Source organism: Pelophylax lessonae (genome assembly GCF_965119305.1).
Source record: "Pelophylax lessonae genome assembly, chromosome: 2".
NCBI lineage: Eukaryota > Metazoa > Chordata > Amphibia > Anura > Ranidae > Pelophylax > Pelophylax lessonae.
In genome coordinates this window covers 658,565,170-658,637,258 of record NC_138769.1, presented here as the reverse complement: position 1 = coordinate 658,637,258, position 72,089 = coordinate 658,565,170, and the positions used below count along the sequence as shown (strand labels likewise).

The window sequence follows — 72,089 nt, the reverse complement described above, 5'->3', positions numbered from 1 at the left end:
ATCTTACAAAGCCACCCATAGTTTAGCCCCCAGCTACATCACTAGCCTAGTCTCAAAATACCAACCTAATCACTCTATTCGTTCCTCTCAAAACCTCCTGCTCTCTAGCTCCCTCGTCACCTCCTCCCATACTCACCTCCAGGACTTTTCCAGAGCCTCTCCAATCCTATGAACTCCTTACCCTTATCTGTCCAATTATCTCCTATTCTATTAGCTCTTAGACGATCCCTGAAAACCCTCCTCTTCAGAGGAGCCTATCCTACCCACACCTAACAACTATATTTCCATTTTCTCCATCAGCTCACCCCCGACAGTTATTGCCTTTTGTTTCACTTGACCCTCCCTTCTAGATTGTAAGCTCCAACGAGCAGGGCCCTCCAATTCCTCCTGTATTGAATTGTATTGTAACTGTACTGTCTTCCCTCATATTGTAAAGAGCTGTGAAAACTGTTGGCGCTATATAAATCCTGTATAATAATCAGAAATAATTCTGATACTGCACTTTTTTGGGTGGGGGGAGGGGTACGCAGGGGCTAAATGCAAGTGCTGGCAGTAACCGGGGCTGATCCTGATAATACTGTGTTTTTTGGGACATTATACTGAAGACAGCAGTACAGCTCTGTGCATGATCAAGATATTGATCTGTACAGACGTTATATTAGTTATGGCAGTGATCAGCGACATAGTGTGACTGCGATAGTGTGCGGGCAATCTAACACTAACGGAGTCTAACGCTATCTGATGTCGCTAGTGACATTAACACAGTGATCAATGATAAATGCTATACACTGACACTGTACTAATGGCACTGGTTGTGTGATAGGAGTGATCAAAGGGTTAACGGAGGGTGATCAAAGGGTTAGATTTGCCTAACTAAGGTGTGTGAGTGCAAACGTGCTGCTTAAAACTCACTGATCTTTTCTTTTCTTCCTGACCTGCAAAGGATTCAGGAAGAGAAGAACCAAGATCCCGTTTTCTATTTACAAAACAGACACAGGACTGTGCTGTGATTGGCTACAGCCGATCAGCAGGTCCCAGCCGAGAATCATTGGTCAGGACCTGCTGCAAAAACTTGGATTGAGAGTAACTTGGTCTGCGAGTGTTTTACAAGACGAGCAAATTTTTTTATAAATAAATGAGAAGAGAGGCGCCTCTAAGTGTAGCAATATGGTTACATTTAATTCCATGCATTAAGATACAAAGCCTTCTATGTGCAGTAGCCCCCCTAAGCCCCTCTAATACTTACCTGAGCCCATCTCTATCCAGCGATGTTGCAGGAGTGTCTTGGCTGTCCGAGACTCCGGATTGGATTTGACGGCAGCGTGGTGCCATTTTCTGTCAAATTCAGTGAGCCAATCAGGAGAGAGATGGGGCGGGCCGCGGTTCCATGTCTGAATGGACACAGGGAGCTGCAGCTCGGGTGTCCCCATAGCAAGCTGCTTGCTGTGGGGGCACTCAACAGGAGGGAGGGGCCAGGAGAGCCAAAGAGGAACCCGAAAAGGAGGATCCAGGCCACTCTGTACAAAACCATTATACAGAGCAGGTAAGTATAACATTTATTTTTACCCCCAAAAAAACAAGACTTTACAATCACTTTAATGAAGGTACAACATTTAGCAAATCACATGGTTGATGAATAAAACAGGCACATCTAAGTATGCAGGCATGCGGAGTAAAACTGTCCACATAGACCTTCCTATGCACCGCTGGCTCTCACCACTGTCAGTCTGCATTCATGACCGGGAAGACTACCCTGCAGTAGAGCGATCTGAATGCAAGGCATAAAGCACTCGTGGAGCGCAGCGTGGAAGGGATGAAGTCAAGGTGGCTGTGCGGGGGACGGTCTATGTTAACAGCTTTACCCCGGATGCCAGCATACTTACAGTAGATGTGCCTGTTTTAATCACCAACCATCTGAGTTGCTAAATGTTGAACCTTCATTAAATGTAACCATATTGCTACACTTAGAGGCGCCTCTCATCTCTTTTATAATCTGTAGCTCTTGCTGGATTCTGCTTTAAGCATTCCCAATTTTTTTTTACTGTATTTTGTATTGCTATAATTGTTTTGATATGAATAAATTGTTGTGGAATGAATCATCTGAGTTTCTATTATTTCTTATGGGAAAATTCGCTTTGATATACAAGTGTTTTAGATTACAAGCACATTTCCGGAACAAATTATGCTCACAAGCCAAGGTTTTACTGTATACGTGACTTGAGCCTGTGCATGCTTGCTCCCCTGCCGCAGTATATCTGCGGGAGCAGGGCAGCAAGTCGTTAAACCTGTAGGTATAATTTTAAACTTCCTATATGTAATATTAATATTGTAAGTGAGATAATAAGTATTCCATGCGCAACACAGGAAAGGCAGTGAGAGGTTAGAGTACTGAATGTATGGCTTGGCTAAAGACCTGGTGTAAGAGGGAAACATTTGGGTTTCCAGAGCACTGGCTTGACTTTTTATTGGGGTATAACCCTAATGCTAAAGATGTTTTGCTAAATAGAAGGAGGTCTGCTGTGCTCCTACCTCCTCTACCCTCGAAATTCAAATCACGAATGGCCCTGCTAGCATCACCAGGCCGGAAAAATTAATTAACCTATCAGTCTGAGCAGTGACTGCCCTCATAGACCATCCTCTGCACCACTGGCTCTCACCACTGCCAGTCTGCAATCAGGACCGGCAGCACTGTAATAAGGCAGCTAACAGTGGAGATTCCTAAATTGTTAGCATGGATTGGGGGAAACAAGACATGTAGGGCTTACCCTACACTGCAAGTGGTTGGCTAAGGCCTGCATTCTTGACTGCCCAGCTAAGTATAAACTGGAAAAAACACCAAAACCCATACTTCCCTTTTAAAAAATAAACGATTTGTCTGGTTTTCAATTTTAAACCAAGCCTCCCTTATATTTTTTTATTGGGCATTGTGCACAGGTGGCAAAAATTTTGTTTAAAAGGTCTTCTCTATAAAATTGCTAAATATTCCTAATTTAACCTCAAAACAAAAGGACTGAAAATGTCACATAGGTTTATATCGCGGTTGATTTATATAGACTGGAGAATAGGGAACTTGAGACAAAAAAAAGAGTTGCAACAATATTTCATGATATGCTTTCCCCAGATAGCGATGAAACTTGATAGTTGCCGTGGGTAACCAACGTGTATTTATTCCAATTTTTGTTAAATTATACTCTGCAGAAGTACCAGTAACCAGCTGCTGACATTTGAGAAGAGGCAAAAACCTGGAAGGAATAATATTTTAATATGCTGATTATTTGTATGTTTTCCAGGATACAGGATGATAAATTCATGCTTATATGGTAAAACAGTGCCACTTTGAACTGTATGAAATGCTTTTTTTTTTTTTTCCAAATGGCATCCTTAAACCGGAGTCCTGGCCAAATCTTTTTTCTTTTTTAGCAAAAAATACCCCAAGAATAGTCAGGGCTAGTGCATTTAAACAATGATATCCTCTAAACTGTCCCCTGTTTAGTGTACATGCAGCATGAATTACTTAACTTGTGAAGTGGTCGGTGTGGGCAGCTGAAGCCGCATTGTCCCTCTTCCTGGCTTTCACGAGTCCCAGAATGCTATACCCTCGTCACTTCCAGGGCAGGCGCATCATCCCACAGCTGGTTCAGCGTCATTGCGCATGCCCAGAAGCTGTTCTCCATCCATCGGCAGAGAATGACGCGCCTGCACCAGAAGTGACGAGGGACACCGGTGCAGGCGCATTGATTCCTGGGATTGATGACACTCATCTCCCAGGAGTCAATGCAAAGCAGGAAATGACGTTGGCCGCATAAGGAGGAAGTGCAGCGATTTTTCATTAAAAATAAGGTAAACGAACCAAAAAAAAAAAAAATCCAATTAGTTTTTAGAATGTGATAATCTTATGTGTGATGGGAAGTTTATAATGTGGCCGGAATTTCGCTTTAAGCACTTTACCACCGGAGGATTTTGCTGTCTTCCGTCCAGGCCACTTTTTGCGATTCGGCGCTGTGCGACTTAAACTGACAATTGCGCGGTCGTGCAACGCCTTACCCAAACGAAATTTACGTCCTTTTTTTCCCACAAACAGAGCTTTCTTTTGGTGGTATTTGATCACCTGTGCGATTTTTACTTTTTGCGCTATAAACAAAAAAAGAGCGTTTATTTTGAAAAAATAACAATATTTTTCACATTTTTTTATATGAAATTCCCCCCCAAAAAAATGTAAAAATCAAATTTTTTTTAAATTTTTGGCCAATTTGTTTTCTGCTACATATGTTTAGTAAAAAAAATCGCAATAAGCGTATTTTGATTGGTTTGCGCAAAAGTTATTGCGTTTACTAACAAAGGGAAAGATTTCTGTAATTTTTGGTGTTTTTTTTTTTAACGCGTAATGGCGGTGATCTGCGATTTTTTTTTTTGCGGGACTGCGACATTGCGGTGGACAGATCGGACCCTTGACTGACATTTTTGACACTTTTGGGGGTACCAGTGACATTTCTACAGTAATCAGTGCTATATATATGCACTGTTACTGTAAAAATGACACTGGCAGGGAAGGGGTTAATTTTATTGGAGAGGGAGGGGTTAATGTATGCCTGGTGCTTACTGACGTGTGGGGGGGGAGGTGACTGTGTGACAGAAGGACAGATCGGATGTCCAGCTATGCTGAACACTCCGATCTGTCAGTCCCTGTCACTATGGAGATCCGCCCGCTGTGTTTACACACAGCGGGCGGATCTCCAGACTCGATCCCCGACGATCGGGGCAGAGCAGCGGCAATCGCCGCTGCTCCTCCGCTGGCCCGACTCCCGCTGTGAATGAACACAGCGGGAGCGAGCCTCCGGCGGCGCGCGAGCGCCGCCCACAAGGGGCGGAGTCCAGCGACGTAGGTCTACGTCGCTGGACGGGATCGCGGCACTTTGCCGCAGTAGCCTCCATGTGAGCGGAGGTAAAGTGGTTAATTAAAAACACAAGTAGCCACTTGGCACCCTATACATCTTACCCAAACATACATCTGATAAAATTCCAATAAACGGATAGAACAATTAAATTTTCTATTATATGGAGGATCCACTATAAAATTTGTCACTCTCTGAAAAACAATACAGATATTTTAACATAAAGAGTCACTGATTTCTGGTAAATTCTTTTTGGATTCTGGAGTAAGTTTATTTAGACATTTTTTAGAAATACAGATGTAAGCAATAAAGTACAGTAATTGGTGGAAGATAGGGCTGTACCATAAGCAAACTATGTGAAGAGCTGTGCACTCTGCAGTTTATGTAATTGTATGTACACTAAACAGAATGCCATGCACATCCCAACTCATATTTCCCCAAATTGAGATAATAGGGATGGAATACCTAAACATAAAATAGTATACAGTGCTTTGCGAAAGTATTCGCCCCCCTTGAACTTTTCGACCTTTTGCCACATTTCAGGCTTCAAACATAAAGATATAAAACGAAACAAGTGGGACACAATCATGAAGTGGAATGAAATTTATTGGATATTTCAAACTTTTTTAACAAATAAAAAACTGAAAAATTGGGCGTGCAAAATTATTCAGCCCCCTTAAGTTAATACTTTGTAGCGCCACCTTTTTCTGCGATTACAGCTGTAAGTCGCTTGGGGTATGTCTCTATCAGTTTTGCACATCAAAAGACAAATTTTTGCCCATTCCTCCTTGCAAAACAGCTCGAGCTCAGTGATGTTGGATGTAGAGCGTTTGTGAACAGCAGTTTTCAGTTCTTTCCACAGATTCTCGATTGGATTCAGGTCTGGACTTTGACTTGGCCATTCTAACACCCGGATATGTTTATTTGTGAACCATTCCATTGTAGATTTTGCTTTATGTTTTGGATCATTGTCTTGTTGGAAGACAAATCTCCGTCCCAGTCTCAGGTCTTTTGCAGACTCCATCAGGTTTTCTTCCAGAATGGTCCTGTATTTGGCTCCATCCATCTTCCCATCAATTTTAACCATCTTCCCTGTCCCTGCTGAAGAAAAGCAGGCCCAAATCATGATGCTGCCACCACCATGTTTGACAGTGGGGATGGTGTGTTCAGGGTGATGAGCTGTGTTGCTTTTACGCCAAACATAACATTTTGCATTGTTGCCAAAAAGTTCGATTTTGGTTTCATCTGACCAGAGCACCTTCTTCCACATGTTTGGTGTGTCTCCCAGGTGGCTTGTGGCAAACTTTAAACGACACTTTTTATGGATATCTTTAAGAAATGGCTTTCTTCTTGCCACTCTTCCATAAAGGCCAGATTTGTGCAGTATACGACTGATTGTTGTCCTATGGACAGAGTCTCCCACCTCAGCTGTAGATCTCTGCAGTTCATCCAGAGTGATCATGGGCCTCTTGGCTGCATCTCTGATCAGTCTTCTCCTTGTATGAGCTGAAAGTTTAGAGGGACGGCCAGGTCTTCGTAGATTTGCAGTGGTCTGATACTCCTTCCATTTCAATATTATCCCTTGCACAGTGCTTCTTGGGATGTTTAAAGCTTGGGAAATCTTTTTGTATCCAAATCCGGCTTTAAACTTCTCCACAACAGTATCTCGGACCTGCCTGGTGTGTTCCTTGTTCTTCATGATGCTCTCTGCGCTTTAAACGGACCTCTGAGACTATCACAGTGCAGGTGCATTTATACGGAGACTTGATAACACACAGGTGCATTCTATTTATCAGCATTAGTCATTTAGGTCAACATTGGATCATTCAGAGCTCCTCACTGAACTTCTGGAGAGAGTTTGCTGCACTGAAAGTAAAGGGGCTGAATAATTTTGCACGCCCAATTTTTCAGTTTTTTTATTTGTTAACAAAGTTTGAAATATCAATACATTTTGTTCCACTTCATGATTGTGTCCCACTTGTTGATTCTTCACAAAAAATGCCAGTTTTATATCTCTATGTTTGAAGCCTGAAATGTGGCAAAAGGTTGCAAAGTTCAAGGGGGCCGAATACTTTCGCAAGGCACTGTAATTAGCACTTCTAATAAAGTGTATATGTACTGATTTAATGCTGTTATTCTGCCCCCCAACACTTTGGAGCAGACACTTTTAGGGGATATTATAACTCCTTTACGACCGCCCGCAGCAGATGTACTGCGGCAGGCAGCCGCTCCTGGGCGAATCGCTGTACATGTACGGCGCTCGCTCTCGGGAGTCTAGGGGGTGATCGTGCGCCACCCTCCCCCCCCCCCCCATTCGTCAGTGGGGAAGCTGATACATGTGTCAGGTGGCTCTGATTGCCATCTGACACCCGTGATCGCTCCCTGCTGAGAGAGGAGGACGGTCGGCTGTTGTAAACACAGCTGTCCGTCCTCCCTGGGATGATCACAGAGCCCATGTGATCCTCCTATATAGGATCACATTTCTCTATGGTCATCTCAGAAGCCACGCCCACCATAGTTAGAATCACTCCCCTAGGGTCACATTTAACCCCTTGATCACCTATACTGTTAACCCCTTCACTGCCAGTGTCATTATTACAGTAACAGTGCATATTTTTAGCACTGATTACTGTAGTAATGTCACTGGTACCACCAAAAGTGTCAAAAATGTCAGTCAGGGGTCTGACCTGTCCGCCGCAATGTCACAGTCCCACAAAAAAAAAAACGCAGATCGCCGCCATTACTAGTAAAAAATAAACAAACAATAAAAATGACATAAATCTTTCCCTTTGTTAGTAGACGCGATAACTTTTGCGCAAACCAATCAAAATACGCTTATTGCAATTTTTTTTTTTACCAAAAATATGTAGCAGAAAACAAATTGGCCTAAAAATGTTAAAAAAAATGTGATTTTTAAATTTTTGTTTTTGGGAATGTCCTATAGCAGAATATGAAAAATATTGTTTTTTTTTTTCAAAAGTGTCGCTTTTTTTTTTGTTTATAGCGCAAAAAATAAAAATAAAAAAATCGCACAGGTGATCAAATACCACCAAAATAAAGCTCTGTTTGTGTGAAAAAAGGACGTAAATTTTGTTTGGGTACAGCGTCGCACGACCGCGCAATTGTCTGTTAAAATAACGCAGTGCCGAATCGCAAAATAGGGCCTGGTCAGGAAGGGGGTAAAATCTTCCGGGGCTGAAGTGGTTAAAGGATCTCCTTATGTACCTATGTGAAGTATATGTAAAGCCAACATTTTTACCACTGGATATGGGGTTATTACCAGAACAGGAACAGAGGGGAGTTCTATAAATATAATTACTGCGCTCCTGGGGTATGACGGGTAATCAAAATATTAAAGATAAGCACAGAGATGAAAATCCATATAACTGAAACTCTTCAAAATAAATCACATATGAATGCTCACATTTCAAACACAGAAATAAATGAGCTGCAATGTATAAATAACACTCTATCAAAAGTGCTTATGTGCAAAAAAACAGGTCTCCGTGCCACCATACAAAATATTAGATATAAATAAAGTGCATAGGTACTAAAAAGTGCAAATTACACAGTATGTGCAAATAGCAATAAAGAAAAAAAATGTGACAAAGTGCACCATAAATTGCTGGGTGTCCCAACAGTATAAAAATTCAGTGGTTATTCAAAACATATGGTGTAAACAATAGTGCTGAGTGTCCAAACATTATAGTGGTAATTCTCCAAATATATTTCCTTAAAGCGGAGTTCCGGCCTCAAAATCGATAAAACCGATTTTGGGCCATCCGCTTGCTAAGGGGAACCTGAAAAAGAAATGGATACTGACAATTTTTTTTTTGGTCACTTACCTTATTATAGAGGAAAATATACTCACCTTCCTTCCACTTCCTCCCTCTGCGCCGTCACTTCCGGTTTGCGATGATTCCTGGGAGCTGTGCATCATTGCTCCCAGGAATCAATGCGTCTGCACCGGCCCCGCTCGTCACTTCCGGTACAGGCGCGGCATTCACTGCTTAACAGCTTCTGGACATGCCCAGAAGCTGTGCAGGGATGCCGCGTCTGCACCGGAAGTGATGAGCGGGGCCGGTGCAGTGCATTCTGGGACTCCGACGTCAGGAAGAGGACACAAAGAGGGATGCTGTGGCTTCAGCTGCCCACACCTGAGATGGCAGCGCTGGAGAAGAAATTTTCTAGGTAAGTATTTCTTCTTACAGGTAAGTGCGACCCGGGACAGTACAGAGGCTGTCCATTATGGAATGTACTAGCCCTGACTGTCCCGGAGGTATTTTTAGCTCAAATTGATCCCCGAGGCCGGAACTCCGCTTTAAAGAATGAAATCCTTAATTGTTGCGTTACAATTTACCTTTATACCTTTAAATCAGTGATCAGAGGGGAGTTCTGCTATTGGGCACACGTGTTCTGGTGACAACTGTCTAAAAGAGCACCTTCCTCACTTAAAAAAGACGTTCACTTCCTGGTGTGTCTATATTACAGGAAGTAAAGGAAATCTCACAGTTTGTTACCATTTCCTCCTCTAAAAAAGTTTTGGCTAAACATTAAAGTAATTGTAAAGGTACATTTAAAAAAAAAAAAAAAAAAAACAAAAAAAAAAAACACACATGTCCGTACTTACCTGCTCTGTCCATGGAATTGTACACAGTGGCCATGAACCTCCTATGGCCCCTCCTCTCTATCCAGTGCCCTCCTGAGCCCCACTGCTGTGTCCATTGACACAGAGAGCAGGACTCGGCCCTGCTGCCTTTTCACTGGCTTTGATTGACAGCACTAGCAACCAATAGCTCTCGGTGCCCCAGCAATGACAGTGACACCCGAAAGTCAGGGGAGAGAAGAGCTGCAGTCCAGCACAGCACTGGATCAAATGAGGGCTCAGGGGGGGATGCTGATGCCTAAACATTTTTTACCTTAAAGCGGAGTTCCGGCCTCGGAAACTATTTTTTACTAAAAATACCCCCGGGACAGTCAGGGCTAGTACATTCCACAATGGATAGCCTCTGAACTGTCCCAGGTCGCACTTACCTTTTAGAAGAAATACTTACCTTGAAAATTTCTTCTCCAGCGCTGCCATCTCGGATGTGGGCAGCTAAAGCCAGCGCATCCTCTTCTGCATCCTCTTCCGTGTCCTCTTCGGTCCCACAATGCACTGCACTGGCCCAGCTCATCACTTTCGGGGCAGGCGCGTCATCCCTGCACAGCTTCTGGGCATGCCCAGAAGCTGTTTAGCAGGGAATGACGTGCCTGTACCGGAAGTGACGAGCGGGGCCGATGCAGGCACATTGATTCCTGGAAGCGATGACATTCAGCTCCCAGGAATCAATGCAAGCAGGAAGTGACGGCGCGAGCCGCGGCCGCAGAGGGAGGAAGTAGAAAAAAGGCGAGTATATTTTCTTCAATAACAAGGTAAGTAAACAAAAAATAAATTAATAAATCGGGACTATCCATTTCTTTTACAGGTGACACTGAGCAAGCGGATGGCCCAAAGTCGTTTTTGAGGCCGGAACTCCGCTTTAATGCAAAGAATGCATTGAAGTGATTGTAAAGTCTTGTTTTTAAAAAAAATAAAATAAAAAACATATTATACCCACCTCCTCTTTGCAGAGCTGCCCAGACCCTCCTCTTTTTGAGTCCCTCCCTCCTGCTCCTCCCTCCTATCGAGTGCCCCCACAGCAAGCAGCTTGCTACAGGGGGCACCCGAGCTGAGCTGCAGTTCGGTGTGTGTCCATTCAGGCACAGAGCTGCCGTTCGGCCCCACCCCCTCTCTCTCCTGATTGACAGCTGCATAAGCCAACGGTGTCGCGGTTGTATCTCAGCCAGTCAGGAGGGCGAATCCTGGATGGCCGAGGGACTCAGGTAAGAATAAGCGGGTGCCGCTACACACAGAAGGCTTTCTACCTTAATGCATAGAATGCATTAAGATAAAAAAACCTTCCAGTCTTTAAGGTAAAAAATGTTTAGGCTTTAGAACCACTTTTTCACTCAAAATATCTTAAAAGTAGATTTATAGGCAAAGCCCTTTTTCTTTGTTCGTTTTGGATAGAGCAGGGGAGGGTATAACCATCAGATTATTTACCCACGTCTGTGTCCCGTTGCAGAGATTTCCCTTCACTTTCTGTCCCATAGCCAGGCAGGAAGTGAGAGGAAATCTCTGTAAATTAAGGAAATTCTTTGGAGACCCCCCAGGTCACCAGAACTAGTGTCACCATTGGAAGATTTCCCCTCTATTACTTTTCTGGGGACAACCCAAAATCTGGGTTTTCTTTTACTTTCACTTTCAATGATAATGGTAAACAGGACAAACAGAGAAGGTGAATTTCCTAAATGGGGACACAAATCTCTGAGTACAGTAGACAACATGACCGCGGTTTCCATGTCTTGAGCGTACTTAATGTGGTTGTAAACCTCAGACATGACATATGAAAGCATATCCCTCTAGAGTGTGTACTTGTTGCAATTAAGAGCACTAAGTGTAATTTTTGTCTGCTGCTTTGTTCCTCTGCTATCAGCATGAATTACGTCTGATAAGTTTTCCTGACACCAAGAGAAAAAAGGTGACTGGAGAGGGACCTCCAGCTGATTGACAGCCTCAGCTCTGTTCCTGTGTGAAGTTTGTCCCTTCCCTCCAATCAGCCGTCAGAAGTCTCCTCACTGAGCTTTGCAAAGTGTAACTTCAGCTCTGTCTTCTTTTTTCTGAACGCTCAGACAAGCTTTAGAAAATCTGCACTTTGAACGGCTGCATGTACAACGAATGTAAAAGGATTTGCTTTATCTCTGTGCATCACCTGAGCATAGTCACTTTCCTGGGTATACAGTGCCTTGAAAAAGTATTCATACTCCTTGACATTTTCCACATTTTGTCATGTTATAACCAAAAATGTAAATGTATTTTATTGGGATTTTATGTGATAGCCCAACACAATGTGGCACATAATTGTGAAGTGGAAGGAAAATGATAAATGGTTTTCAAAATGTTCTACAAATAAATATTTGAAAAGTGTGGTGTGAATTTGTATTCAGCCCCCTGAGTCAATACTTTGTAGAACCACCTTTCACTGCAATTACAGCTGCATGTCTTTTTGGGTATGTCTTTACCAGCTTTGCACCTCTAGAGAGTGAAATGTTTGCCCATTCTTCTCTGCAAAATAGCACAAGCTCAGTCAGATTGGATGGAGAGCGTCAGTGAAAAGCAATTTTCAAGTCTTGCCACAGATTCTCAATTGGATTTAGGTCTGGACTTTAGCCCCGTACACGCGTACTGATCGTCGGCCGAACGATCGGTCGTCTTTTGTCCAGGGCTGTCATGTCTGCTGAAAACTGCAAAAGACTGCACACGAATTTTGTCGGCCAACAACAGCCGACTGCAGAAGTGATGTCATGTGATGGTTAACTTTCCTTGTCTTTTTTTCTTTTCTGAGCATGCCCAGTCTTGCTAATCTGCTGTCTGTCGGCCGAAATCTGTACTGACTGGCGAACAATCGGCCGTTCTGGTGACGGCCAACAAAAATTTTAAAGTCTGCACGACAGATTCTGTTCGGCCGAAAATGCGCTGTCGGCTGTCGGAAGCATCATACTAACAAGCCTACAATCGGCCGAATATTTACGGCCGACAATCGGTACGTGTGTACGGGGCTTTTGACTGGGTCATTCTAACACAAAGCGGAGTTCCGGCCTCAAATACCTTTAACTAAAAATACCCCTATAATATGGACCGACACCCCCTGGCGCATGATAGCCCCCTGGGAGAGGGATGTGGGGTCTTTTGAGGACGAGCAATTGGAAGAGGCCCTTTAGGCGGTTCAGTTAAGTTCGCTAAATGTCGCCCAGAGGATTTCGCAGCTTTACATCACACACCGGTTCGGTTACGCAGGATGGGTAGGAGGGATTCTCCTCTCTGCACACACTGTCTGAGAGAGCATGGGGATTTGGTACATCTCCCTTGGTGCTGTTCCAAACTCCACATGTATTGGAAGGGAGTACTGGACACCCCGTTGGGGGTGTTTGGGGTCCAATTGCCGGAGGACCCCAAAATGTGCCTGCTGGGTGTTATGGGTGCGGTCCAGGCACCGGAGCTCACGAAAAGGGCCTTACTGAGGGCTCTGTTTCAGGCCAGAAAATTGACACTGCGGCACTGGATTTACCGGATGCCCCCTCTGTTAAGGAATGGATTTCCGCGATGGGGGACACGCTTAGATTGGAAAGGTTTATCTATCAGCACAGGGGCAGCCTGGTAAGTTTGAAAAGTTGTGGGCTCCATGGTTGGCAGTACCGGGCCTGGCTCCAGTGGACTTGGTCCTGGATAGATTGGTGGCGGGTGGGCTGTATGGTCTCTGTGTGGTGGAATGCGGGAAGATGATCAGTGATACTCGTTAATGCCTCTATTAAGGTCTCCTGGTGGACAGGGGTGGATGGGTTGACGGTTTGCCTACTAAGGGTATGCAATGTTGTAGTTTCATGTATGTGGGATGTTGATGCTTGCTCATTTTCAAAATGGATTTCTGTACTAAGTGATGTGCTTGTTCTGGACTCTTGTGCTTTGTTGGTTGTATATAAGTTTAATAAAGTTCTTCTTGATATAAAAAAAAAATACCCCTACAATACTAATCCATCACCCTTTACAGAACCGCTATTCTCATACTTACAATGTGTACAGTATTGGATTTTAGTCAAAATCTTACTTTTAAAAACGCTGTCTGGGCACGGCCATCTTAGACGTGGGCATCTGAAGCCGCAGTGTAACCTGCTGTGTCCTTCCTGATTCCTGGGAGTGTTCTGGGAGTTCTTCCTGATTCCAGCCTCCAGGGAAGTGATGACAAACCGCTCCCAGAATGCAGTGCAAAGGCAGAAGTGATGTCGGTGGTCGTGGCCACAGAGGGGGGAGAAGGAGGAAGTACAATCAAAAATGCCCTGTAAGGGACCCCCGGAAAAAATTGAAAATGCCCAATTGTTGATCAGCATAGCGAGCACTCCAGGAATCACTAAAGTTGCAAAATAGGCCGGAACTCCGCTTTAATATGCTTTGATCTCAACCATTCTATTGTAACTCTGGCTGTATGTTTAGGGTTGTTGTCCCGCCGGAAGGTGAACCTACAGGGCAATCTTGGAAGAAAACCTGTGAGTCTGCAAAAGACTTGAGACTGATGTGTACATTCCTTGTAATAGAAATAAAAGTGATAAGAAAAAAAGGTAAAATAAATAAGAAAAAAAGAATTTAAAGCATCCTGTCCCTCGCAGAAGCGAACGCATACGCAAGTCGAGCCCACATATGTAAACGGTGTTCAAACCACACTTTAGGTATCATCGATATCGTTCGAGCAAGACCAATAATTCTAGCCGGAACCTCCTCTTTTACTATAAACTGGTAACCTGTAGAAATTTTTCAAGCGTCGCCTATGGAGATTTTTAACTACCAATGTTTGTCGCCATTCCACGAGCGTGCGCAATTTTGAAGCATGATATGTTGGGTATCTATTCACTCAGCCTAACATTATCTTTCATATTACAGAAATAAATTGGGCTATTTTTACAGTTTGATTTTTTTATAAATGCAGTGAAATGTATTTTTTTTCTCAAAAAATTGCATTTAAAAGACCACTGCACAAATACCACATGACAAAAAATATTGCAACAACCGCTATTTTATTCTACAGACACTTTGTTAACAACAAGTGTCAGAAATAGGCCTGGTCCTTAAGTGGTTAAACTTCTCCACAACTTTATCCCTGACCTGTCTGGTGTGTTCCTTGGCCTTCATAGTTACATAGTTAGTCAGGTTGAAAAAAGAGAAAAGTCCATCCGGTTCAACCATAAAAAAAAAAACAGTATTGAAAACCCTACCATACAATCCCATATACACAATCCTATACCCGCTGTTGATCCAGAGGAAGGCGAAAATAAACCCCAGCAAAACATGATCCAATTTGCTACAGCAGAGGAAAAAATTCCTTCCTTTTGTTCTTTTATTAGTTCAAGTTTTGGAAGGTGATTTCACTGCCTCTATTCCTGATGAAGCGGTGACTGTATAAATCAGTCCGCAAAACGCCTTGAATGGGCAGAATCCAGAACATCTATTCACCTACATATTTGTCAAATGAGTTTAATGACTGTACACATTGATCCTATATTGTTTTTAACATGAATTTTGGAATAAAATTTTGTATATTTTTCTATATATGCTTACCTCCTTTACTTTTTGTACCGAATCCTATAAAGTCCCACATATAAATACGACCATGACTAGGTGCTAGACTAGCAGGTCGGTTACTTTATCTTTTTCACATCTCTATTGTTATCTTGCATTAGCCCATAAATGCACTTAAATCTGTCAGACCCTACAAAGCGCCAACACTGCTGATAAAAGTGCTGCCTGTTCCTGTCTCTATTTTCACATAACTTCCTGCATACAGGTTTCTCAGGCCCAGGTTATACATTGTACCTCAACTTCTCTACAAGTTGCACTTTGGCTGCATTTTACCTGTACTATTAGTTTCTGCACTTGGAACTGACAGGTTCAACTGCACTCAGAAATTATAATTCACCACTGTGCGGACATTGAAAGAGGTTTAACCTTCAACTGAGACTCCTGTGGCTAGATTCTACATTTTTTCACCCATTACACCTAGGATCCTCACTTAGGCCCCTTTCACATGTGCAGTCTGATCAGGCTTGCCTGTCAGTCGGACCTGATCTGACTTTCCAATAACCCCCATGGAGTGACAGATGTCAGCAGCAACATGCCCGCTGACACCCACCGCTATTCAATCCTGTCCGCTAAATCCAGATGGATGGTGACCCTATTTTCCATCTGTCTGGAGGATCGGATTGGATAAGATTGGGTGAAAACAGACAGGCGATTTCTCCATAGGGGAGAGCAGGACTCTCCCCTATGGGGATGGAGACTGGGGCTGAGACGGTCCCCACTGGAAGATTTCCCCACTATTACTTTTCTGGGGACAACCCAAAATTTGGGATTTTCTTTTCCTTCCACTGACAATGGTAAACAGGACAAATAGAGAGGGTGAATCTCCTCAACGGGGGCACAGATAGCAATAAAACTGGCGAGTACTATTCCCTCTCCACTCAATCCAAAAGTTAAAAAATAAATAAATAGTGGTGTCTTTAGTTATACTTTTAAAAAAAATATACAGTAAACCCCCCTCCATCACGGGGGTTACATTCCGGACCCACCTGCGAAAAGTGAAAATCTGCAAAATAGAAAGACGCTATTTAAATACACTGTAGGCATGTTTTTATAACTTTCACCGTACTTTTAAAAGCATTTTAAGGTCTTTAAACACACTTTTTAAACACATAAAAGATACTGAGAGACAGAGCAAGAGGAGTGGAAAACACAAAAATATTTAATTAACCACTTAAGCCCCAGAAGATTTGGCTGCTCAAAGACCAGGCCCTATTTTGCGATTCGGAACTGCATGATTTTAACGGACAATTGCGCGGCCGTGCGACGCTGTACCCAAACAAAATTGATGTCCTTTTTTTCCCCACAAATAGAGCTTTCTTTTGGTCACATTTGATCACCTGTGGGATTTTTATTTTTTGCGCTATAAACAAAAAAATGAGCGTCAATTTTGAAAAAATAACAATATTTTTCCATTTTGTTATATGAAATTCTCAAAAAAAAAAATGTAAAAATCTAAATTTTTTTTAACATTTTAGGCCAATTTGTTTTCTGATACATATGTTTGGTAAAAAAAAAAAAAATCGCAATAAGCGTATTTTGATTGGTTTGCGCAAAAGTTATTGCGTTTACTAACTACGGGAAAGATTTAGGTCTTTTTTTTTTATTAGTAATGGTGGTGATCTGCGATTTTTGTTTGCAGGATTGCGACATTGTGGCGGACAGATCGGACCCCTGATGACATTTTTGACACTTTTGGGAGTACCAGTGACATTACTACAGTAATCAGTGCTATAAATATGCACTGTTACTGTCAAAATGACACTGGCAGGGAAGGGGTTAACTTTATTGGTGATCAAGGGGTTAAATGTGTCCCTAGGGGCATGATTCTAACTGTGGGGGGCGTGGCTTGTGATGTAACCACAGAGACATACGATTCTACATAGCGGGATCGTATAGTCTCTGCACTTCAGGGAGAATGACAGACGGCTGTGTTTACATCAGCCGTCTGCCTTTCTCCCTCTCCAGCGGGAGATCGCGAGTGACCGGCGGACATCGGAGCCGACGGTCACTCGCGCAGGGATGCCTGTGAACGAGCGGGGGCGGTAAACGGGGGTTTACTGTATCAGTTTACTATGACCGCTGGCCTCCAATACGGTGACTTGTAATACCCTCATTGTATAGTGAATGTCTGATAGGAACACACTTTTTATAGCAAGCAACTCAACTTTTTATAAAGTCATTATATTCACAGACAAAGTCACGTGTAGGGCAAAATGTCTTACACCACATTTATAATTATAGTTATCACACCATACATACCTGAAAATATATTTACAGAGCACCAAAACCATTACATGAAAAAGTAAAAGTAGTTCTGCATAGTGCACAGTGAGCTCAGCCCTGATGTCCACACCTTATCTGTGCACACTGTGTAGTTGTTGAAGTATGTGCTACTTTAGATACGCAAATGAGGACTGTGAAGGTTGGCAATTTACCCAACTTCTATTTAGAGCAGACATGCCTTCTCCCTGTGACAGCGTTTATGTTAGCCTCCCTTGATGACCAATCTTCCCAAGCATGTGACTACTTCAGTGCATCCCTTCTAACGTTAACACTCAGGGTGAGACTGCTCCCCCCTTAAATTCTTGTACATGTCACCCAGCTTGATCCAAGGAAAGAAGTTACTGATCCCTACAGCAAATCTCCATAGCATTGAAAGATGGTCATGGGGAACAGCTCTGCTCTGTTGTGAAGGGAGGACGTTCTACCATTAGTGAGCTGATATTTCTAATGCTTTCCAGAGTATTAGGCAGAGGTGGGGAAAGTCACACATGGTAAAGTCCAAGCAAGTCTCAAGTCACAGTTCAGCTAAATCAAGCAAGTCTAGTCAAGGGTTCATCCTAAGCAAGTCAAGTCGAGTCCTGATAAGTTTCAAGTCAAGTCACAGTTCTAAAATAAATAAATATAAACACTGTTTTGTTGCACGGATAATATCAGTGTATATATACAGGTCCTTCTCAAAAAATTAGCATATTGTGATAAAGTTCGTTATTTTCTGTAATGTACTGATAAACCTTAGACTTTCATATATTTTATATTCATTACACACAACTGAAGTAGTGCAAGCCTTTTATTGTTTTAATATTGATGATTTTGGCATACAGCTCATGAAAACCCAAAATTCCTATCTCAAAAAATTAGCATATTTCATCCGACCAATAAAAGAAAAGTGTTTTTAATACAAAAAAAGTCAACCTTCAAATAATTATGTTCAGTTATGCACTCAATACTTGGTCGGGAATCCTTTTGCAGAAATGACTGCTTCAATGCGGCGTGGCATGGAGGCAATCAGCCTGTGGCACTGCTGAGGTGTTATGGAGGCCCAGGATGCTTCGATAGCGGCCTTGAGCTCATCCAGAGTGTTGGGTCTTGCGTCTCTCAACTTTCTCTTCACAACATCCCACAGATTCTCTATGGGGTTCAGGTCAGGAGAGTTGGCAGGCCAATTGAGCACAGTAATACCATGGTCAGTAAACCATTTACCAGTGGTTTTGGCACTGTGAGCAGGTGCCAGGTCGTGCTGAAAAATGAAATCTTCATCTCCATAAAGCTTTTCAGCAGATGGAAGCATGAAGTGCTCCAAAATCTCCTGATAGCTAGCTGCATTGACCCTGCCCTTGATAAAACACAGTGGACCAACACCAGCAGCTGACATGGCACCCCAGACCATCACTGACTGTGGGTACTTGACACTGGACTTCAGGCATTTCCCTCTCCCCAGTCTTCCTCCAGACTCTGGCACCTTGATTTCCGAATGACATGCAAAATTTGCTTTCATCCGAAAAAAGTACTTTGGACCACTGAGCAACAGTCCAGTGCTGCTTCTCTGTAGCCCAGGTCAGGCGCTTCTGCCGCTGTTTCTGGTTCAAAACTGGCTTGACCTGGGGAATGCGGCACCTGTAGCCCATATCCTGCACACGCCTGTACACGGTGGCTCTAGATGTTTCTACTCCAGACTCAGTCCACTGCTTCCGCAGGTCCCCCAAGGTGTGGAATCGGTCCTTCTCCACAATCTTCGTCAGGGTCCGGTCACCTCTTCTCGTTGTGCAGCGTTATCTGCCACACTTTTTCCTTCCCACAGACTTCCCACTGAGGTGCCTTGATACAGCACTCTGGGAACAGCCTATTGGTTCAGAAATTTCTTTCTGTGTCTTACCCTCTTGCTTGAGGGTGTCAATAATGGCCTTCTGGACAGCAGTCAGGTCGGCAGTCTTACCCATGATTGCGGTTTTGAGTAATGAACCAGGCTGGGAGTTTTTAAAAGCCTCAGGAATCTTTTGCAGGTGTTTAGAGTTAATTAGTTGATTCAGATGATTAGGTTAATAGCTCGTTTAGAGAACCTTTTCATGATATGCTAATTTTTTGAGATAGGAATTTGGGGTTTTTTGGGTTTTTCATGAGCTGTATGCCAAAATCATCAATATTAAAACAATAAAAGGCTTGCACTACTTCAGTTGTGTGTAATGAATCTAAAATATATGAAAGTCTAATGTTTATCAGTACATTACAGAAAATAATGAACTTTATCACAATATGCTAATTTTTTGAGAATGACCTGTGTGTATATATATATATATATATATATATATATATATATATATATATATATATATATATAATACTGCCAAAATAAGCACTTTTGAATTGGAATATACACATACACTATAAGAACCTTAATGTAAAGATCTCGGCATCTATTGCACAGTATATTTATTTTGTATAATTACGGATGCGATATTTTATAAGCACTTTAACTTGGTTGCACCTTTGTATTGGAATATACACATACACTATAAGCACCTTAATATAAATGATCTTGGCATTTATTGCACAGTATATTTATTTTTGTATGCGATTCCTTGGTTTAGTGACACTGTTTTAATTTTTACTAAAGAATAATATCTGTGGTAATCTTATATTACATTTGCACCAAGACACTTTCCACTTATTTTTTATTTATATTTACCTATCTATAGCAGATGCGATTCCGTTATATTTATACTTATGTCTGTGCCCATTAAATCTGACGTAGTTAATTTAATATTATATATACTTGGGAGTGTAGTACACCTTTACCTTTTCAATTAGAGTTGTGGTCGACTTTGGTGCCTCAGTGATTTTCTGAAGTGTTGAATGACAGTTGTGGCGAAGATTTGGGGTCTCTCTCTCTATGATATCCTAAGGTGCAGAATGACCGTTGTAGTGAACTCTGGTATCTCAGGCAATAGGCAATGTTCTGAGGTGTCCAATGACTATTGTGAGGGGTCAATGGTGTCTAAAAGGTGCTGAAAGGGTAATGAGTGGCTTCTAAAACTTAAGCTGGATACACACTATACAACTTTTGTGGTTAGATTTCCTTTTAGATTTACCCTCAACTACGTAGTGCAGGGGCCTGACTGATTGCATACAAATAGAAAGTGTTTAGATGTGACCTCATATTATATGGTTTTGGTAAATCTGAAGGAAAAAATCTAAAGACAATTGTATAGTGTATATAGCCCATTAGTCAGCTTTGTGTGCAAACTTAGCCTCAAAAAAACAGATAATATTTTTTCACAGCATTTTATCATTTAGTCCTAAACATACAGTGGGTACGGAAAGTATTCAGATCCCCTTAAATTTTTCACTCTTTGTTATATTGCAGCCATTTGCTAAAATCATTTAAGTTCATTCTTCTTCCTCATGAATGTACACATAGCACCCCATACTGACAGAAGAACACAGAATTGTTGACATTGTTGCAGATTTATTAAAAAAGAAAAACTGAAATATCACATGGTCCCAAGTATTCAGACCCTTTGCTCAGTATTTAGTAGAAGCCCCCTTTTGATCTAATACAGCCAGGAGTCTTTTTGGGAAAGATGCAACAAGGTCTTTCACACCTGGATTTGGGGATCCTCTGCCATTCCTCCTTGCAGATCCTCTCCAGTTCGGTCAGGTTGGATGGTAAACGTTGGTGGACAGCCATTTTTAGGTCTCTCCAGAGATGCTCAATTGGGTTTAAGTCAGGGCTCTGGCTGGGCCATTCAAGAACAGTCACGGAGTTGTTGTGAAGCCACTCCTTCGTTATTTTAGCTGTGTGCTTAGGGTCATTGTCTTGTTGGAAGGTAAAACTTTGGCCCAGTCTGAGGTCCAGAGCACTCTGGAGAAGGTTTTTGTCCAGGATATCCCTGTACTTGGCCGCATTCATCTTTCCCTTGATTGCAACCAGTCATCCTGTCCCTGCAGCTGAAAAACACCCCCACAGCATGATGCTGCCACCACCATGCTTCACTGTTGGGACTGTATTGGACAGGTGATGAGCAGTGCCTGGTTTTCTCCACACATACCGCTTAGAATTAAGGCCAAAAAGTTCTATTTTGGTCTCATCAGACCAGAGAATCTTATTTCTCACCATCTTGGAGTCCTTCAGGTGTTTTTTAGCAAACTCCATGCGGGCTTTCATGTGTCTTACACTGAGGAGAGGCTTCCGTCGGGCCACTCTGCCATAAAGCCCCGACTGGTGGAGGGCTGCAGTGATGGTTGACTTTTTACAACTTTCTCCCATCTCCTGACTGCATCTCTGGAGCTCAGCCACAGTGATCTTTGGGTTCTTCTTTACCTCTCTCACCAAGGCTCTTCTCCCCCGATAGCTCAGTTTGGCCGGACGGACAGCTCTAGGAAGGGTTCTGGTCGCCCCAAACGTCTTCCATTTGAGGATTATGGAGGCCACTGTGCTCTTAGGAACCTTAAGTGCAGCAGAAATCTTTTTGTAACCTTGGCCAGATCTGTGCCTTGCCACAATTCTGTCTCTGAGCTCTTCAGGCAGTTCCTTTGACCTCATGATTCTCATTTGCTCTGACATGCATTGTGATCTTGAAGGTCTTATATAGACAGGTGTGTGGCTTTCCTAATCAAGTCCAATCAGTATAATCAAACACAGCTGGACTCAAATGAAGGTGAAGAACCATCTCAAGGATGATCAGAAGAAATGGAAAGCACCTGAGTTAAATATATGAGTGTCACAGCAAAGGGTCTGAATACTTAGGACCATGTGATATTTCAGTTTTTCTTTTTTAATAAATCTGCAACAATGTCAACAATTCTGTGTTTTTCCGTCAATATGGGGAGCTGTGTGTACATTCATGAGGAAGAAGAATGAACTTAAATGATTTTAGCAAATGGCTGCAATATAACAAAGAGTGAAAAATTTAAGGGGGTCTGAATACTTTCCGTACCCACTGTAATGTAAAGATAAAGAAAGTATATGTGACATATAATTTCTTTATCTTTACATTATGTTTAGGACTAAATGATAAAATGCTGGAAAAATATTTAACTTTTTTTGAGGCTAAGATTGCACACTTAGAAGCAACTCATTACCCTTTCAGCACCTTTTAGACACCATTGACCCCTCACAATAGTCATTGGACACCTCAGAACATTGCCTGAGCAGAGTTTACTACAACGGTCATTCTGCATCTTAGGATATCATAGAGACCCCAAATCTTCGCCACAACTGTCATTCAACACTTCAGAAAATCACTAAGGCATTATCAATATATACACATACACACTTACTTACTTTTTGATGTGGTTAATCCAGGTCAGCGAGCTCCTGGAGCACAGCACATGTCTGTGTGAAATGGCGCCAGTGCCACACTTCCTTCAGGACCTCCCTCGGCTCTAAGCTGAGCTGCGCTGAGAAGAGGGAGGTGGCCGGTGGGTGGAGAGTTCTAGGCACGGAGGAGGACTTGGGACTCGACTCGGAGTCTGAGCCCGCACTCTGGCTGCTGTCACCTGCAAAATCCTTGTAAAAACATGTAATTTGTTTTGTAAAAAGATTATATAATGAGCAGTGTGTCTCCTTTTGTAACTTTATGGTGGAAAATACCTTATTTACAGCGCCGCTGGACACTCACGTGACCCGTCAGAGATCTCTCGGCTTACGTCAGTGGTCCCTCCCTCTGCAGTGCTTGGAGCGGGGCTGACATCAGTGGGGATCTTAGCCCCTCCCTCTGCGGTATTCGGAGAGGGAAAGTAGAGCTTTGGAGGGTCACGTGAGTGCCCAGCGGTGCAGTAAGTAAGGTGTTTTCCACAATAAAGTTACAAAAGGAGACACACTGCACATAATCTTTTAATGAAATCGATTACATAATTTTACTATGACTTTATCCAAGGTTTATTTTTGGGATTACAGAATGTCCTAATGCTGACTACTGAGCTTAGAGGGGGAGAGCACTTTTAACATTTTATTGTTTTATTCCAGTTTTTTTTTTAGAACATAGAGAGGGCTAAATGACACAGTGCAAGCACTGTGCTGTCTATCATGCTTTAAAGGAACAGGATATTTATTTTAGGATTACAATCACTTTAAGATCGTCATTTTACATACCATAAATAAGACATCCCCTGAAAATAAGCCCTAGTGTGTTTTTTTGGAGCCAAAATTAATATAAGACCCGGTCTTATTTTCGGGGAAACACGGTATTAATAAATGTTCCCGACAGTGACTGACAGCTTCATCTCTGTTGCTGTGTGCTGTATGAAGGTGTGGTGAGTCTCCAATCAGCTCTCAGTAAACTCTGCAGTGTGTAATTTCAACTCCCCATCCTCTGTTTTCTGACAGCTCAGGCAACTTTATAAATACTGGATTTTTATTGGATGTAAATAGAAGACCGCAGATAAACAGGTACAACTTATGTAGAAGGATTTGTTTCATCTATGTGTCACCTGAGGCCAGTCACTTCACTGGGTGTATGTAAGGGTTTACAACCACTTTTCTACCCTTAATGTATATAGATTGAGCATATTCTATATTGTACATTCAAGTTTATAAAATATTAATAAAAAACTTTGCCCTAATACCAGAGGTGGGGGACTCGAGTCACAATTTTCAGGCCTTGCGACTTGCTTGATTAAAGTATGAATATGACTTGACTTTGACTTGCAAACAAGTTACTTGAGACTTGACTTGGAAGACTCGACATTGACTCCATGAGTCTAGAGTCAGTGGCGGCGGGAGGGGGGGTTTGACCAGGGCTATAGCCCAGAGTGTTTCCCCAAAAAGCCCCGGATCTCGTGTGCATTGCAAAAAACTATTAGCTCGATCCTCCTCCTCCTCTGTGCTGCCTGGGCCTCACCTGGCTCTACTTCCTTGCCTGCGTGCCAACCGCGGACACACTGGTTGCTAGTATGGCCTGCCTCTTGGCCTCTAGCAACCAGTGATTTTAAGAATACTACAAAAGTACACAGACAGATGTTACATTTTGCTAACATTCCATTTTATTGTTTATAGGACTTTCAGGAGAACTCCAGACAAAACATATTTCAGTATTAATTATGCAACAAGAATATCTACTGCTCTTCATCAGCTTTTTTTTTTTCTTAGATCCAATGTTTAAAGCAAATACACCCTATCCCAAAAATGAGGCATATAGAATGCAGCACTGGTCCTCGAGCATCTGTAAAAGTGTGGGCACTTACCCCAGCAGTTTACAAAACAAAACGCGGTCTTTCCACTTGCATGTTCTCTGTATTATCAAATTACTGGCACTTTATATCTTGCCCGAAGTTCTCCTTTAAAAAAAGTGTCTGCTACAGCCTGTGGGATGAACCGGTTCTCCTAAGAACACAGCCCATTTACCAGAACTATTGCTCTATACCTAGTATATAGTCAGGCTGGCTGGCTATACACTAGTAGAATTTCATTTATTTGTTTTCTAACAATTAGTAGGGTCAAATCGGCATTTGTTTTAGACCGTGGTGACAAGAAAATTGAAAGGAGCAGGATGGAAAACAGTTTTCCCAAATGAATGAATTTCTAACAGCGTATGTGGTTTTATTTCAGTAAAGTCCATTCCTTCTAAAATGAAAATGTTAGAAGCAAACAAAATCTTGAACTACTTTTGAAATTCTACTAGTACAGTAAACCCCCCTCCATTGCGGGGGTTACGTTCCGGACCCAGCCGCGAAAAGTGAAAATCCGCGAAATAGAAAAACCCTATTAAAATGCATTGTAGGCATGTTTTTTTTACTGTCACTGTACGTGTAAAAGCATTTTAAGGTCTTTAAACACACTTTTAAAACAATAGAAACTCATTTAAACACATAAAAGATACTGAGAGACATAGCAAGAGCTATGGAAAACACAAAAATTTCATTTTTAATGATTTATATATAGTAAAATAACATTACAAAAAGAAAAACGCAATATACCGGGACCGCAAAAACTGAACCGCGATGGAGCGGGGGTTTACTGTATGTGCTCAGCCTTAGGAATGAGGCATATGGTGAGGAGGGGGAAGGGAAGGTCTTGTTGCTTATAGCAACCTGAATCTTTTTTACATGTTCAACTCTGGGCTGCAGAAATGACAGTGTGAAGTCTGCTGGTTGCTCTGGACACCAAAAAAGTTGACGTTTAAACACTTTATATACAAGCCCCATAGAGACTAAACACTGAGCCATCTTAAAAAAAAAAAAAAAAACAAAAACAAAAAAACTGCTGCAGCGGAATGTTATAATTAAAGCAGAAATAATATCAAACACTTATTATATTGCAGCTTACCAACTCATAGATGTGATGGCTGCATTAGTTCCTTTTTTAGGATTTATTTTTTCATCTGGCGATAGCGCCAGTAAAATCTGTTGTTTTTGAACAGAAAAGCTCTCTTGCTGTTATAGCAGGTACAGATATTAATAATACACAAAATAAAAAATAATTACTACTGCATCTGCCAGTAGTAAGATGTAGTGTGCACATAATGTCCATTTTATTAATGACAAAATAACATTTTACAATAAATACAAAAGTAATTTTTAGAGTCTGACAGTTGCCAGCTTTAAATATGTCCCCCAGAGGCAACTGCAAATGGCTGGACGCAATTACAATATTTGAGACAGTCTTCATATTTGATGCGATGGCTGTATTAGTTTCCGGTTTCTTTCTTCGATTTTCTTCTAATGATCCAGCCAGTAAAGCCCCATACACACATCCCGAATGTCGGCCGAACGATCGGCCGTCTTTTGTCCGGTGCTGTCCTGTCGGCTGAAAACTGCAAAAGACTGCACATGAATTTTGTCGGCCAACAACAGCCGACTGCAGAAGTGATGTCATGTGATGGTTAACTTTCCGTGTGTTTTTTCTTTTCTGAGCATGCCCAGTCTTGCTAATCGGCTGTTTGTCGGCCGAATTCTGTACTGACTGGCAAACAATCGGCCGTTCTGGTGTTGGCCAACAAAAATTTTAATGCCTGCACACCAGATTCTGTTCGGCCGAAAAGTCGCTGTCGGTTGTCGGAAGCATCATACTAACAAGCCGACAATCGGCTGATCGTTCGGCGGCCGAATATTTACGGCCGACAATCGCTACGTGTGTACGGGGCTTAAGTCTTTTTTTTTTAACAGAAAAGCGCTCTTGCAGTTACAGGAATGAGACAGACCATTTAACCCTGGCAGGGGCACCTAAAATGATCAGCTTTTATTTATGTAAACCTTTATCCCAAACTGTTTACTGTGACTAATTATACAGAACTAGCTTCAATTTGTAAATTTAAAGCGGTTGTATACCCCACTTTATTTTTACCTGCTGGTAAGCCTATAATATGGCTTACCTGTAGGTTAAATTAATATCTCCTAAACCTGCACAGTTTAGGATATATTCACCCTTCATGCAGCTTCTTGCCGGAACCGAGGGCTCCCGCACACATGCACAGGACTGATGTCATCGTGGCTGCAGAGCCTGCGATCCCGGAAGAAACGCCAGGGAACATGTTGGCCCCCCCTCAGCAGTGACTGGGCGCTGTTGCATGGTTTTCTTCTAAGGTAGGTATTTCCGAGCACATTATGCCATTGTCTTGCAGATTTTTATTTTCTTGGTATACAACTGCTTTAACGCTGCTAGTACATCAACCCCCCCCTTGACTGACAATCCTGCTGTCCAAATCTGTCACCTAAGCTTCCTCGTTCAGAGCATTTTGAAGCCTGGTACACACTATCAGTTTTTTTTTTTATTCAACCCAACAGTAATAGCTATGGATGTTAGTACAGCAATCCCTCCGCTGAGCTATTGTGTTCCCCCAACAATGCACACAACAGTCAACACTTGCTGGCTTCGGACAGGCTGATGTACACACGGGCTGAATGTCAGCCTGCTTCTGTTAAACCGGCCGATACTTAGCCCATGTGTCCCAGGCCTAATACATGTCTGTTACTGGCCAGATCACTAGGTGAAAACAGAGGAGAAAAAAAATCCTAAGAGGAAAATCAATACAGCAACAACAATAAATGATCTGTAAAGTACAATATACAACATTTTTTGTTTTTAGGTTTAATGCCACTTTAAAACTAGCTTTCGAATCATTGCAACTTAAAGAGATATCTTTAATTTTTTTTTTCCAACGGAAATACATTCAAAACTAAAAACAACAAGCAGAAAATCCACCCACTCAATTAATTCTTTGGTAACTTTAGGTAAACCAAAAAAGACAGAACATAGATTTAAATCATATCAAGTCACAGTGCAATTGATCATGTCATCATAAAAGTGCAAGCAAACAATAAAACAAAAGGATAAATACAGATAAAGAACCTTAACTGAAAATTTTAAATTTAGAGGAATGGTCAATCCAGCTAGTTATTTGCATTGCCTAACCATAAGGATTTCTGCTTTAATCCAGCAGGTACAGATATTTATACACAGACTGAAAATAATTCCAAATGACTGGATCTCCCAGTACAATAGGATGTAGTGTGCCCATATCATCTGTTTTATTCATAACAAAATAACATTTCACTTTAAATACAAAAGTAAATTTTAGAGTCCGGCAGTTGCCAACTTTCAATCTGTCCTCCAGAGGCAACTGAAAATGGTCTGACACAATAACAATATCGGAGACATTGGACCCCGTTCACATGTGTGCGCTGTCAGTACAGGTAAATGCATGTGAATCTGAACATAAAAAAGGTATGAGGAATCTGTGCACCCTTATAGTTAATGCATATCCATCCAGTGTGTGTTTTTATTTTAAAGTTCTACAAGCAGCATTTCTGTTGCATTTTTACCAGAATGCATTTGATATAAATGCTTGAAAAATGTATGTAAATAACGTATGCCTTTTACACAAGAGTGTTAACCAGCCCTTACAGTACAGTAATTGTTTTGTTCTTGAAGAAGACGGGCCAACAGGGAATAGTAAAAAAAAATGATGTCTAAAAACGGTTATTTTAGAATACATATTGACAATATTCAAAACACCCCCAACCCATAAGTCCATGTGGGGTAAGTACCAAACCATGGCCCTTTTCTGTAGCACAATGGCAGGGAATAGGCTGCTTTAAGCAGCCCATAGACTAGTCTTTTTTTTTTGCTCAACCAGTGGGCTGAACGAAAAAAGTTGACTATTCCTCCATCCACACACTTGGATGGAAGAATCTTCCCCGCTGAACTATTGTATTCCGACAGCAAGGAGACCCAACTGTTAGATTACACTGATTAGCACTGCTGGCTATTGCCGGCATCACTGATTGAGTGGGGAAAAGCCAACGGGCTGGCTGTTTGATCCACTTCTGTACAACCAGCCTGGCCATACATAGACTGAAATTTGGACAGTCCCTGCTGACCGGCCCAATTTTGATCCATGTATGGCCGGTTTTAAGGGAAGCTGAAAAAACAAGAGAATGGAAAGGCTGTGCATTTACCAGTTTAAAACACATTTACATCATTTTCCTAAGAAGCTCTAACTGTGCTTTAAATGTTCTTTTTTATATAATCATGTGTGCATTACATTTCACTTACTGACTGTGATATTGAGGAGCATCTCTACAGAGTTCCTCCATGTTTCAGCAACAGGAAGGACCCTTTTGCTCGGCCAAAATGATAGAACAAGCAAATAGCTTGCTAAGCGGATCTCATTCACAGTGGCGGCAGCTGCCACAGCCTCCTGTCTGCTGTATTGAGGGATTTCCCGGCTGTGAATGAGGCATGTAAGTGTGGGCACGCAGATCTGGACTGTCATTTTGGCACAGTAAACAGGCCCTTCCTGATAGGTGCCAGGAAATGGAACAATCAACTAATGCTGCAGAACAGCAAGGTGCGTTCTCTAAATGTTTAATCCAGTGTTTAGATAACTCTAGTGTGGAGAATCAAACCAATTTATGCATATTAGAATACACATATTCCGATTTACCTGGAATATCTGCTCAATTCATAAAATCAGGAATTTACCAACTGTGTAATCATTTGGGGATTAAACAATTTAGAACTCACTTATATTAAACTTGGGAACCACAATGTGCCTGAACATAGAATGATTGCTCAAGGCACCCAGTTAGCATAAAATCAGGCACTGAGGTTGTCAGAACCCCACCCCCTGCATGTGTCATGAGATGAGAATGTGATCAGCACTGGACCTCTACAATTTTTCAGTGTTCCTCACGCATGCCAAGTGGCCTTTAGGCTCAAAGATTAGAGGTATATGCAGTGGGCTCCTCAATGTGTAAGGCGACTAAAGATGGCCTCTGGTAAGAAACCATAAGAAAAGGAACATATGAGCATCAAGAAATGCAATGACTTCAAAGATTGTTTCAAACTGAACTTGCTTTGCCGGAAGGAATATGTACAATAGTCCTTGTCCTTAGGACAATCCTTCTGGTAAACTAGACTACAGTCCACATTTTCAGCTTTAAATCCTTTATCTTTCCTGGCACTTAAAAGCTAAACTCCAGGAAAAAGATACTCCCTTACAGTGGGGCTGTACCCAGACTGCAAGGGTTAAATGTTCGTTGAGGTCTGGGGGGGCCTGCAAAAAGTAGTTTTCCCTGATTTCCACTCCCACAGGCTCCATTCAGGCTGTAAGACTGATTCCATCAGCCTCTTCTTCCTTATGTTCCAGTGTTCACAGGTTCTTCAATGCCATCAAGTCCAATGCAGAACCGGTAGGACTGAACTGGACCTGAATACACCAAGGGAAAGTTCACTGCTGGAAAGTAGGGGAGAAAAGGAGAGTGCCAGCTTCTGAGGGAGAGGAGGCCCCCTAGACCTAAACGGGCATTTAATCTTTGCAGTGTGGGGACAATTGCACTACAAGGAAGAATATTTCCTTTTCTCTGAAAATGGGATTTAAATGTTCCCTCTCTGGCAGTCTCTGAATGTTCCAGCAATTCCGATAAAGAACATAGGGTGAGGATTGCGGCACCCACTTTAGAAGTATAACATTAGTCCTATTTTAGTGTCTGTGCTGGCAAAGTTAAATTTCATTATTATTATTATTATTATTATTATTATTATGCAGCTCTGGAAGTGGGAACTTGCAACCCAAAAAGGTGCCAAACATAGAAGGGTAGAAGGGGGGGGGGGGGGTGCATAAGGAGGAACTTCCCCAATTTAAAATTGAGCATTAGGTAAAATTGCAGCCAAAGAAATCGACATCTCACTTTTTTTCGTGGTTTTAAAGAAGGAATCCTAGGCGCTTACCTGGACTAACCAGTACATTTTTTTCTAATGCATACAGGGCTGGTATAAGAATGCCATGCTTCTCCTCAAGCCAGTGTTTCTCAACTCCGGTCCTCAGGGAACACTAACAGGCCAGATTTTAAATATTACTTTGGGGAGATGCAGACTAGAATACTGCAATCACTGAGCAGCAAATTATATCACCTGTGATGTTTTTCAGTTTTCTTGCAAACCTGGCCTGTTAGTGGGCCCTGAGGACCGGAGTTGAGAAACACTGCCTCAAGCAACCCAAAAAGACAACCAGAATCTACTTGAATAAGTAACAAGCAGAAGACAAACTACTTTGGAGTCAAAGTAATTGGCAGCATGTCATTTAACACAGAATTATATCGAACACTAATATAATAACAAGGATGAATAGATATCTGAACCCGGAAACCGTGCATCCTTCTGAAAACTACATCCCAATGAAAAACACAAACTGTATGTTAGGACTTTCTTTGTTTTGTGGTGAAAAGCAGGCCCAAAGTTAGTAAAATATAGTTTCTAAAGCATTACTAAGGTGCTTCTCAATGTTATAACTCGTTAAACTCAGTTAAAGTAACCCTGTCACCAATATAGATTACCAAATAAACCTCTTACTTGCACCACCACCCTGAGCACAATTCTTGCTCCAAAGCTTGCTGTGAAATCTCCTTAAACACCCCCCCCCCTCCTTTTCCCTTCCCATATTTTTGGATGAGGCACAAGAGAAAAATGTATAGCAGAACTGAGCTGCATAGAATTCCAGATGTCCATTTAAATTTGCTAAACAAATTTATTTTATACAACAGGGTTTGAAAAGCACGACCCTCCCTGCTGCACCAGAAACGTAAAATCCAAGAGCGGTATTATGCACTTTCCCAGCAAGAAAACATTCTCAACAAGGAAAATCTGAAGATTCAGGATTTAGGGCCCAATCACTCTAGAAACTGCACATCTACTGTGCGTTTTTTTGTTTGTGCATTTACATGCAGTAGATGCATGTCTTTTCTATCTGCATTTGTCCTGTGAGGTCACTTTCTTCTTCCTTTCCTTGGGCTTCTATGTGCAATGTGATGAGTTATGTGCATGTGTTTTTGCACATTTACGGAGCGAAAAAATGCAGCATGTTCTACATTTGTTTTGACTGCACTGCAATAATGTGAACTATGCCCATAGGATTACCTTGGTTTTAGACTGTCTATGCAGTTGGAGTGCAGTCAAAAATGCATCCAACTGCGTTAGGTGTAAATGAGCTCTTAGAGGAAGGCTGTAGGTAAAAAATACAATTTTTATTATAGGCCCCTTTCACACGGGTGTGCTCTGTTCCATTTCAGCAGGGGATCCTAGACTGCCAAGTCAGATCGGAACAGAAAAGGACCTCACACATGAGACATCCGTGTTTGATTTTTTATTTTCACCTGTTGATTCAGCTAGTAACACCTCCTGTGCAGGGGGGACAACAGTCCCTCACTGGATTGTATCTTTGAGGGACATTGTTGTCAACCAGGACAGAAGGGTCTCATTTTCTTCTCTATAGAGGGGAGGTGTTCTGTAGCTCACAGAGGTGAATTGTGCATGGCTGATGAAACTGTATGGGATTTCAATGCAGCAGAGGCACTCAGAAAAGGACATTACCAAGCTCAATGGATTTCTGGCAGTATCAACAGGTTTTTTTTTCACATATCAAGCAGCTATAAAAACACTTTTAATGTTATTTTTAAACAGGATAAAATGGAGCAAAGAATAGTTAATTTTAAGGATTTAGATTAGACACTTAAAAGCTTCAATAATGGGCCTTACGGTACTCACTTTAAAAAAGAGGAGTATGGAAAAACTTTTTTAGGTTTTCACTTAGATTTACACTGCTGTGACACAAAACCAGCTGACAGTGGACAAAAGCCCGCTGTTGGCTGGTGTCACAAAGCTGGTCCAGGCTCTGGAAGGATCCTGACCATATTGTCTTGATCCACCCATCTACATAACAGCTGGCTCTGGCAATCAGCACTCAGCTGAGCCCGGAGCTCCGGTGAGCACTGGAAGGGCAGAGCAGAGACAGGTGATTGACAGTCATCGCTTGTGCTCAGAGCTGACCAAGAACGGAGCAATCCACGGTCATGTGATCACTCAGTTCTCAGGCTTGGAACTGTTGGGGGGACAGCTGCAGCATTAGATCAATGCAGCATCACTGAGGCGAGTATGTAGGTTTGATTCTTTAGAATTCCATATATGTCTCCTTTAAAGAAGTTTGCACTGCAATATTACTGGCAATCTACATTCTGATTGAAGCTCTCCTTTAATTAAAGATGTTTTAGTTCTAAGCATCAGCGATCTTTTGTTTTAGAGCTCCTGGGAAGAGATATGGATAATGGGGTAAGGCTGGATCAAAGTGGTGTTTTTTCAACCTAAATGGCGCATTTTTCAACATTTGTCCTTCCCTATGTATACACATATGTATATTCTGCACCATATCCTTGTCTATGTACATTTTCTTCTGTTTCTTTATTTTCATCTACAAAAGATACAAGTGAGACAGACAAAATGCTAGTTTTGACCAATCCTGCATCCAGTGTTATCCAACCTAAAATAATTTCCAAACAGTCCAGTTTTCATCTCATGTCCTGTAACTATAGAAGGGCAAGGGGTAAACACCAGCTTTCCACAGAGAGGGTGCCAGTTAGTCATGGTAACAAGTAGCAGCCTAAGTAGGGTTTTCCCATATGGCAGATGATGAACATTACTTTTTGCATACTTGCAGTCTACAGAAAGAACATGCAGTGAGCACTGCTGGCCTCATCTACGCGGTGCAAGCGAAGAAGTTAAAGTGGAACTAAAGTTTCGCTGTCACAAACTGAGCAGGCAGGCTTTTATTGCAGAAGAGACATACAATGTCTGTTCTGCAATAAAATACACTGACCCGCCCGTTTGCTGTCTTCTCCGGCACGTAAACTCAGATTACATCAGAATGACTGATTCCTGTACATATGCAGGAGTGACATCATCCCGAGCCGGACAAAGAAGACAGCACCCAGCAGAAGACAGCACCCAGCAGAAGACGCTGGCGTCAGCAAGGGACGATTAAAAAAAGAAAAAAGAAAAAGCAAGCTTAGCTCCGCTAAAAATGCAAACACTCAAACCACTAAATTCACCATTACTATACAGTATATATTTGTACTATTTTACTTTCCTCCCCATGTCCAGTTACATCTTTCCAGTTTCCTGTGGTACATGCCTGCTTACTCAATATCACTACACTGGTCATTTGTTGTCCAATGGCAGTCAACACAGAAGTTAAAAACTGAAACAGTAGGGCCACATGTACGCAAGCAGTTTGGCCCCTGTGTCAAATCTTTGCATTTTCAAACCCCCCGGAGACACGGGTGCCAGCAGCCCGTAATACACAGCAGCTTGATGCATACTCATATTTACGGTCGTACGTGTTCAGGAAAGTAGGCCTGCAACTGCAGAATTTTTGCGTTCTGGGCATATGTCCCAGAATGCATATGGTCCTAAAACACAAGCACCAATCAAGTACAGCCTCCAGCCGCCATATATTATTACCTTTCAAATTTTGGCAGGCTGTCGGCAGTGGGGTTGGACACATAAGAGGCCTTGTGGGCCCCAAAAACACTGATGTGGTGCATATGGTCAAACCAACAGTGTGCAAGTGGCCTTAATAGAGCATCTATTTAATAGCTACTCAGTGTTGCACAGGTGTACTTAATTACCAAATCATTTAGGAAAGAAATGACAATGACACCTGTAAATGTTAATATGCACGTGTCATTCAACATGCAGCCAGTGGAACTGCTGGAAGGTAGAGACCACCATAACACACTAGGAATAAGTAGGGATTGGCAAACATCCAAGTAATGTAGGGCACCAGATTGTAAATTAGACTCTTAACCACTCTGGCCACAATGTTTTGGGAGGATTTTCTCCTTAAATCCCCTGAGATATTAACTCATCAAGGAACAACATGACCACCATCAATTCTGGCTTGTCACTGAGGATTGGAGCACAAATGAAAGAACACAGTGACCGGTAAAAAGACACAGAAAAAAAAAAAAAAAAAAAAATCAATGACATCCTGAATTGGCAAAAGCCATGAACTCCTTTCCAGTGCTGCCGATCTAAAGCTAGGTTTATAGGCTTGTTTAGACAGACATTTTATAAAAGGTTGTTCTTTGACAAACCATGTGAAGAAGAAAGTTACCAGAGCTGTGTGAATCCCAGTGTGCCTCATGTGACAACATTTTTTGTGAGAAATCTAAACAGAATGCAATAGACAAATTAACCACTGGCCTTTTTGTGCACAGTAATGTGGTAAACTAACAAGTACAGTACAAACAATGGGATTTCATGCAGGCACACTGTGGTATGTTGCACACCAAACAATTAACTAGTTACCCCAAGTCATGCTATCATCAGCATAAAAATCCATAAGGCACTCTGGGACTAAAGTATTAGAGAGTAGGAAACACAGTCAGAAGAAGTTTGTGTTACACGAAGGACGAGACCCAGCTACACTATATACATCGCACTCCAGTAAAACTAAAAATGTCATTATGAAAAATAAACCTGTGTGTTCAAATGTGTGCAAAATATGTTGCAATCACTGAGAAAAATAAGACTGCAAGTAATACTGGGTCAATGTGAACTATTTAAAGAAGATCTCTAGGAAAAGAGTTTTTTTTTTTTTGGCGAGGGCTCATCTGTGATTTTTAGCACAAAGCTCGGTGATAGAAGCCAAGGGCTGTCAGAATATGGACCACCATTCTGAAATAAAAAGCATGGATACTGACTTGTAGTCTAGCCGTTTCCACAGATCTGTGCAGAAATGAAGAGTTTGATAAAAAGCACAACCTCTACCAACCACTCCATTTCAATACTGCTCATTACTTTTCATTTCAGATAAGAGCTCAGACTCTAAAGAGCCCCCAGCCTTCCTTCGACAGAAGAAAGCTGTACATTTCTGAGCACCTCCACCACTGTTCCAAGTAGAGAAAATCTTTAAACTAAAACAGTCAGCCTTTTTAAACGGTTTAAAATAAACATCCCAAGTACAGGCACCACAAGTTGCTTGCTTAGTACTCTATGCGATTCTCTCACGCTAGGTTCACTTTACTACTTTAAGCAATTGTCGCCAAATTGAAAGCCCCCCAAATACAGCTGTCAGTGGTCTCCAAACTGCGGCCCTTCGCTTGCTTTTATCCAGCCCTTGGGGCAATATTTAATTCATGGGCACCAACAATGAGGCACAGCTCTTCCCAATTACACCAATGATGGGAGACCATTCCTCTCAATGACACAAGCGGTGGGGCACAATTCCTCCCAATGACACCAACGATGTTGGACAGTTCTTCCCCAATTACACCAATGATGGGAGACCATTCCTCTCAATGACAAGCGGTGGGGCACAATTCCTCCCAATGACACCAACGATGTTGCACAGTTCTTTCCCAATTACACCAACGATGGGGCACAGCTCCACCTAATGACACCACCAATGAAGGGGCATAATTTCTACCTAAGAAACCAATGATGGGGCACTATTCCTCTCACTGACACCAAAGATAGGACATTTTACTACAACTTATTTTGGGACATTTTCTACCCCCGATGGCCAAAGTCCACATCCCTTCCCCCTCCACCCCCAAAGTCTGAAGTACAGTAAACTGGCCCTTATTATAGAAAGTTTGGAGACCCCTGATGAAAATAATTATCTTTTGTGCAGCTGAAGCTACTCCATGGAGGCAAAAACAGTCAGCTGATATTTCTTCAGAAACAGATACTTCAAGTAATATCATTCTCCTGGTCTCCCACCCACCGCTGTGCCCAGTTTTATCTCCACCCAGCCCCCACATTAATACAGAACACAACAGCGAGGAGGGGTTGGTAGGAAGAACCCCACAGCATGGTGAGGGACATTCCTTAAAATGTCTGTTTCTGAAGAAACTTCAGCAACTTTCTTCTTTACAGCGACAGCTTGTATTGGGACCTTCTGTTTTGTGACAAATGCTCTAAACCTTGATGGTGTTACTTCAGGGCTAAGCAATAATAACTGCCATTTTCTTTGCCCAATGAGGTCTTCCTTACTGGCCACAGAGATACCTTTGTTGGAGAGGAGAACTGTAATGTGAAGGACAGAAGTCAGGCAAATTAGACCCAAGCAACAAGTGAAACTAGTTTAAGAGAAGCAGGCAGAGGAATTTCTGGATAATCAACTTCTCAAGCACTATGTGGTGTCTGATTTTATGCAGGAGTTTTATTTTTACAAGTTTAAAACGGCCAAAAAAATGCACGTTAAATCACTGGCTAAACTATCCTATTTACAATCAACACCACTAACAATATGCCAAAATCTACCATATATATCACAAAAATATCAGAGAAGATCTGTGGGCAGTGGCATTTGCAGCTAGGCAATACTTTGTAAAATACTTACACACACAAGATCTGAAAGACCTGCACCCACTGAGATAAAAATACAAAGCACGTGTTCAGTATGCATCGTGCAGCTTAAATAATAATCAACAGCTTTGGGAAAAGTGTAGAGATTCAGTCCTTAGAAAATCTGCTGCTCAAATAAGATCTTCTCAAAACCAGGTGGAGGAGTGTGGTAAAACTCACTGAACTGGCAGTCCAGGATTGCACTGTCATCCACTGCAAGAAGAACAAGGACAAAAACTGGTTAATCAAACACTCTACATTACAATGGCACACCTGCTGTATACATCAAAACCATCCACATGTGTCACGACCTGTATCATCTCCCTCCTTTTTTCTCATAGTGGCTTCTATAAAATGTATGTGTTAATTTGAAACTGCTTCTTCCAATTAGTTTGTTAATGATTGTGTTAATAAATCTGGGTCAACATGTATTTAATGAAGTCCGCAGATTGAACCACTGCCAGCTCAAGACTGGACATATCTGATTGATGGTAGCAGCTACAGGCATCATACAGATATCTTTTTTAGCCGGCGAATCCCTGCACCGTAAAAACAATCATAGCGGCAGTTCAGCCACTTGATCGTTCTTACAGGCGGCAGGAGGGGACGCGCTTCTTCCTCTGGTGCTTCCACTGCTTCACTCCTGCGATCGGCGAGCCAGAGAAGGAATTCACCGGCAGAAGAAGTTCACTATAAATACTGGAGGACCAGATGGTCCCCGGCAGTCTCTGACTCTCAGAGGCCTAGGCACAACATTGATGCCACGTCTGGCCTGGCAGGTGTTAATACTGCTGTGCACTCGGCTGGAGAAGCCGAGATTGTTTGTTTTTTTTTTTTTTATCTTAGTCTTCCTGCCTAGAGGAGAGATGTGGGGTCTTCTAGACCCCACATCTTTCCATAAAGAGGACCTGTCTTGTAATATGAAAAGTGATAAAAAAAAAACCTAAATTTAAAAAGAGAAAGTTTAAAAATATAAAAATAAAACAAAAAAAATTTAAAGCGCTGCCATCCCTGCGGGCTCGCATGCAGAAGCGAACGAATATTTGCGTCGCACACGCATATGTAAACGGCATTCAAACCACACATGTGAGGTATCGCCTCTAACGTTACAGAGAGAGCAACATTTCTTAGCCCAAGACCTCCTCTAACTCTAAACTGGTAACCTGTAAACATTTTTAAAGCGTTGCTGGGGCTTTTTAAGTACGGAAGTTTGGTACCATTCCACGAGTGTGCGCAATTTTACATCGTGACATGTTAGGTATCTATTTACTCAGCACTTCACAAATGTTTTGATATTCAAAGTTCCTATTCACACCAAGGCAGCACGTTGCAAAGTGTTATCACACTTTGCATTAAGGCAGTTCAAATGGGTTGCCAACAAACCACAATGGATTTGAAGACCGTCAAGCATAATTTTCTATTTTTTTAGCAGTGCAGCACACAATGACACTACAATATTACCATGTCTTGTGGTGCACTGTAATGTTTATGCATTCTATTAATTTGTTAAGGTTACACTGATAATGGCACCAAACACATATGGTACTGTAACATATGCATCACTGCAATGAAAATGTGTAAAATGGTCACCAACTCTGTAAAAGGTACCATAAAAACAGGGGGCAGTATAACTCAATGGTTAAAAAGGATCCGGAGCTGTGTCCATCAATGAATGAAAGAGAAATCACCTGTTATAAAACTATAAAAAAAGTTTTTTTTTTTTCAAAATTAACTGACTTCCCCAAAACACCACCACCAAAAGAAAGCTTTATTTGGGTGAAAAAAAAATTATAAAAGTGTCATATGGGTACAGTGTTGCATGACCGCGCAATTGTCATTCAAAGTGTGACAGCGCTGAAAACTGAAAATTGGCTTGGGCAGGAAGGGGGTATAAGTGCCTAGTAAGCAAGTATTTAAGCAGTGAAAGCCTGGGGTAATTTACTGCCAGCGTCCTTAACACAGTAACAACACAAAAGGGCCGGAGTAACATCCCGCACCCCCAATATTGAGGGTATGTTGCCTGGTATGGTACAGGAGGGTCCTCGCTCGCTAACCCCCCTTTCCTGACCTGCCGGGCTGCATGCTCGGATAAGGGTCTAGTATGGATTTTGGAGGGGGCACGCCGTTTATTTCTTTATTTTTCATTGCCGGCATTTTTTTTTCCTTCATACACCGCGGATGACTCATCGGTTGTTAAAAATGCAGCTGCCCACTACCTAAAAGCCACGCAGTTTACTGGTTGTTAAGGTTGCCAGCAAATATTGCATGCAGGAACTACTAATTTACCGCATTCAAATTTTTTTTTCTTTGTGTAAACTGACTTTCACTTCGGTTTCATCCGTTATTTACACAGTAAAATACCAAACAAAGCAATAGTTAATTGCCATTTTCAGGATCTCATGCATTATTTGGGAAAACACTTAACTTAAATACCGCATACGATGTGGTTCTGTGAATGAAGCCCACTGTGCATGAAGCATTTAGCTCTGCCAGCAAGTATCCAGTAATATCGCCAGCACCTGTTGGACTGTAGCCTAAGTATTTGTGTTTGACATCGCTCTGTTGAAGAGGCATTGTCCCCCAAAGTCTGCTCCCACTAAGCCATACATGATTACTGTGTCCTGTAGTGACACAGAAGACAGCTAGAGGGAACCACTGGGAGCTGTGAAGGACACAGAAAATGGTAAGACATAGGAGTGACAACAAGGATATTACCCAGAAACATATTACTTACCATATACAACAGGAAAGACGGTCCCTCTTATGCCCGATGCAGGACAATGCATATTCTTTCCATTTAAATACACATTTAACTCTACATGATCATAAGTAATGCCCTATAGAAAGAAATAAGGAAAACTTATTAGTCAGTGATTAATGGAGAAATAAACAAATGACTACTAAAACATATGTAACAACGTTGGTTCGTATAAGCCAAATTTACAGTGAAAGAAAAGTTAAAAGCACAACTGAAAAAGTATGCCTTTTTTTCCCAAAACAATTCTATTACCACACAGGTCTTAAAGCACAAATAAAAAAAAAAAAAAAAAAAAATGTAAATCCTTTGCCCAACAAAACTAAAAATAAAAATGCAGCTTTTGTTATAACGCTAACCCTCAATCTGCAGCAGTCCTCATCAGAGGCTCCATTCACTAGATGCCACCACCCATCTCGTGGATGGCCAGCACCACTCAACTTAGTTCTCTGATCTGACGCGGTCATACATGTAACTTCAAGGGAGGCATCATCACATCTGCCTGGACTCAGAGAAGTAGTGCAGGAGTAGGGACCACCCACCACCACGCCGAGAAAGAGGAAGGACTCATGTCACTAACAGACCCTCAGTAAAATAGTGGATGCCTGTGTATTGTGGGAGGGTGAGAGCAACTTAAACTGAAAATTTGGTTTAAAAGAATATCTACACTGTATCCGAACACCAAACAAAAACACAAATTATTTTTTAGTAATCAAAGTAACCCCCACCAATTCATCCAGGTCTTCCATTGCAAGCCTCCTTGGGGAAAAAAAATTAAATTTTCCCATCTCTGGCTTTAATACGTTGAGTCACTAACCTACAACAAGCAAGCAGCAAATATTCTCTATCTATAAATATGAAAACTTCCAATCAAGTTTTTTGTTTTCTTATTGAAGCTTCTATCAATTTGCATGTTCATTTAACAAACACATACACAAATGACATACAACCATGATGCAGTACTACCAAGCCACCCATTGTACAGTGGTACGGGGTAATCCATCAAAAACTAAACACAAATTGATCGCATGTGTGAGTTGGACACAAGTCCTTATATGTATCTACTACCCTGGTGCCCTGCCTTGCTTTCCTTCTTTTCCCCTCTCTTCTACCTCTCTCTTATCAGCATTCTCTTTTATCCTTACCTATTCTTTCTTATCCCTGTCTTGTTGGCTCTGTTTGCCCAGATGTTTAGACCACTGAGTGCGTTTTCGTGCACACTTCCATATGCGCTTTACTCATAGCTTGAACATTGGCATTTCCTTAGTCTTTGACACTTGTTGGAAACGGTTATTAGTATGTTACTGTTTGAATCGTGCTGTCTGCATTCCATTTGCCATGCAGAGCCTGTTGGTTTCTTGTACTACTGTTTCTTGCTCTGTTGTTTGTACATTTGTAAACTTTGAAATTTCCAATAAAAATGAATATGAAAAAAAAAAAAAAAAAAAAAAAAAAAAAAAAACTAAACACAACACAGCCAACATCATAAATCCCAAGAAAAGAAGAGGCTTTTTGAAAAATTCATCAAAGTTATCTATCAACCTAGTGTAAAAAAAAAAAAAAATATGTGGAGAGGCAATACAGTATTTCTAATCACCAATGTATTGAGAAGGTAACTGCAATGCTGGAGACAATGGATGTAGAATGTTAGACATCCAAACACCATTTACACTTTCAGAGGGATCCATAATGGATGTGACACTGAAGAAGAATATGGATAATTTAATAGTAGACGGTGTAATTTAATTACATCTTTGAGTCTGCCCTGAGTGGTAAAATAATACTGGTTACATTATTGTAGTAGCCACCATAGTTTGTAGAAAAGTGGGTCAAGTGAACAGCCAACCACTTCATAACTTAAAAAACCTTTTCGGACACCCACTTCGTTTAAGCTGGGTACACACTAGAAGAAAAATCAGAAGAAAACTTCCATACAAGTAACGACTGGAAACCAAGGTGAAAGCTAGAGAATTTTTATTCGTACATAAACACAACATCCGATTTTCACTCAATGTGTACAGTAATCGTACAGAAATAAGCTAAAGTGGGGTACACACTAGTAGAAAATGGGCCGAAAATTCCCGTCCGAGGTAAAATCGTCCGATTTTCGCCTAGTGTGTACACAACTTTCAGCAGCCGATGCCGACATTTTGAACGAAAAAAAAAACGGAGGGACAAACACCAAAAATTTTTTCGTCCGTCCCCAGACGACCAATTTTCGTCTAATGTGTATGCAGTACGTCCGTTAAAAATCGGATACCAAAGACCGCGCATGATCTGAAGTTGCTGACAACCCGGAAGTCTAGGAACAAACGTGCCAAAAAAAAAAAGAAAAAAAAGGAACGAGAAATTTCGTGAACATTATGCACTGTCAACTAAAAACGGTTATGAATGCTGAGAAGAGAGAAAAATCGGAGGATATTTCGTCCGATTTTTGTCAAGTGTGTACGGCCCTTAAGAGAAAAATACATGCACGATCAGAAGCAAAGAATGACTCGGAAGAAGGTGGTAACGAACATAGAAATCGTGAACAAGAAAGAACACTTGCCTTTGTTGTTGAGAATTTTTGTACAAGGTAATACCATTGTTGGTTACATCATGATACGCACCTTCAAATCATTCATCTGATTTTCTAATAGTGTGTAATCCACTTAACATACTCTTCCCTAGAAGGGCGGCATAAAGGTGGTCTCTCCAGAGGAGGTGTGTGTTTTGAGTTTGAGATCAATATTTGTAACACTGTTAATTATCAACACTATTGTCTCCCAGCATCTGACAAGCTTAGGCATCTCCATAACACATAGATCAAAGTACCTGGGCCTTGGCAACATCTGGGGCGTGCAGGTAAATCAGAGATTCCCCATTGAAAGTTTTTTCAGGGTTTTACAACTATGTAGAATAAAAATCAGTATATGTTATGAGATAGGAAGATTTGGAAGCATAGTCAAAGCAGCCTCCCATTTTCCTCATCAAATTCACCTACATCTCTCTCCCATCCAGTCAGCATGTTAGGTAATTGATGTGAGATATCAAATCCACTCAGGTTTGGCGTCCACTATCTTTGAGTAGAAGAGGCCAGAGTGAGCCTTGAGCCAGGCCTGTGCTTCCAATGTATAACCATTGATAGCATTTGTCTGGACAGCCCACATTCGGCTTCTAGGGAACACTGTGAGCGGCCATCTTCTTGGTGGGCTCCAGATTTACCACACACCACACCGAAGTGTGCCTTCACTGAGGGACACCAACAGCTGATCCCAGTGAGCCTTCCGGCTGGTATGTGACCCTTGAGTCCGTTTCCTTTACAAAGTGCTGGGCCTTTGTAAACTTGGGCTTTCTACCTTTTTAATTAGACTGGGTCATTCACACATGACTGTTTATCTGGACTGCGTGCTTTATCTATAGCTAAATAATAAATGTTAATTCATGGTTTATATGGAAGCAAGTTTTAATTATTTATTCATCATCCTCCAAGTTATCTACTTGTTTCTCACGGATATCTTGATTTTACCAGTGTGCAGCATATAGCCTTTGTGTTTCTGTTTTGGATATCTCCATTCCTTCACTGGATTGCATACAGCACGGGTCTGGGTCAACGAGATGCATGTTACTCCCACACATGCAGGTGCATCTCAAAAATTTAGAATATCAAAAAGTTTATTTCAGTAATTAAATTCAAAAAGTGAAACTCATCTATGGTATAGATTCATTATACACAGAGTAATACATTTCAAGCATTTCTTTCTTTTAAATTTTGAGGTTTATGGCTTACAGCTAGTGAAAACCCAAAATTCAGTATCTCAGAAAATTCGATTATTACACAAAACTAATAAAAAAACAAAAAAAAAAAAAAAAGTTTTTAATACAGAAATGTTGTCTTACTGAAAAGTATGACCACGTACATTATAGTATGCACTCAATACTTAGTCAGGGCTCTTTTTGAATGAATTAATGCATCAATGCAGTGTGGCATGGAGGAGATTGAATGGAAGCCCAGGTTGCTTTTATAGTGGCCTTTAGCTTGTCTGCATTGTTGGGTCTGATGTCTCTCCTCTTCCTCTTGACAATACCCCACAGATTCTCTATGGGGTTTAGGTCAGGTAAGTTTGCTGGCCAATCAAGCACAGTGATACCATGATCATTAAATCAGGTAGTGGTACTTTTGGCAGTGTGGGCAAGTGCCAAGTCCTGCTAAAAAATGAAATCAGCATCTCCATAAAGCTGGTCAGCAGAGGAAAGCATGTAGTGCTCTAGAATTTCCTGGTAGAGGGCTGCACTGACTTTGGACTTCATGCAACTTGGATTCTGTACCGCTCCACTCTTCCTCCAGACTCTGGGACCTTGATTTCTAAATGAAATGCAGAACTGACTAAGCAACAGCCCAGTACTTTTTCGGCTTAGCCCAGGAAGGTTCTGGTTAAGGAGAGGCTTAACACAAGGTATGCGACAGTTGAAGCCCATGTGCTGGATACGTCTGCGTGTGTTGGCTCTTGAAGCACTGACACCAGCCATAGTCCACTCCTTGTGACTCTTCTCAAATTCTTGAATGGCATTTGCTTCACAATCCTCTCAAGGCTGTGGTTATCCCTGTTGCTTGTGCACTTTTTTCTACCACACTTTTTCCTTCCAATCAAGTTCCAATTATATGCTTGGATAGAGCACTCTGTGAAAAGTCATCTTGTTTAGCAATGATCTTTTTGTGGCTTACCCTCCTTGTGGAGGGGGTCAATGGCTGACTTCTGGACAACTGTCAAGTCAGCAGTCTTCCCCATGATTGTGTAACCTACTGAACCAGACTGACCATTTAAAGGCTCAGGAAACCTTTACAGGTGTTTTGAGTTAATTAGCTGATTAGTGTGACACCATGAGTCTACAATATTGAACTTTTTCACAAAATTCTACATTTCTGAAATACTGAATTTTGGGTTTACTAGCTGTAAGCCACAATCAAAATTAAAAGAAAGAAATGCTTGAAATATATCACTCTGTGTGTAACGCATTTATATAACATATGAGTTTCACTTTTTTAATTGAATTATGGAAATAAGTTACCTTTTTGATGATATTCTAATTTTAGATGCATCTGTAACTGCTAGCCCATTCTATGGTTGAGTGCCTTGGGTCTGTTTGTTGCATTTTTTTTTAAATACAATGGGACCACCAGGAATCAAATCCTTCCAACGTATATAATCAATTCATTTTTACCATTTCTGCAAGAATCATAATGTCGATTATTTATGTATGATCTACAAAAGTTGGAGGAGTCCAAACTATTGAGTAAATGTATCCTACCAATTACCAATCAGGGCAGTTTGCACATGCATTACGTTTAGACTTAAATTTATGTAGCAATGGAGATTATTAACCAAGTACTCCTGAATATGGGGGGGGGGGGTCACTTTTACTACTAGGTATGTTATTTGTGAGGCACACTACAGGACAGGCTACTAAAACATCTAATAATATAAGTCAGTGAGTTGCTTCACGCAATAAACTGTATAGAAAAAAACTCCAGTACAAATGAAAAGGGATTGGAGTGTGAATTAGATATACGAGGATAAGAGCCCATTCACACTAGCACGACTTGTGAGGCAACTTGTGTTGCCCCAGGTAGCTTGACATAACAAAAGCAATGTTAATCAATCAGTGCCGTCTTAATTGACACTACTGAAGTCGCTCCGATTTCAGAAAAGGGTCCTGTACTACTTTGAGGCGACCTGTGATCCGACTGTCCCATATACTTCAATGGGAGTTGCCTCCTTATCTTAATTGACACGACTTGTTATCAGACTTTCCAGGAAGAAGAAAGAGATTAGCCAGGCATTCCCCACAGACAAAGTCGCCTGTCTCTTCAAAGTAGTGCACAAGTCTCTTCCAAGTCTCTAAACAAGTCTCTTCAAGTCACGGGGCGACTTTCTGGTAGTGGTAGTGTGAACCAGCTCTAAGTGTTGAACACAAATATAAATATAATTATAAGTGCCCATTCATACTACCGCGACTTGTCAGGCGACTGGTCAGCCTGACAAGTCGCGGTCCATGCAGTGCTACAGGAACCGTTCTAATAGGAGCGACTCAAGTCGCTCAGACTTAGAAAATAGTTCCTGTACTACTTCGGGGCGACATCGGAGCGACTTGCATTGACATTCATTATATGAAGTCCGTGCAAGTCGCGCCGAAGTCGTGGTGCACGCGACTTCACAGGTCGCCCCCGAAGTTGTGCCGCGGTAGTGTGAACCGGCACTAAAGGTGACACACCATAAAAATTAAAAAAAATGAAGATTGCCAGAAAGTCCATATAAGATATAAAAGTTCCAAAACAAGTGACAATTCTTGTGTAATTTCTTAAGTGCTTCTTCTCTTTCCAGATGATGCTATGATCAGCAAAATGCATTGAGGTCCAGCACGTCACGTCCGGTTTTCGGGAATCTGTAGCGTGGAACGCGGAAGGAACACTCTCCAGCCGCTCCTATTGTACCTGTAATTCATTGCCTGTTGCAAGTGCCTTAAGAGGCACCATAAAATGTGAGTTTTTTTTTTTTTTTTTTTATTTCTTCTACCCATAATAAAAATTACTACACCACGAGTGGCTCTCCATGTATTTTTTGAATCACCCACACAGGAATTCTGAGCCACCCATTTAGGAGATCATCCCTGAATCTTCACCTAGGAGGAGGGTGTCGCTGAAAGACCTCTTAAGCTTCACTTGCACTATAGGTCCCTAGTGCTTCTGGTAAGTGACCTCAGCTCACAGGGTGAAGGATCAGATAACCCCTACGTCACTTCTGTACCCCACTAAGAGAAGAAGCACTTAAATTACACAAGAATGGTCACTTGTTTTGGAACTTTTATATAGGAATATTGCACTAGCACTTTACCTTTTTCACCATACAGCCAGGTTTGCATTTTTGCACCATCACCTATATTTATAGATATTTTTTTTCCCTATTCGCAGAGATACTAAACACATCTGGTGATTTTTACAGCACTATTATATATTTATTGTGGTTTTGATTTTAGATTATATTTATGACTGATTGCACCCATGTGTTAGCGCCTCACTACTTCCTTTATTTCCATTTAAGTTCATCAGGCAGCTTCACATTTATATTGCTACATTCCAAAGCGAGGCGCCATCATTCTCTACATTTCCCTTTACAGGACAGGCTAGGACAGGGAACCCCTTTACTGAATTAGAGACATAACGGATTCCAGAGAATATAGTATCCCCAAGGAAAGAAGGGTGTCAGTGTAAACAATCTGTATACATCTACTGAATCAGTAGCTCAAAGTACTAAAGCTGTTGGATTAGCATTAAAGCCAGACAAACAGTATTTCCAAAAGAGAAGCTCAGTTATGAAAGGCGCGGCAGCGTTTTATTACTTATCCCTTGATAAAGTCACGTTGTGCTGTGACGCAACGCGTCGGGAGAAGCCGTCTGACGTCACTTCCGGTCTTTGGCCGAGACCGAAAACTACCAGTATTCACCGCCATACCGCTGCCACGCCACTACGCTGTTATTCATATTCTGAAATGTGAGTTTTATGTTTTTTTTTCAATAAATGTATTACAAACTTACTACACTATGAAGTCCTTCCTTTTATCTATGGTTTGAGCCACAAACCCTGCTCAGGACAATTTATCCATTGATGCTTGATGCTGGCTGTCTAGAAGGGATTAAGGAGCCTCTCATAGAAGTGACCCCTTTGGCTACTGGAAAGCGGATTGATCCATCCACATTGGAGAACCTGTTACCTATTGGTACAAACGCTCTTTATGAGTGATTTGGAGGTGAGCGGCCATTTCACTTATTTATGGATACATGCTTACCATCGCAGTGATTACGTTTCCCGCACCTACCGAATTATTCCAGTTTCCCGCACACCTGGCAACTTGCTTAGACACCAGCACTTTTTTACTAAGATTATCGCCTCTTTTATGAACTTTTGTATACTACGTCATTATTGCTTTACAAAGGACTTTTAACCTTTGTAGTATTTGCTGTTGTTACCCCCCTCCCCAGCTTTTTGGGGGTATTTATACTCTTTATATATTTTTATTTTTCCCATTTATCTATAGTGTGTCTTTTACCACTTTTTATGCTCTCCTGATCAGATTTTTTACTGAATCAGATTTAAACACAGTGCACCTTGATTCACTGTCACTTTATTATCGGTTTCCTTTCAGTGATTGAAGTTTTTATATAATTTATTGTGGTTCACTTATTTGCACCTTTAGCACAGTGCACTTTACCACATCACTTTATTATCAATCATTTTATCATTATTAATATATTTTGTAGCTCTAATGTATTCTTGCTTTGTCCATGTGTATTTATGTGATTGAGTAAGTGCCGATTCATTATTATTCTTTTGCTTTAATGTATGTGGTGACACTACTTAGAATTGGCTGCTAATATTGCGTTTATCACACTCTACTCTGCCTGGTTTCTACATCTTGTTTATGGTCAGCGCTTAGGTCTTATACTACTTACTTTATTACTTATATACCTTAACTATAGTATATATTTTATATGCGGCCCGAGGAAATTTCTCTAAACTCAATGTGGACCAGAGAAGTCAAAAGTTTGGACACCCATGCCTTAAAAATTGTACTGATGAATTATTGTACCATAGGTGTGAAAATATATTTACTTGTGCTGCATACATTCCTGTAATCGGTTATGTCTGCACCATATTCTTTTCTTTTTCTACAATAAAATAATATTCTCACTGTGAAAGATAAAATAGCGAACAAGTGAACTATTGTCTCTGCTGATAGAAAGGTATTGATCTAAAATTGCAAAGCTAAATGGACTTTCTGTATTGGTAGAAATCACCCAGCCCCCTCCGCGCTCTCCATTTTTTCCAGGCTAAACCTAACTAGTTTTCAAAAAGCTCCCTGCCCCTTCCTAATATGTATGCTGACCAACCTGTATAAGATATGCACTCCCTGACCACTTTATTATTAGGTACACCTGTTCAATTGCTTGGTAACTCAAAGTGCTAATCAGTCAATCACATGGCAGCAACTGAATGCATTTAGGCATATAGGCGTGGTGAAGATGACTTGCTGAAGCTAGAACCGAGCATCAGAATGGGAAAGAAAGGGGACTTACAGTGCCTTGCTAAAGTATTCGGGCCCCCTTGAACTTTGCGACCTTTTGCCACATTTCAGGCTTCAAACATAAAGATATAAAACTTTAATTTTTTGTGAAGAATCAACAACAAGTGGGACACAATCATGAAGTGGAACGAAATTTATTGGACATTTCAAACTTTGTTAACAAATAAAAAAAACTGAAAAATTGGGCGTGCAAAATTATTCAGCCCCTTTACTTTCAGTGCAGCAAACTCTCTCCAGAAGTTCAGTGAGGATCTCTGAATGATCCAATGTTGACCTAAATGACTAATGATGATAAATAGAATCCACCTGTGTGTAATTAAGTCTCCGTATAAATGCACCTGCACTGTGATAGTCTCAGAGGTCCGTTTAAAGCGCAGAGAGCATCATGAAGAACAATGAACACACCAGGCAGGTCCGAGATACTGTTGTGGAGAAGTTTAAAGCCGGATTTGGATACAAAAAGATTTCCCATGGTTTAAACATCCCAAGGAGCACTGTGTAAGCAATAATATTGAAATGAAAGGAGTATCAGACCACTGCAAATCTACGAAGACCTGGCCGCCCCTCTAAACTTTCAGCTCATACAAGGAGAAAACTGATCAGAGATGCAGCCAAGAGGCCCATGATCACTCTGGATGAACTGCAGAGATCTACAGCTGAGGTGGGAGACTCTGTCCATAGGAAAACAATCAGTCGTATACTGCACAAATCTGGCCTTTATGGAAGAGTGGCAAGAAGAAAGCCATTTCTTAAAGATATCCATAAAAAGTGTCGTTTAAAGTTTGCCACAAGCCACCTGGGAGACACGCCAAACATGTGGAAGAAGGTGCTCTGGTCAGATGAAACCAAAATCTAACTTTTTGGCAACAATGCAATGCAAAACGTTATGTTTGGTGTAAAAGCAACAGCTCATCACCCTGAACACACCATCCCCAATGTCAAACATGGTGGTGGCAGCATCATGGTTTGGGCCTGCTTTTCTTCAGCAGGGACAGGGAAGATGGTTAAAATTGATGGGATGTTGGATGGAGCCAAATACAGGACCATTCTGGAAGAAAACCTGATGGAGTCTGCAAAAGACCTGAGACTGGGACGGAGATTTGTCTTCCAACAAGACAATGATCCAAAACATAAAGCAAAATCTACAATGGAATGGTTCACAAAGAAACATATCCAGGTGTTAGAATGGCCAAGTCAAAGTCCAGACCTGAATCCAATCGAGAATCTGTGGAAAGAACTGAAAACTGCTGTTCACAAACGCTCTCCATCCAACCTCACTGAGCTCGAGCTGTTTTGCAAGGAGGAATTGGGCAAAAGTTTCAGTCTCTCGATGTGCAAAACTAATAGAGACATACCCCAAGAGACTTACAGCTGTAATCGCAGCAAAAGGTGGCGCTACAAAGTATTAACTTAAGGGGGCTGAATAATTTTGCATGCCCAATTTTTCAGTTTTTTATTTGTTAACAAAGTTTGAAATATCCAATAAATTTCGTTCCACTTCATGTGCCCCACTTGTTGATTCTTCACAAAAAATTACAGTTTTATATCTATGTTTGAAGCCTGAAATGTGGCAAAAGGTCGAAAAGTTCAAGGGGGCCGAATACTTTCGCAAGGCACTGTAAGTGACTTTAAAGGTGGCATGGTTGTTAGTGCCAGACGGGCTGGTCTGAGTATTTAAAAAACTGCTGATCTACTGGGATTTACACACACAACCATCTCTAGAGTTTACAGAGAATGGTCTGAAAAAGAGAAAATATCCAGTGAGCGGAAGTTGTGTGGACGAAAATACCTTGTTGATGTCATAGATCAGAGGAGAATGTCCAGACTAGTTTGAGATGATAGAAAGGCAACCGTAACTCAAAACCCACTCAGTACAACCAAGGTATGCAGAACGCACAAAACATCGAACCTTGAAGCAGATTGGGTACAGCAGCAGAAGATCACACCGGGTGCCACTCCTGTCAGCCAAGAAAGGGAAACGGAGGCTACAATTTGTATGGGCTCAACAAAAATGGACAATAGAAGATTGGAAAAACGTTGCCTGGTCCGATGAGTCTTGATTTCAGCTGCGACATTCAGATGGTGGGGTCAGAATTTGTCATAAACATGAAAGCATGGATCCACCCTGCCTTGTATCAACGGTTCAGGCAGATGGTGGTATAATGGTGTGGGAGATATTTTCTTGGCACACTTTGGGCCCCTTATAACCAATTGAGCATCGTTTAAACGCCACAGCTTACCCGAGTATTGTTGCTGACCATGTCCATCCCTTTATGACTACAGTGTCCCCATCTTCTGATGGCTCCTTCCAGCAGGATAATGCACCATGTCGCAAGGCTCAAACCATCTCACCACTGGTTTCTTGACACTGAGGTGACTGTACTCCAATGGCCTCCACAGTCTCCAGATCTCAATCCAATAGAGCACCTTTGGGATGTGGTGGCATTGCATTATGGATGTGCAGCCGACAAATCTGCAGCAATTGTGTGATGCTATCATGTCAATATGGACCAAAATCTCTGAGGAATGTTTTAAAACACCTTGTTGAATCTTTGCCACAAAGAGTTAAGACAGTTCTGAAGGCAAAATAGGATCCAACCCAGTACTAGCAAGGTGCAACAAATAAAGTGGTCGGTGATTTATATACTTACCTATCCTCAGCCCACACCAGTCTGGTCACATGATCTCCCATATCAGGCAGCTGCTGCTGCAGGGGAGACGAGAGAGCTCTCAACAGCAGCTAGGAATGCCCAGGAGCAGCAACGTCACTCATAGGCTTCAATGGTACATCTGCTGTTTGTGCTCCCAACTCTCCCCTGCAGCTGATGTGGACTAACACAGGGGAGCCGATCATGTGATTGTGCCGAAACAAAGCAGGCGAAAAATAAGTTAGTACGAACAACTCTTACATAGGGTAATCAAATAGGTGTTAGAAAGGGGCTAGTTAGGTTTAGCCCGGAATTCTACTTTAACAATTTAACATTATGGCACAGTAGCATTATAAATCGTGTTGCACTCACCACTACATCGCCCTCTTGTGGAAGGCTGTTGGCTGGTAGCCTATTCTTCTCCTCATTGTTGTGATAGATGGCTCCATCGTTTCTCATCACAAGACCGTGTACATCTCTTCCTAATGGAATCTGATTAAGGTTGGCTTTTTGGGTTGCAACACCAACTCCCCAGACACCTGTTATATTGGAAAAAGTATGTTTATATCAAACAGCCTTAAATTTTCCATTCCTAATAAAAATAGCTTACTAAAACATAACAGTAAAAGGTATTTCCTGCAGAAAATAACAATTTAACAAATCTAAGGGCTCTTGCAAACTGGTGCCAAAAACCCCCCAAAACAAACATGTTTTTAGGTGTTCCAGGTTTCTTTTCCTTTTTCTTTTCTTCTATTACAGGATGTGAATGCAGCTTTTAATTAGCCTGTACAGAAAGGTGCATAAATATCAGCAAATTAGTGCCACATTTAAGCCATCCACACATGGATCGAAATTCAGACAGTTTAGCAAGGATCAATCTATCGACTGACTTGTGTACAACCAGCCTATTGGGCTTTTTACAAACTATTAGTGCCACCGGCTACAGTTGGCAAAAAAAAAAAAAAAAAAAAGACGATCATTCGTCTGATAATCTCATCGTGTGTGCTAGGCTTTAGTTGATTTACCTTTTAATCATACTGTCTAGAACAATCCAGAATCCAATGTGTTCACAAATCTGCATGTTGTAGATAACATCACTGTGTGCACAATGTATATTGTGTAGTGAAGAGTTTAGTTTAGATCCCATTGTCTAATTGTTAAACTTCTTTACCCCCTTCATCGATAGCTCACAATGGTCTTTGCACATAGAATTGTTTAAACATCTTGCTGGCCGCATATTCATTAGACCTCATGCACACTGTTGCAGTTTGTGAGACTGGGCATTTCTTTTCCTGCCCTCAAACTTCCTTCAATGTTATCTTATTTGTGCATGCACACATGGACGCTTTTAGCAGTTTATCAGGAGAGGAGTTTATAGGCTGTTTTCTGAACGTGGGAGTGGGAATTCTGACCACAAAAAACACTGAACGCTATTTAAACACTCATAAACTTCAGGCACAATTACCACTTCAGCGTTTAGCTTTTCAATGGCCAGAATAAATACAAATTTTGGCCAATTAAATAAACTCCCAAACTTTGTTTAACTCTACTAAACTCACCTAGAATGTTTTGACAAAATGCAGCTTAGGCGAGTTTATGGCCCTTTCACACGGGCTGTCCGATCAGGTCCCCCCGTCAGTTTGATCAGACCATTTATTCACCCCTATGGAGCCGCGGTTGTCAGCGAACACAAGTCCGCTGACACCCGCTGCTATCCAATCCGATCCTGTCTGCCAAATCCAGACGGATGGTGGACCTATTCCCCATCCGTCTGGCGGATAGTATGAAAACGCGGTCCATTTTTTATCTGATCTCCCCATAGAGGAGAGAGGGACTCTGACAGGTCTGTCTCTGCACAGTGAGCGGTGACGGACCTGTCATCTGCCTGCTCAGCGGGGATCAGCGAAGCAATCCCCTCTGAGCAAGGGAAGTCCGTCAAACAAATCCACTTTGTGTGAAAGGGGCCTATAACACTGGTTATCTCCTGTCCAGATAAACAGCGTTTACAAGAAACCAGTGTGCATGAGCCCTTAGTGTGAAGCTAGAGAAGTGTTTAGCACACACACACACTACTTATTTTTACTTTTCTAAGAAAAAGAGGAGCTGTAAGGTACAAGGCAGCACAGTGCAATTTTTATTGCACAGGAATGCAGTCCTTCCAGATTATTCACCATGTACTAAACTCACCAGTTGTACCTGTAGCCATAATAAATTACAGATTTACTTGCTCAGAAGTGCATCTCAAGCCTAGTGCACATGGGCAGAATATCGGGCGGCATAGACTTCGACCACGTGTACTTCAGTGGGTCCGACAGAAACCGGGGCATGACTGAACAAGGTCTGCCGATCGGCTCCTGGTCAGAGTTCTCAGCCATTGGCTCGGAGCGCTGACCAGAGTGTTCTGGGGGGGGCTCAGTGGCTCCTCCTGAGCTGTCAGTTCTGTTTCGTTCAGCCCTCCTGGGTTGAAAAAAAAAAAAAAAAAACCTACTATTGTGTGCAGAGCTTAAGGCTAGCCACATAAACTTCTAATTTTTTAGCCTGTGGAATGAACAAGAGAAATCAAATCGATTCCTCCATCCACAATAAAACAGCATGCTTAGAAAAATTTCCTCAGCCCACTGTCAGAATACATGAACAATTAAGCAAGCCATAGATTATGCAATTTTCTTTCCTTTCACCATGGCTAGAAGGAAAGGAAATTGCTTGAGTTACCCATCAACACAGTCAGTGTTGATTGGGGAATCCCTCTCAGAGCGCTTGTGTTCTGTTGGTGGGGAGCCTGCTATAGCTGCTGGTAGTGATCACATCAAAAAAATCCAACTTTGTACTGAAATCAATCAATGGATCAACTTCAGTATAATAGGCCTGCCCCTTGGATGGGTTGAATCTTGGCTGGTCCCTGCTGAACCAGCCAAGATTCAATCCATCTATTGCTGACTTTACTGCACCTGACAGGATTCAGTCACTGTGTGGCCAACATTGTCCACCTGGTTCCTCTGACAAGCAACTTTAGTCAAGCCAGGTAAGGCTGACTGGGCCAACCAAGACTCAAATTTCAGCTGATTCAGGAGGCATTGTCTGAAATTCAAGCCACGCATGGCAGCTTTAAGGCACCACTAATCCCAAGCATTAAAAGGAGCTAGTTCTTAGAAAAAAAAAAGTCAGTCAAATTTCGATCCGCTCCGGCACTTTTTTTTTTCACGGAGCGGATGACACTTGTGTCATCTGCTCCGTATGTCTGCATATCATCCCATCCGTTTGCGGATGATATACGGACATAATGTATGTCTATGGGCATTGCGGATGTCAGCGGATGACACCGCTGACATCCGATTTTGCATCCGTTCCGTTTTTTAAATGGAACAAAAATAGGGTTCTGTTCCGTTCTAAAAAAACGGAACAGAACTGAAAGGATGAAAATCGGATGTCAGCGGATGGTCATCCGCTGACATCCGCAATGCCATTGACTTACATTATGTCCGTATATCATCCGCAAAAAAAATAGGATGATTTGCGGACATGCGGAACGCCCGTGTGAAAGGGCCCTTAAGTGCCATTATGAGACAAGCTGTTCTTTTCTGTTTTTTTTTTTTTTTTTTATGGAATCAGAAAACAAGTGGCAGTTATCTGTGTGCTTAGACCAGCCACTCTCACCCAGGGTTAATCCAGAGGTTCCCAGGCATTACTTCAGCTGTGGCTGACTGACCTCCCATCTGATGGGGCTTGGATAGTTCTTGGTCCAGCATTACTTGGCAGAGCCAGTGGCCTGACCACAAAAGATCTTTTATGCTGTCCGTAAGGGTGGCATTCTGACCATCACTATAAACGGGAGCATATTTTCTACTGGACGCTAATCAATTGGTTTTAGCAGGGGTTCCCGAGACCTGAAGATTATTTGAAGGGGTCCTCTGCGGCAAAAATTTTTGAGAAAGTCTGGCATAGGTGGTCTACTTTTGCAAATTCTTGTCGACTACAATCCTCAGGCAAAACCCAAATATGTTTTCCAGGAATCTGCACACACAACAGGTTATCTACACAGCTTCCACAAAAAAGTTTAACTTTGCCAACTACTGATGAACTGATGTGTAGGCAAGCTTGCAGTAAGCCCAAGTATATGCTTTTCCTTATGCCTTTGATCCACCTGGGTCATCTGCACAGTTTTTAAGATTACTCTAGCCAACAATTATTGTATACCAACCTGTAGACTGAACTTTAAACTCAAAGTAACTCTTATTCTGATGAAGAGGAGCATTGGCAAGGCAGGCACCAGTGCCACAGATTCTTCTGCCATTTTTAACAATTACGACATCCGTTCCTGCAAAGAGGGAAAGATGCATTTACTGTACATACCAGAAATGGTCTTCCTTTTGTACGCCAACCAAAAAAAATGGATTTTTGTAAAATCTTACCGTAAAATCCTTTTCTCTTAGCTCATCGACAGACGTAGTCCTCGGTGATAGACCACCTTCGGGTTATGTTACCTCCGCAGGAGCAGGACTAGACAGGAAATTAAAAAGCTCTGGCCACACCCTAGGGGCAGTCCCAGAGGGTATATCCTCTCTCTCTCTGCCTCAGCAAATCAGTTATGTGAAAAAGCAGTGCTTAGAGAATTTAACCCAACCCAACTCCAAAACAGAGGGGCGGGGACTACGTCTGTCGATGAGCTAAGAGAAAAGGATTTTACGGTAAGATTTTACAAAAATCCATTTTTCTCTAGCGCTCATTGACAGACGTAGTCCTCGGTGATACACCACCTTCGGGACGTCCCAGAGCAGTATCACAACTGAGGGGTGGGAAAATGGAAATCAAATCCCAATCTAGAAGGCCCAACCGGTGCCAACTAGAAGTTTACAATGCTCATCCTTAATGATGAGACTCAACAAAAAAGGAGAAAACAAATTTTTTTTTTTTTTTTTTTCAAACAGAAAAAAACCCTCGAGGTAGACCACCGGTCTCCTCAAATTGCGGCCTGCAAAACCTTGCGGCCAAATGAGGCATCCGCCGATGCCGTCACATCAATTTTATAGAATTTTGTAAAGGTATGTACCGACGACCAGGTGGCCGCCTTACATACCTGGACCACTGATGCCTGATGGCGAAAGGCCCAGGAAGTACTGAGCGCTCGAGTGGAGTGCGCCCTAACAGGGAACGGAGGACTCTGACCCTTAATAGAATAAGCCTGTACCACCGTTTGTCTAATCCATTTGGCAATGGTCGCGGCAGATGCAGGCAAACCCTTTCTGGGGCCATCCGTGATCACAAAAAGTGAATCCGTCTTACGGAATGATTCCGTAGCTTTCAGGTATACCCTGATTGCCCGAACCACATCTAAGGAATGCAACGCATGTTCCCGATGATGCTTGGGCTGAGGACACAAGGAAGTTAGTACAATATCTTCATTCAGATGAAAATCTGAAACCACCTTGGGAAGAAAAGATGGCTTAGGATGAAGTACTACCTTATCCCTATGAATCACTAGGTATGGTGACTGGCATGATAATGCAGCCAGTTCTGACACCCTGCGAGCAGAAGTAATAGCCACCAAGAAGACCACCTCCTGGGATAGAGTAAGCAAGGGAATCTCCCTGATGTTTTCAAAGGGAGGTTTCTGTAGAACCGACAAAACCAAATTAAGATCCCAGGGCGGTAAAGGCGCGCGGACTGGAGGAGCCAGGTGCCGCACCCCCTGGATGAAATTCCGCACCAAGGATTTGGTAGCTAAAGGCTTCTGAAAGAAGATTGCTAATGCTGAAACTTGACCCTTGATGGTGCTCAAGGCTAGCTTCTGCTCAACCCCTTGTTGCAAAAAGGCCAATATACGAGTCACCGAATAGGTACGTGGAGGAAATCCTAAAGATTCGCACCACGCAATATAAGTCTTCCATGTGTGATAATAGACTTTGCTGGAAGTCGCTTTCCTTGCTTTAATAAGGGTAGGAATGACTGAAGTAGACAAACCTCTATCCTTCAGTACTTGGGTCTCAATGGCCAGGCCATTAAAACCAGCGACTGTAAAGCACGAAGGTAAATTGGTCATAGAGACCACAGACACTCCCTGAGACGAAGTTCCCACGGAACGTCTGCGACTAACATGTCCAAGTCGGCCAGGCCGGCTTGAGGAGGCCAGCCTAGAATTTCTAGGACCACTGGCGCTGATTGGATCTGAACCAGGCGTCCCTAGAGCTATCTGGCCCCGACCATCCGAGAAAGTCTGGTCGTTTTCTGTTCCCACACATTTATCAGATACCTGATAGTTATCAGGAAAGGTGATCTTTTCTGGTTGAACCTCAGGGACCGAAGTCACCCGACTAGAGGCTACTTGGCCTATCTGGTCAACCAGATCCGATTCCTGTGAGGTATCGGGATTAATCTTAGGAAAAGGTAAAGGAAAAGATCTTTTCAGGGAACGGTAACTACCGCTTCCTGTGGTACTTAAATGTTGGAAGGGAAGAATCGCACCGATAGTAGTGGTTGATGCTCGATCTAATGTCCTGAATACCGGTGAAAACGTCCCCCCACCCTGAAACCGGGTGGGGGCGCACCTTCAGGCTGTGTACTCCTTTACTTCGGGTTTGGCTGGGTTGGTCCTCTGCTTGTCCGACCAGCCCTTCTTGAACCCTCCTGGAGGAGTCTTGCCTTTCCCGCTAGTACCAGCCGGGCGCCCTTTATGGGCGGTAAAGAAAGGTCCTCGCTTGTTGCGAGGTCCCTTAGCTTTTGCAGCCTGTGGCAAAAAAGTGCTCTTGCCCCCAGTGGCATCCTTAATGATTTCATCTAGGTTGGCTCCAAATAGACGATTCCCCTGAAAAGGGAGATTGGTCAAGGTCTTTTTGGAACCTAGGTCAGCTGACCAGCATTTTAACCACAGCACACGTCTGAGGATCACTGCTAACTTAGATGCATGCCCTAATAGGGGAGTAGTGTCCAAGGCTGCGTCACAGATAAACCGTAGCCCTTGTATGATCTGTTCCATCAAATCAGATGTCTCCTGGGGAATATCTTTTCCCCTAAGATCTTGGCGTACCATTTTCGCCCATTCTGTAAGTGTCTGGGAAACTAGACCAATAACGATTACTGGTCTAAATGCTGACCCTATCAGAGAAAAGATAGTGCGGGACTCTGCTTCTATCTTTCGATCCACCGGATCCTTAAAGGACGAAGTGTCCTCCACTGGAATAACCGTGGCTTTATTCAGCCTGGAAATAGGCGGATCCACGATTGGTGGTACCGTCCATTTCTTAATGATGGATTCCTCAAACGGATAGCGTCTAGCAATACGCCTGGAAATAGTAAAGGTACGCTTAGAATGTTCCCATTCTCCTTTAATCTGATTACCAAAACATTTAGGTACAGGAAAAGCCTTCGCCGTCTTGATGGGCTTATTAGTACCAAAAGGCATCTCTGTTTCAGTTGCCTCTGCCGGTAAAGCCTCAAGTTTTAAGGTTTCTTGCACTGCCACAACTAGTGCGTCCACCAATGCTTCTTCCTGAATAATAGCAAGAGAAGAAGCGTCCTCCTCACTTTCTGAGGGGGCTTTACCTGGGATAGCAACCCTTGCAGAGGAACCTGCAACTGCCGTGACCATCTCTGAATCTGAGTCAGAGGTGTCAGATAGTATAGGGGTAGGCGGGGGTCGCTTCCTTGACCCCCGTCCCTGACAGGCCGCCTCCACCCGAGCCACCATAGACTCCAAAATTGCTGTAAATGACTCTATACTCTGTGCACCGGCGGGTCCCAAGGCCCCCTCGAGGGAAACAGGTGGGGGAATATGTGTGGCAGGGTCCATGATAACTCCAGTTACTTCCTGGATAATATAATTCAAAAGTAAAGAAAAAAACTTTTTTTTTTTTTTTTTTCTGACCCCCAGCGCCACAAAAAAGCCCCTTAGTGTTACCTGCTAGCTATCGATCGAGAGAGAGAGAGATAGACCCCCAGGCTCACCACTTGATGCTCAGAGTTAAACTGCAACAGCTTACAGCGCTGTCACAAACAGGAAGTCTTTTGGCTGGCTGCCCAGGAAGAAAGGAGGCGGCTCCGCCCCTCTGCACGCCTTCCGGCGCCTCCCCCAAGCTCCACGAGGTGTAGGATCACCTCAAACATGGCCGCCCCCATGCAGGAGACACGAGGCTACGCCAAAATGGCGGCTCGTGCGATCCTGCAAGAAAAAATGGCGGCGGCCTGCTGAATGGCGGTGTGCTGCAGGGCACACAACACTGTCTCTGCCTGGGGATATGGCGTGGTTGGCGGTATCGGCCCCTGGCGGACCGCATGGCCGTTCGGGAGGCCTGCTAATAGCTGGAGATCTGATTTGGAAGGCAGTCTACATGTCCGTGGCTTCTGACTGGTAGGTAGCTTATACTTGACCCATAAGATTCCCAGAATGCCACAGATTACATCTTTTAAACATGTATACAATAGATTGTTAGCTCCCAAACCAAGCCTCCTGGCTTTTTGTACACAAAAAAATCACACTCAAAGTAGGAGGATCTGTGACATGTTATAGGATAGAAAAGGACTCTTTCTTACCATACAGAGAGGGGCCCGCGTTCACCACAAAACCCGTCAGGGGGAAAGGGGGAACATACTACTCACCATACCGGAACCAGGCGGGCACCAACTCCTGACAGTACCCCTCTCCACCGGGGCGGGAGGGCTGTCGACCGATACGAACGCCGTGACTCATGGTCTTTGGCGTTTCAGCGAGACGTTTAACTCGCGGGTTCAGTCCTTTTAATGGGACTTTGTCGCGGCCGACCCAGCGCGGAGCTATGGCCTGCACACGCTCGTAGGCTGAACTGGGGTGACCACCGGATCTCAACATCCAGCCCGTCGCCCAGTTCAGCTTTCTTGCTTGAAGATCTCACAGGAACACTGGAGAAAAAGCTGTCTAAAAAAATCCTTTAAGAAAAAATTCTTGCCAGGACCTAAGATCCCAGCAAGGTGTCTAGGTCCTTACTCCTAACTAGACAGAAAATAACTGATTTGCTGAGGCAGAGAGAGAGAGGATATACCCTCTGGGACTGCCCCTAGGGTGTGGCCAGAGCTTTTTAATTTCCTGTCTAGTCCTGCTCCTGCGGAGGTAACATAACCCGAAGGTGGTGTATCACCGAGGACTACGTCTGTCGATGAGCGCTAGAGAAATATTTTTTTGTATTTTTATAATCAATTATTCATCACTGAAGTTTTAAGATGCATACAGATTGCTGGCACATGTTCCAGTACATCTATACCAAACTGGTTGAAAGGATCCGGACAGTGATTGTAATACATTGTGAAATGGATACAAAGGGTGTACAGCTGGATGAAGAGATGTATCCAATAAGTAGCATTGAACAGAGCAGAAAAGGAGGAAACATGATAACTTGTATAAACTACCAGTCCTGGTGACCTGGTCGCTTTGTGTTCATTGTGGACTTATGATTGACTTATTTGTCATAGCATATTTCCTTTTCTTTTTATATCAATAACCACCACTTGGGTAATGCGCAAGGTTGGAGCGCCCTCTTTTCGCTTTTTCTACAGCATGGCTTGGGATCAAGCCTGAATATGTGTCAAAACAGGAATCAGCTCCCTACAGTGGCACATTGAGAAGAGAAGGAGCCAGGAGCACTGGCGGGGAACCTGAGAAGGAGGAGGATTATGGCTACTCTGTTTAAAATTTTGCACAGAGCAGGTAAGTATAAAACTTTAAAAGCACTTCTGACAATATCTTGTTTGCCTTTCTTACTGGTCCTGATAATCTAATATTGTCTGTATGACATTGCAGTCTCTTATATGAATAACCAGTACTCTGCGTAAACTAGTAATTTGCTTGTCTGTTTTGTGCATTATAATCGCTTAAAAATTAGGAATAATCAGGTTTATTTACCATTTGTATCCCATTGTGGAGAATTACCTTCCATTTCGGTCCTGTAGCTAAAACAGGAAACAAAAGGAAATCTCTCCTAAATAAGGGAAGTGCTCCATGTTTTCTCTAAAACAAATGTCCCCATTGGAAGATTTCCCCTCTAATCCCACTAAAAATCTTGGATTTTCCCCAATTTTCAGGCTGGTAACAATGGTTACCAGAACAGAAAAGAGTAAATTTCACCTAGCAGAGACAGCAATACAAACCTGACAGCAGTTCTAACTCCATTCTAAATCTTAAAAAGTTGGCTTTAGATACAGTTTAGGTAAACATTGGTTTTAAATTAGGGATGCACCGAAATGAAATTCTTGGCCGAAGCCGAATATTAATGAAATGCTTGGCCGAAGGCCGAATACCGAACGCGGTGTTTCACATTTTTTCCATTTATTTTGCAGCGAACAGGGGGGCGGGGCGTGGACCTAGTGTGAAGGAGCCGCAGTCAGGAGCAGGGGGCGGGACACGCGCGTGACGTCACACCCCCTACTCGCGGCCAGACAGGACACCGGCGGCGTGTGAGAAGGGAGCCGCGAGCCGCAATGAGGAAGGTGAGCGGTCAGGGCGGAAGCTACAGAGGATCATTACATACATTATAGCAGAGGGTTACTGCAGAGGACATTTACATAGATCATAATAGAGGACCACAGCAGATCACTACAGAGGATCACTACAGAGATAATAGCAGAGGATTATTACAGAGATCATAGCAGAAGGTCACTGCAGAGGATCATAGCAGAGGACAATTACATAGATCATAATAGAGGACCATAGCAGATCACTACAGAGGATCATTACAGAGATCATAGAAGAGGATCACTACATAGGATCATTTCAGAGATCATAGCAGAGGATCATTACAGAACAGGGGGGGGGGGGGGCGTGGACCTAGTGTGAAGGAGCCGCAGTCAGGAGCAGGGGGCGGGACGCGCGCGTGACGTCACACCCCCTACTCGCGGCCAGACAGGACACCGGCGGCGTGTGAGAAGGGAGCCGCGAGCCGCAATGAGGAAGGTGAGCGGTCAGGGCGGAAGCTGACATTGTTCGGCTCAAAATTATTCGGCCTTTTGACTTATTCGGCCGAACACCGAAAGTGCTATTTTCTCTATTTTCGGCCGAATAATGTTCGGCCGCCGAATATTCGGTGCATCCCTATTTTAAATATTGGATTTGTTTTAGGCCCCATTCACACTAGTGCGACTTGTCCCACGATTTTGGACCGCAAAATCGCATGACAAGTCGTTTTCCATTATTTTCAATGAGCCCCATTCATATCAGTGCGTTTTGAAGTCGCACCGACTTCAAAGTAGTTTCTGCACTACTTTTTCAACGATTTTAATGCATTTTGAGGCATATAGCCTTGCCATTGCTTTCAAAATCGCGGCAAAAATCGCACCGCGAAATCGCGGTAAAGTTGCGTTGCAATAGTGTGAAAGGGGCCTTAAACATTTCAGTTAAACATTTGTTGACAAGTAATATGACCTTTTTTTGACAATATAACAAAGACGTCAGGTAACCAGGTGAGATGAATACAGCAGCATTTTGTTTCCCATGAATCATTAATAATGTACGGGGATGAGGTGGTAATCAGTTAAAGTATAACTAAAGGCAAAACCTTTGTTTAAGGTTCAGATAGAATGGGGAGGGGGGTGAGAACTTCTGTCAGGTTTTTATTGATGTCAGTGTTACCTTTGGGAAGATCTTCTCTTGTCCAAATCTCCCTATGGGGACACTTGTTCTAATGACAAATAAGAGGGAATTTTCCTCATACTGGAAACATAGCCATTCATTTCCTGATCAACAAACGGAACAGGAAGTAAAACATAGATGGCAAAAGAAGGAAAAAAAAAAAAAAAACTGACCGGGGCTGTAACCCTCCTCCCTAATCTATCCAAAATGAAGAAAAAAAAAAAAAAAAAAAAAAAAAAAGAAGATTTTAGATTTACTTTAACCACTTAAGGACCAAGCCCATTTCTGATACATGTTGTTTACAAGTTAAAATCAGTATTTTTTGCTAGAAAATTACTTAGAACCCCCAAACATTTATATATATATATATATATATATATTTTAGCAAAGACTGTATTTGCGCAGCGGTCTTTCAAACACCATTTTTTTTGAAAAAATAAATTTCACTGCATTTAAAAAAAACGAAACAGTTAAGTTAGCCTATGTTTTTTATATATTGTGAAAGATGTCAAGCCGAGTAAATAGATACCCAACATGTTACGGTTTAAAATTGCGCACAGCCGCGGAATGGCGACAAACTACGGTCAATAAAAATCTCCATAGGCGACACTTTAAACATTTTTAAAGGTTACCAGTTAAGAGTTACAGAGTAGCGGGCGCGACTTCCGTATACGTTTTCTTTCAAGCGTGAGCTCACGGCTACGGGGGTGCTTGAATTTTTTTTTCCCTATTTATTTTATTAATTTTAGCACAGGTTTTAAAAAAAATAAAATAAAATCTGATCACTTTTATTGCTGTCACAAGCAATGTAAACATCTCTTGTGACAGTAATATGCAGTGACAGGTACTCTTTATGGAGGGATCGGGGGTCTAAAAGATCCCAGACCCCTCCACTGCACTTCAATGTATCCAAAATATCGAAAACTACATTTTTGAATACCGTTTCTTTTCAAATTTGTCGCCTTTAGCCGCAGAGTAACCCGGACGTGACCTCATGGATGCCGATTCCGGGTTACATCATCGGAGATCCGATCCAAGCCGAATCCGGCTTTGATCGGGACTCCAACCAGCCGTCGGATGTACCGGTTGGGTGCTCGGGTCTCCCGGTGGGATGGGAGACAGGGCAGGGCCGCGGAAGACAGCAGGAGTGTGGGGGGGGGGGGGGTGTCCCCTCCAGCTTGCTGGGGTAACGATCGAGCGGCTCCCGAGCTGCATCGGCCGTTACTGCCTGAAAGCCGACCGCCGCCTCTAAAAAATGGTACCAGGATGATGCCTCTAGCTGCAGCCATCACCCCGGTACAACCACTTATTGCAGCCGACGTGGAGCTACGTCGGTTTGCAGGAAGTAGTTAAGGAAGATTGTATAGGACAACGTATAGAAGACATTTCACATTCTTTGTTTCATCCCTCCCCACAATTCAGTGTAAAATGTACAAAACGCACACCGCTAAAGCATTTTAAGAGATCTCAAACTTGCACTAGACTGAATTCAGGCATCCATAAACAGCCAGATCTGGTTCCAACACAAAATTTAAATAAAGTAGAACTATGGGCAAAAATGTTTTTTCCATTTTGTACAGCGTAAGGGTTATAACCCCTGTCAGATTTATTTTTGCCATCTATGTCCCATTGTGGAAATTTCCCTTCACTTCCTGTCCCATAGCCAAACAGGAAGGGAGAGGAAATCCTTGCAAATTAAGGTAATTCCTTGGGGACCCCAAGGTCCCCAGTGGAACATTTCCCCTTTATTACTTTTCTCGGGACAACCCATCATTTTGGGATTTTCTTTTACTTTCACTTTCAATAATGACGGTAAATAGGATAGATAGAGAAGTTGAATCTCCTCAACAGGGGGGACAGACAGAAATAAAAACTGACAGGTGTTCTAATCTCTCCACTCCATTCAAAACTAAAAAAATATAAGTTTTTCCTTGAGTTATACTTTCAGTCTAATCTCTGAGGGCACTGGCCCACATAAAGCCTAATGATTTTTGGCCTGGACCTGGTGATCAGTTCTGACCAATTGCAAAATGTCCTTGTCCTGTGGAATGTAAACACAGGCAATGATGCAATCTTCTCTCCTGGAGCCCTTCGGTTCCAGCGTGGGAGAAGAGAACATCAGACAGTGAGTACACAAACACTACACTGACACCAGTACACATAGGCACATTTGTCACCCCCCCCCCACCCCCCCAGTTAACCCTGTCACAGTGTCACTATATACAGTATACAGATAATTTAAATGATCACTGTATTAGTGTCACTTGTGACGCAAGTTAGTTTGGGAGGCAGTTAGTGGTAGCTTGTGCCTATCCCAGATAGGTTTAGGGTGCCCGTCCATTACCCCCCTGATCACCCCAAGTTAACCCCTTCATTTCCCTGTCACAGTGTCACTATTATAGTGTACAGATTTTTTTCTGATCACTGTATTAGTGCCACAGGTGACGTCAGTTGGCATCAATCCAGGACAGCGTCAGATCAAAGGAATGAACTTCGGTCTGTGAATAAGGGCAGTTTAATCACTTAAAGACTAATGCTGGCCGTACATGTACAGAATTTCTTCTGTTTTCAGCCTGAATGATTATTCGTCGTTTGAAAGCAAATTGTCCACTAACTGATAGAATAAACTCGTTTATATGATCTTTTCCATGCTCATAGTGATCGTTCGATAACAATAAAAACATAAGATAGAATATTCTTTTTGTTTCGATTATAACATACACACTTTAGTGGAAACTGTAAAAGTTTTTGCTTCAGATCCAGACATTAGCCGGGCCCATGGACAAAATTGTGGGTAAAGTTGGGTTCACTAACAGCACGAACGTTGAACGATCTTTCCAAATACTACCAGTCTCGGCCGAAATGCTGCCCGTGTATGGCCAGCATAAGCCTTTTTCTGACACTTGTTCTTACAAGTTAAAATCAGCATTTTTTTGCTAGAAAATTACTTAGAACCCCCCCAAAAAGAAAGAAAGATATAATAATAATTTATATATATATATATATATATATATATATATATATATATATATATATATATATATATATATATATATATATATATATATATATATATATATATACACACATACACACACACAGTATAAATTAGTACACCCCTCACATTTTTGTAATATTGTATTCATCTTTTCTTGTGACAACACTGAAGAAATTACACTTTGCTACAATGTAAAGTAGTGAGTGTACAGCTTGTATAACAGTGTAAATTTGCTGTCACCTCAAAATAACTCCACACACAGCCATTAATGTCTAAACCGCTGGCAACAAAAGTGAGTACACCCCTAAGTGACAATGTCCAAATTGGGCCCATTTAGCCATTTTTCCCTCCCCGGTGTCATGTGACTCGTTAGCTTTACAAGGTCTCAGGTGTGAATGGGGAGCAGGTGTGTTAAATTTGGTGTTATCGCTCTCACTCTCTCATACTGGTCACTGGAAGTTCAACATGGCACCTCATGGCAAAGAACTCTCTGAGGATCTGAAAAAAAGAATTGTTACTCTACATAAAGAACCTGTCAGTGCTCAGACCATACGCCGCACACTGCATCAAATTGGTCTGCATGGATGTGGTCCCAGAAGGAAGCCTCTTCTAAAAGATGATTCACAAGAAAGCCCACAAACAGTTTGCTGAAGACAAGCAGACTAAGGACATGGATTACTGGAACCATGTCCTGTGGTCTGATGAGACCAAGATAAACTTATTTGGTTCAGATGGTGTGAAGTGTGTGTGGCGGCAACCAGGTGAGGAGTACAAAGACAAGTGTGTCTTGCCTACAGTCAAGCATGGTGGTGGGAGTGTCATGGTCTGGGGCTGCATGAGTGCTGCCGGCACTGGGGAGCTACAGTTCATTGAGGGAACCATAAATGCCAACATGTACTGTGACATACTGAAGCAGAGCATGATCCCCTCCCTTCAGAGACTGGGCCACAGGGCAGTATTCCAACATGATAAGGACCACAAACACACCTCCAAGATGACCACTGCCTTGCTAAAGAAGCTGAGGGTAAAGGTGATGGACTGGCCAAGCATGTCTCCAGACCTAAACCCTATTGAGCATCTGTGGGGCATCCTCAAACGGAAGGTGGAGGAGTGCAAGATCTCTAACATCCACCAGCTCTGTGATGTCATCATGGAGGAGTGGAAGAGGACTCCAGTGGCAACCTGTGAAGCTCTGGTGAACTCCATGCCCAAGAGGGTTAAGGCAGTGCTGGAAAATAATGGTGGCCACACAAATTATTGTCACTTTGGGCCCAATATGGACATTTTCACTTAGGGGGTGTACTCACTTTTGTTGCCAGCGGTTTAGACATTAATGGCTGTGTGTTGAGTTATTTTGAGGGGACAGCAAATTTACACTGTTATACAAGCTGTACACTCACTACTTTACATTGTAGCGGTAGTGTCATTTCTTCAGTGTTGTCACATGAAAAGATATAATAAAATATTTACAAAAATGTGAGGGGTGTACTCACTTTTGTGAGATTGTGTGTGTAATATATATAAGGGCCCTTTCACACGGGCGTTCCGCATGTCCATAAATCATCCTATTTTTTTGCGGATGATTTACGGACATAATGTAAGTCAATGGCATTGCGGATGTCAGCGGATGACCATCCGCTGACATCCGATTTTCTTCCTTTCAGTTCTGTTCTGTTTTTTGGAACGGAACAGAACCCTATTTTTGTTCCGTTTAAAAAACGGAACGGATGCAAAATTGGATGTTGGCGGTGTCATCCGCAATGCCCATAGACATACATTATGTCCGTACATCATCTGCAAACGGATGGGATAATATGCAGACATACGGAGCGGATGACACAAGTGTCATCCGCTCCGTGAAAAAAAAAAAAAAGTCCCGGAGCGGATCACAATGCGGTCCGCTCCGTGTGAAAGAGCCCTAAATGTAATCTTTGTGCAGAGAGATCTACACAGCAGAGGTGTCCCAGCTTGAAGTTTATACATATTTTTTACCAGAGACCCTAGAGAATAAAATGGCGGCCGTTGCAATATTTTATGTCACACGGTATTTCTGCAGCTGTCTTTCAAACGCAATTATTTTTGGGCAAAAATACTCTTCAATGAATTGAAAGAAAACTAAAAATTTAAAGTTAACCCAATTTTTTTGTACAATATTGAAGAGGTTACGCCGAGAATTGTGATCTTTATTCAAAGCAAAAAAAAACCCTGCGATTCTCATTTTATCCAGAATTGTGCAGCTCTAAGTGTCGGTTCACACTTATGCGATGCGGGAAGGCTGCGAATTCGCAGCCTGTTTCCGCATCGCACACGCACCCCAGGCAGTTCACACTGCCATATGCGATACGCTGGGGGTGTCAATGTAATCTTAACGACACCCCCAGTTTGATCGCATATCGCAGTGCGATCGTGCAGTTCGCACAGGATCGGATCGCACAAGTGTGAACCGCTGTGCGATCCGATCCTGATGCGGCTGCAAAAATGCCTCCTGTGCGTGTTTGCTGCGGGTGCGATGTTAATTTAGCCATACAAACTGTATGGCTAAACTCGCACCGCACAGCCGATCGCATGTAATGTCGGAGCAGTGCGCTCCGACATTACATGCGAACCCCGCACACGCACAAGTGTGAACCGGGGCTCAAACACAGCGTAGTAAAAGACCAGTTAGGCACACAATTAACCCTTTGATCGCCCCTGATGTTAACCCCTTCCCAGCCAGTGTCATTAGTACAGTGACAGTGCATATTTTTAGCACTGATCTCTGTATTGGTGTCACTGGTTCCCACAAGGTGTCAGATTGCCCGCCACAATATTGCAGTCCCACTGTAAGTCGTTGTTTGCCCCCATTACTAGTAAAATGAATTCTATCCCATAGTTCGTAGACGCGATATATTTAGCCTAAATTTATGAAGAAATTAGATTTGTTTACATTTTTTTTGTATTGGCTGTTTTATAGCAGAAAGTATTTTTATAAATAGGTCTTTTTTTTAGTTTATAGCAGAAAAAATAAAAAAACGCAGAGGTGAACAAATACCGCCAATAGAAAGCTCCATTTATGTGGGGAAAAAGGAGGTACATTTTGTGTACAGAGTCGCACGACCGCGCAATTGTCAGTACAAGTAACGCAGCACCATAACACAAAAAATGCTGGTCATGGAGGGAGGGGGGGATAACATTCTAGAGGTGAAGTGGTTAAACTTGTACAAAACACAGAAAAGTGTCTCTGGCAGTGAAAGGGTTGCAGCAGTCAGAGAGGAACCATAGAGACACACTATGAACGTAACCTATGGACAGTGTAGAAGATGACACAGACAGTCCATGGAGGAAGAGGCTCCCACCCTACCATTCCCGGCCCCCCCAGTCTCACCCATGTGCTGAGTGTCCAGCTGTACAGCCGGCATCTCCTTGAGCGGAATGTGCCCGGAGCCGCCATCCCCGCACCACCTGAAGCAGCACAACAGACACGACATAGCGACTGAATACCACAGAGAGCAAAGCAGCCACCGGGAGACACCTCACCACTGACACCGCCACACAGAGCGCCGCCGCTGATACCTGAAATGCCAACAGCGACGCCTTACGGTCGGGAGCAGCACGGCAGCCCAGACAGCTGTATACATAGCAGGCTCCATTCACTTACATTGGGCTGGCACTCACCACCATATCAGTGGAGTGGGTGAAAATCTGGATAGCTGAGTGTGAGGGTACATTATAACGCCATGTTGTCACCAAATAACTTCATGCACACAGGATATTTATTAGGTGGCTGTCAGAGGCGTAACTAGAACCTTCAGGGCCCTGATGCAAGAAACCATGAAGGGCCCCCCAGACCCCTGGCAGGGGCCCTTACCTTCAAGCCCAGGGCTCTTCCCACTAATCCTGGGGCTATTTACATGCGTTGCATGGCCTTTTATTACGGTCCCGCAGCAGGATTCTTTCACAAGTTCTGCAGTGGGCCCCCTTCCTGCAATCTTGGGGCCTCCCCACAGTGGTGCAATGCCAGGGTCCGGTCGCAAGTGTGACCTTTGCGATCCTGGAAGTTCACCCACTGGTTTGCTACCGGGCCCCCTGGAGCATGGGGCCCGATAGCGATTGCAACCCCTGCAACCCCTGTAGTTACGCCCCTGGTGGCTGTCACACTTATGCTGCTTTGCCCGGGCACAGCAGCCCATTCATATGAATGGGCTGCTATGCCTGCTTTTCCCAGAAAAAAAAAAAAAGGCGTTTGCACCTTTTTAAAAACACGGCCGCAGGGAAATCGCATGATGGTGCTTTTTCACCCTGCAGTTCCCGCACACTCTGTGGGTTGAGATGCGTGGGAGTAGGTTGTAAACCCCTTTTGTTTACATTTACCTATAGGTAAGCCTACATTAATGCTTACCTATAGGTGCTATAAATATCTCCTAAACTTGCACCGTTTAGGAGATATTTACAGTGCATGCAGACGATGACGTCATTGGCGCATGCGCTCTGAAGGAACGGCCACCCGTGCCATTCCTTCAGATCCCAGTGCCGTGAACGGCAGCTCCCATGCGCATGCGCGGGAGTGATGTAATCGCGCCCCCGGCCAATCAGATGGCCGAAGGAAGACATCCAGGAAGCAGGACGGCCGGTGTTCCGTGAAAAAACCATACCCGTAAAAAATCCATACCCTCGTCACTTCCGGTGCACCTACGTCAGCACCTATGTCATTGAACAGCTGAGGAGCTGAGTAGTGCGCATGCTCGGAGGGTATGGATTTATCACGGTAGTGTGTGTAACGTTACACCGACTCAGCTGTTGCGGCGGTTACATTAAAACAGCTCGGCAGCAATATGAATCATCTCCGCTACTATCCCTGTCACTTCTCTGAAATATAAAAGCGGCGGCGGGTGTATGAAAATATAAATCACGGAGCCAAGATCTCTGTTCCTTTTAGATTTCATACACCCGCCGCCGCTTTTATATTTACTATCCGAGATCAGAGAAGTGACAGGGATAGTAGCGGAGATGATTCATATTGCTGCCGAGCTGTTTTAATGTAACCGCCGCAACAGCTGAGTCGGTGTAACGTTACACACACTACCGTTAAAATTCCATACCCTCCGAGCATGCGCACTACTCAGCTCCTCAGCTGTTCAATGACGTATCCGGAGCTACGAGCATGCGCACTGCTACGCTGCTCAGCTGTTACTGACAGGAAGTGACGTGGGTATGGATTTCTCACGGGGTATGGTTTTCTAACGTTACACCGGACATGTCGGCCGTCCTGTCGGCACTGAGGGGGCTTCGTTTTTAGGTAAGTACTTCATAATGAGCTAGTATGCGATGCATACAAGCTCATTATGCCTTTGTCTTGACAGGGTTTTTTTTTCACATTTTTTAAACAGGTTTACTTCCTCTTTAAGAATGAATGGCACTTAATCCATCTGCTATGGAGATGCCCTAAATCAGGGGTCCCAAACCCCTGGGCCAAGGACTGGTACCATTCTATGGGCTGTCAGATACCGGGCTGCACTGCTTCCTGTCCCTTCAGCTACTGCACATGTGCTCAGTGAATCAATAAGGGAAAGCAAGCCGAGCACCAATCTTGAGCCAAAGATTCCCATGAAAGCACACACAAATGCCAGGCAACAACTAACAGTGCCAATCCCACGGCATCACACAGGGGAATGCGGAATTGTATAGGCAGGACAGTGCCGATCCCAAAAAAAAGCATGAGGAGGGGGGTACTGCTCTCCTCCCTGCTGCACAGAAAAAAACTGCATCTGGTAGTAAACAACATGCTGTATCTGGTGGCAGGTGACAGTGGCATGCAACGGTGGCAAGTGACACGCTGCATGTGGTGGCAGGCGAAGGTGGCAAGTAGGCACAGGCTCTGTGTTCAAGTCGAACATCAGCTGTTCATGTGTTCGCTGAACACACAAACAAATGGGGCGCTCCATAATGCACTGCGCTGTGTAGTGCATTGATTGCTGATGATTGGCCAAAGCATGCAC

The 72,089-nt window shown here is 42.6% G+C and overlaps 1 protein-coding gene across 1 annotated transcript; it reads right to left on the bottom strand.

Annotated features, from left to right (window-relative positions):
• Positions 1-36,954: 36,954 nt before the first annotated feature.
• SPRYD7 (SPRY domain containing 7) lies at positions 36,955-69,604 on the bottom strand. The gene is made up of 5 exons (XM_082244322.1): positions 69,479-69,604; positions 55,728-55,844; positions 51,902-52,068; positions 39,741-39,843; positions 36,955-37,219 (listed from the first exon to the last, which is right to left on the bottom strand). The coding sequence occupies exons 1-5, from the start codon at positions 69,579-69,581 to the stop codon at positions 37,122-37,124; spliced, it is 588 nt and encodes a 195-aa protein (XP_082100448.1). The 5' UTR covers positions 69,582-69,604; the 3' UTR covers positions 36,955-37,121.
• Positions 69,605-72,089: the final 2,485 nt, after the last annotated feature.

Excerpts from the sequence above, each read along its gene's own strand:
- SPRYD7 (XM_082244322.1), bottom strand. The coding sequence starts at position 69,581 with ATGTCGTGTCTGTTGTGCTGCTTCAGGTGGTGCGGGGATGGCGGCTCC. Across the intron at positions 55,845-69,478 it reads GCTGGACACTCAGCACATGG|GAACGGATGTCGTAATTGTT; the intron begins GTGAGACTGGGG and ends CCCTCTTTGCAG. Across the intron at positions 39,844-51,901 it reads CACAAGAGGGCGATGTAGTG|GGCATTACTTATGATCATGT; the intron begins GTGAGTGCAACA and ends TTCTTTCTATAG.